This window comes from Typopeltis vanoorti, chromosome 1, assembly GCF_054136105.1.
Source record: "Typopeltis vanoorti isolate ZY-2024b chromosome 1, IOZ_Tvanoo_1.0, whole genome shotgun sequence".
NCBI classification, from domain to species: domain Eukaryota; kingdom Metazoa; phylum Arthropoda; class Arachnida; order Uropygi; family Thelyphonidae; genus Typopeltis; species Typopeltis vanoorti.
In genome coordinates, this window is record NC_143549.1 from 167,436,140 (window position 1) to 167,499,120 (window position 62,981).

Sequence of the window (62,981 nt, forward strand, 5' to 3'; positions counted from 1 at the left end):
AAAAGAAGAAACAAGACGTCAGCACGTATTCTTGACAAGAATTTCGGATGCTTCTTTTAAGTTCAGTGTGAATATGAATACCATTCTGCCTATGATATATACTTCATTTCGCAACAGAAAGAATCAAATTCCCGGAAGTCAGGCTTTGCATCTAACAGAATTCAAGTTACGTCATGTTTGTAAGTTTAGATGGGATACTTAGTCATTACAATTTCGGTGTGATACGAAATATGCACCACAGAAGCAGTAAAAGCATAGGCAAAAGTGGAAATATTTACTTCGGTATATCAAATTTTAGCAGATAATATTTTAAAACATTAAAATACAAACTTATTTAATACTGACCATTTACAAACATCTTACATTATAGCCTACCAGTTTCGCCAGCAAACTGTTTGGCTTTTTCAAGGCGTTTACGGAAAGACAAAAACTAGTAAATGCAAATTGAAAGGAACATAAAAAAACGTTGTAAACCAACTAGTAGCTAAGGTTGCATGTTCGCGTGACAGAGAGGACTTATTGTTCTTATTCATTATCACGCATGCGTGTTTGTTGTAAACGTGTAATGTGATTGATCAGGTTTTTCCACGAACTGTTTAGGATTGCACCCTGATTTCTGTTGAGGTTTCCGCCGGTTATTAACACTATTGTAGCTTCCTTGAATAAACGATGTCTGTAGTCGTCATCCAGATATGGCATGGAGCTGTTTTGCCACTCTATCGTGTGGTTAGACGTACAGAAATGATGTGCTAAGCCTGAAGAGATACTACTGTTGTGGTTTTACATCACCAACATGTTCTTTTTGTCTGATTTCTAAACCCCATGAAGTTTGTCCAATGTAGGCAAGACCACAGGAGCAAGGAATGTAATATATTCCTGGATATTTGTAGAAAGGCACCTTATCTTGTGGGGATCCTGAAACTTTTCTGATGCTGGTGGTTGGTTTGAAGACCACTCTGATGTTGTAGGCTCTTAGTATTCTGGCTATTTGATAAGAAATTGACTTGATGAAAGGAATCACTACAGTACAAATGTGCTGGGAGCGTGATTCGTCTTGTCTGGGGTTGTCACCGTATAGATATTTTTGATGATGTTTTGAGGATATCCATTTTGTGATAATGTGTTGGCTATCTTGTAAATTTATTAAATAACAAAATAAGATCAACAGAATCCTATATCAAGAATAGTCAACATTTTGTAAATAAACAGCCATTAAGATTACACCAACAGACATGCTAGCCAGTCTAGATGTTGTATCCCTTTTCACTAATGTGAAAAGGGATACGACAGAAGTGGTAATAAACATCATCCAAGATCTCTTTCATCTAGACATCACACAGATGCTTAGACACTGCCTTCAATCTAATTTCTTCAAGGTTATCAACACCATATACCAACAATTTGAAGGCCTAGCAATGGGAAGCCCACTACCACCATCTTGTGCAGACCTTTTCATGGAAAAACTTGAAAAAGAAATTCTCTCCACAATCTCCCCTAGACCATCTACTTGGTGGAGATATGTTGACGATATCTTCATTATATGGCAAGACAGCTTAGAAAACCTAAAATCGTGTGTGGATAAAATCAACTCAATACATAACAAGATAAAATTCACTCTGGAAGTGGAAAACAACAACCAACTGCATTTTTAGACTATTTGATTGTTTCTTGATAAAGAAACAATCAAATAGTGTCAAATTATCTATTTACAGAAAGCCCACAGATACTGGAAGCTATCTTCATTATACTTCAAACCATCACAAGACACACAAACTGAGCATTATCCACATGTTGAAATATAGGGCCACAAAGTTTATATCAGAAGAGGAGGATACTCAGACTGAACTCTCACTAATAGCCAACGCATTATCACAAAATGGATATCCTCAAAACATCATCAAAAATATCTACGGTGACAACCCCAGACAAGAAGAATCACGCTCCCAGCACATTTCTACTGTAGTGATCCCTTTCATCAAGTCAATTTCTTATCAAATATCCAGAATACTAAGAGCTTACAACATCAAAGTGGTCTTCAAACTAACCACCAGCATCAGACAAGTTTTAGGATCCCCAAAAGATAAGGTGCCTTTCTAGAAATATCCAGGAATATATCACATTCCTTGCTCCTGTGGTCTTGCCTACATCGGACAAACTTCATGGAGTTTAGAAATCAGACAAAAAGAGCATGTTGGTGATGTAAACCACAAAAGAAGTATCTCTTCCGGCTTAGCACATCATTTCTGTACGTCTAACCACACGATAGAGTGGCAAAACAGCTCCATGCCATATCTGGATGACGACTACAGACATCCTTTATTCAAGGAAGCCAGAATAATAAAGCTTTCTCGCTGAGACAATGGACACAGCTCCAGTTCCAAATACCAGTTTCAATAAATACCTCATATCGCCTTTGCGAAGACAAAGCGAAATCTACTAACAATAAAAGTTATTATTTTATTATAATTACGGCTATTATAGCCTGGTTTTGTTTAGGAGTGGCCCTTATTTAAATACATTGGCTATCAATACACAAGAGGGGTATATATATTTAGGGCATTATTGGTGAATATAGAAGGTAATTAAGGTAGAATAAAAGAGGTTGAAAAATTTGGTACATACCTTTTTTTGATTCTACGATGTCTTCCACTTTTATGATCTCGCTGAAGGTTGTTTACAAACGGGTGGAGAGAAGAGGGGGGGGGGTTTGTTTTGACGCGAGAAAATAAGTTTGGATAACCCGGGTTAATATTAATAATATATATATAAATGTATACATATATTATTTTGAATTAGGGCGTATTTTTGCGGGGGGGAAGGGGAGGAAGGGTATACTTATGTGGCAACTGGGGCAGGGTTAACGGGGTGTGGAATCGTTTCGGTCGTGTGACCGTCCTCGGAAATTTGTCGGAAATGAGACGGAAATGAAACTTCAACGAACGTTATTATTTTATATTTTATTACATTATTTTATGATCCGCGCGGTTAGCCTGGTGGCATTACGCTTCGCAACCATATGCCTGTGGAAGGAGTGTCCTAGGTTTGATTCCCGTTGACGACGTGAGGAGCTTAACGATCTTCCTCAGCCATAGCCAAGTTAGCAGGTCTTGGGTGTGGACAGCAGGGATTTTTCAGCAGTTTATCTGGGGTTTTTCATTCCTCTAACCGGTCCAGTGAACACACAGGCTGCAATCATAGGATATAGTACGGAAGGAAGGCAACGGGAAACCACTTTGCTCATAATCGTCTCCCTAGTATGGCAGCATATAGCCAACCCCACCAGCCGTATGGCTGAGGGAATAGAATAGAATAATATTCTTTTATATTCCATATGCTTATAGTTTTATTCTTACCCATTTTATAGTATATATAACATAATATATTTATTTATTTATTTATGTTTTTATTTATATTATATTTTATATTTTATTAATAATAAAAGACATTCATCTTCCCTTTTCCTTCCGAGTTTCCGTAAGGAAAAAGCCATGCACCGTAAGACAGGCGAACTTACCTTCAAATGAAAAGTCTTATCCCTTCTTCGCGTCCTAGAAGAAATTTTATCCTAGTTCTTGTAAATAAAGTATGACTTAACCTGACTAATACGGAGGCGACACGATGTTTGTCACCCGGAGACTTGACTTTTGAAGAAACACGCGAAATTAACAGATTTGATGTGTTGGTCTCAGATATAATTATGTATTGAGTCTGACAGCTCAGTGGCCTGTCATTGTCAAATAACCAATACTTGTGAATCCTGATTAATATAATGTTGGAGCAATTCATGTACAGCATCGTATTTATACCTCTCAACTGGTTGTATTGTCTTTTGGTGTGTCTGATGAAAACGTTTGGGATTTAGAGGGGAAAAATGTTGCTGCATTCCTATGAGATTAACAAGTTTACTTTCAATTGAAACGTTAAAAAATGTTAAAACTTAAAAGGTCCCTGGAATTCGAACTCAAGTGTCTCCTACAGATGGGTATTGTTAATAAGACCTCCCTAGCTCGGGAGGTCTTATTTAAATTTCCGAATGCGGCTCATTATAGATACTAATATTGACAATCTTAAACAGAGGAAATTTTAATTTATCTGTAAACTGTCACTAGAGCATCATTTAATAATGCTTCCAAATTACGCTTATCGATAAACATAAAATTGAAATAAACTACCAATATTTGATAAAATACTTAAAATTAAAAAAAAATGTATTTGGTTAAATTGGCAAAGCGAAATCGTTTCAACATTCTCCATCTATAATAAAAGTAACTATCATACACAATGTTGATTCCGATTGTTCCATTAGTGTGCTGTTGGCACTACAATCATTCAACCCTTCAAAATCTTGACCTCTCTTTCAGTCCTTTCTCTTTACAACATTCCTTTCATAAGTGACACTTCCATCACGCTCTTACCTAAGATAAGTTAGATAATATCACTTATTTCTTCTTGTCTTCAAACATAAAAATAAATACATAATAATAATTCAAAGCAAATAACAAATCTAAGGAACTTATTTTGGTTCCTTCTGCTTGTAGTTTTTCATTTAAGAAAAGTTAAGCTATATTCTTATGCTTCCTTTGTAAAGTTAATAATTTTCTATAATATTTATAATAAACTATCGACTGTATATCTATAGAAATCATCTTTGTATAGTATAACATTTCAAAAATGATTCTATCATGTAACTATAAGCTATTTATTTATTTTATATCTTTTGTGCGTTTGATGACGTTTAACCGACTATTAATAAACAAATATCTGTAATAAAAAATTTTTATACACTTCAAACACATTTTATTGTTGTTGTTATTGGAAAAGTATTCTCATCTTCTCCTGTGATCCGGAAATTCGTGGAAAGAAAAGGCCGATCTGGAATAAATTCGTTGATTTGCTTATCCCATGAATCCAAGATAATGAAGAAACAGTGCCCTTTATTTCCTTTGGGACAAACGTTGCGTCAAGTATGTCCCATAAGGAATTCTCAGATCCCAAGATTTTCCTGCTTTTATTTTGACAGACAGAGACTGTTATGAAGATGGAGTTTATTTAATGCCCACTACAGGCATTTTTTTGCTTTAGAAAATAAAGTAACAGTTGAGTTGCTGTATTTATTTCAATATAATCCAGAATATTGAATTGAAATAAATACAGTTGGGCAACTGTATTTATTTTAAAATCCAAAATATCGCTTTCGCGTTACATACTCTTAGAGAAAAAAAAATTATTCGCGCCATATATTCCGATTTTCATCCTCATTGGAGTAATGCTCTTTAGATGAGTCTGTTGTTATGAGAGCCCACTGGAAAAAAAAATCTGCTATGAAAATATGAAAGTTATCGAAATAACCGGAAAGGATCTGGCAATGAAAAAGATTGCATATCAACACCTTCCTGTTATTTTACGTTATTGTGGTTTCTTCAGTTTAGCGTATAAATGATACTGTTTGATATTATCTGAAATTAGGGATGAGGCAACAAAGTCATGATGACGCACGCCAGTAACTTCCTGCCTTTCTTCCTCTTTTTACGATTTTAAGTACATCATACAGGCTTTCGAAACTAGATCTAATGGAATTAGAAGGTTAATCCTTATTCCCGAATAGTCTATGTCTATAAATTGTGTGTTTTTCTGGCCGGTTTGCCAGACGAAAATCCCTGCTACTTCCTTATGACACCGACCAATCTATCTTTAGATGAAAAGCCCTGATGAAAACTCTTCACGTCTTGGACGGTATTAAAACCCAGGTCATTCCAATCAAAGGGAATTATCGAAACCGACTGAGATACAGAAGCTCTTGCTATGTCATATATATTAATTTCAACGGCTAGTTTATTTGATTTGAAAGACGAAAAAATTCGAGTTTCATGGAGGAAAAATACTGCAACCACCGTAAGAAACCTGTTAACTCATCTTTAGTTGAGTTCCTTTATAAAGCCTTCTAGTAAAATTGGAGTCAAGATTTCTGCAATCAAAATCAACTGCTGTCTCGTCCTAGTGATGCTACTTGTGAAACCCACTAGCTTATAAAAGATGAATTATAAACAATCACAACATTTCTCTCCTACATGTTATGCTTATTTCGTTATTTATTCATCCATATTTAATTGCTCACTATTCTTTTTAACAGTTCGTCTTTAATAGTGAGTCATAAATTATTTTTATCGCTTAGTAATATCACTGCTTTGCTTGTTGCAGATATAAATTGCATTAAAAATGCTATAAAATGACGAATCCAATTACCGCCCAGAACTGAATCTCATTAGCTATCCTCCTGGTACAGTGCTGCTATCCAGTTGTTATTACAGCCATTAGTAATTCTAATTCGAAATGTGTTGAAGATGACACTAGTAATATTTCCGGTTTGGTTGGCCGAGTGGTGGTTAGCGTATCCACTCTCCAGCTACAAGGCTGCGGGTTCGAATCCGGCCGTGGGCATGGATATTTGTGATTGTCTGCAAAAATACTAGTGGTGGAGGTGGGCAGTAGATGGCGTTAGTGTAGATGATGCGGTTCGCTGTAGTTGGTGAATTGAGTGGTGGAGATAGAGAGTTATAGAGCAGTTGCCCTCCCTCGATGAGTCTTTGGACTCCTTGGAAGTGTCACGTAATAATAAATAATAACAATAATATTCAACTATCTTTGACACGATGAGTCAAACTATGTGTATGAAAATCGTTTCACTTCGTGAAATCGAACTCACTTGAACGCCGCTTATTTATTGGAGAAAATACATCACAGTCGTATTCGTAAGGATGACGTAAAACGAATAGCACTTAATTACTTTTATGTAAAAGCACAACTCACACTTGTTTTATCTTAAACATAAAACAGCAGAACCTAAGTAGTTGCAGCTATTTTAAGAGATATCTCGAGTTATTTATGAGAAAACTGCCCGCCCCTTATTATTGCCAAGATACGAAAAATCGCTCCTGAATATGTCGCAACATTTTTCTGCATATTTATATCTGAACTCGAACGCATTAATCATTCTACTGCGCGGTTACTTAATGTGGAAGAGACAAGAGTCACATTAGTTAGTACAAGAATTTAAAAAGAACAGGATTCTTTTGTAAAGCAAAGACCAAGTTTGTTTGTTTTCAATGTTTTTTGTCAAACAAAGGCGTTTGTTGAAAGCAAACGTCTTTTTCAAAAAAAGATGAAAGAACATCTTTGTTAAATGACAACAACCTATTGTTTGTTGTCTGTGGGTGCGAGCCACCAGAATCGATTCAAACAGATCAAGAGAAAGTAGTTCTATAGTTACGTCAGTTTATTTCTTTTGAGAGCCTATCAAGCACGAGATTTTTTTAAAAAACTAGATTAGCATCATTCTCACTTCTCCGGAGCACTTCTGTAGAGCAGTTTCGAAGACTTTGCCCTTTGAATGAAAAGACCCGGGTTCGAATTCTATCTTGGAAGTGAGGAACGCGTCTTTTTGCCGAAACGATGTGTTTGACTTGTCTCATATGGTGATGGTGTTTTTCATCTTGTTAGGCCATAATTCCAGCTAGCACAATATAATTCCGCCAAGAATAAGTGATAGATCTGAGGGATCTTAGTTTTTTTTTTTTGTGTGTGTGTGTGTGTGTGTGTGTGTGTGTGTGTGTGTGTGTGTGTGTGTGTGTGTGTGTGTGTGTGTGTGTGTGTGTGTGTGTGTGTGCGCGTGCGTGCGTGCGTGCGTGCGTGCGTGCGTGCGTGCGTGCGTGTGTGTGTGTGTGTGTGTGTGTGTGTGTGTGTGTGTGTGTGTGTGTGTGTGTGTGTGTGTGTGTGTGTGTGTGTGTGTGTGTTTTCTCAGATTACATAAACTATCATGCAACCTTCTGAATGTTGCATTCAATGCAGACATTCAGAAACACTGTCTGTAGGAAAAAGAAAAAAATAGCTAACTTAAAAAGTACTAACTAACTTAAAAAATACTTTCATAACTGAAAGTACTTTTTAAGTTTCTCAGCTAATGGGAAAAGCTTACATAAAAAACCATGCAGGTAGCTGTGAAGATAGGAATAAAAAGAACGAATATGATAGAACAAAAACATGCTTTCTTTCATTTATGATACTCTCATGCTTGTTTTCTCATCTGTACCGGAAGAAGGAGCAGAAGCAGGTAGAAGACATTTAATGCCCTTTGCACTATTTGATAAAAGTGACTAGATCAGCTGTCCTGATAAGTGATTACCTTTCCGTAATATTTACGCACATAGAAGAAGAGAAACAATCCTCCAGATTATTAAAAATAGTGACATCAGCAAATTGTTTATCTTAATTGGTTATAAATTATTAGAGCACATATCGGATTAATGATGCTGTTTCATTTTTTTCTTTGGGGTATTCTGAAATAAATCTCCATTCCGAATCATGAATAAAGTGCACATGTGTTTTAAATGAGAACGTGATAAATGTAACAAAAGGAAAATATTTGTAACATTTTTTTTTTCAATTTTTACACTTGTAACAAATAACCAAATTCACATTGTCCATTTTTACTTTATTCTACTTTCTTAAATCCTATTTCACTAAATTTAGTAATGTGTCGTTTATCTATAAGTTTATTTAGAATAAAAGTTTTGTCAGTTTTTCCGTTTAAGAATTTGTGCCTAAAGGTTAATTTAACAATCAATCCAACTTAAATGGATATTTATATTTGTTTCCTCCTTTAAAACCACTTTAATTAAACAATATATAAGTAGACAATATTTAAAAACAGGGCTCTTGTATGAAATGATGGAAGGAAGATTTGCGAAAAACAGACCGAAATAATAAACAAAAGTGAATTATTTTATGCATATTAAATTTTGACTTGAAACATATAAATTCCAAATACTTTCAACGAAAATTTATTGCCAGCAACTCTATAAATTATTATACATATTGCTATTACATACATGAAACTCAGCATTTGAACTATCACTCAAAACAACAAGTTCTTAAAAGAACTGGGCGATGGACTGAGTCCTTGACTCTTTATCCCGTCATCTGAATGAAGAAAATCTGTGTGGATGGGGTGTTATTGAGCTAAAAAGCTCTAGTCATGGCTGGGTAACGGCAATAGCCGAGCCTCAGTTAAAACTTCATGGGCTACAGCATTGCCATTTGTTACCCTGGAAGTCCTAAAAAGGACTAAGATCTTCCTTCTCCTCTCAAAACAACAATTCAGCCATTACCTTAATATATAGGATAAATATCTAAAATGAAAAAAGGTGGGTCTGCCCTAGTACTTACTTAAACTTCGCCTTTTACAGATATTTCATAATATATTCATAATATATTCATTATTTCATAATACATTCATTTGTATTATGAAATAATACAAATGAATGTATTATGAAATAATACAAATGATTGTATTATGAAATAATATTTGTATTTTTACATATTTTAATATTTGTATTATGAAATAATACAAATGATTGTACATCTTTTTTTTCAAAAATATATGGTATTTCATATAATGTATTATCCTTTCGTCTTTTTGTTTATTCTATTTCAGTCTTTCTTTAAAATATACTTTTAGGCTTAAGCTAATGATGTTATTTTTCTATTTTAGAAGCCTTCTTCTTCTTCTTCTTGAGTATTCTCAATTGAGCAGGTTCTTTTTTTAGTAGCAGAAACTTTCCTTCCACTCTCTTCTCTTCCGAGACTTCTCTTTCAAGGTTGTGTACCTGTCTCCATTGAGCATGTCATCTAGCATTGTATTGTTTTCCTTACTCTTCCTCTGGATCTTTTCCCGTCTATTTTTCCTTCGATGGCATCTCTGATGATTCCATTCCCTCTCAGAATATGTCCGATTCAGTTTCCCTTGCTTATTTTTATCCTCCTTAACAGACTTCTTTCTTCTTCTGCTCCTTTTAAGACCTCTTTTAGAAGCCTCATCACTCAGTAATTCATGAATACTCAGTAGTTGCACTTTTTTTCTTTCTGTTTATTTTTCTAGTTAAACTAATGCACAATTAACTGCCCTAGTAAGCAGTTTTAGATCTACTTACATCACGTGTGTTTAGACCGAGAATGCACAGTGAGAATTCCTGCTTATAAATTATTTATTTTAGGTCGAGAATAGCTAAAGCTAGAATAGTTTTAGCTGTTCTGAAATTGAGAAATTATTTATTTTCTCATTTTCTTGTCCAGCAATTGAGGGTTAATTAAATAAACATTCCACATTCCATGGTACCCGAATGTTTTTTCATACATTTAGAATGATCATAGATTCTTTTACGCAATAAAAGAAAATCAATTCTCCTCACTGTTGGAAAATTCATGACGAAATCTTAGAAGAGAATAATTAATGAAGCAAATATATCACTTTGAATCTGTTATGTAGCTTCTTTGCGACCTACAATAACAAAAAAAAAAGTTGCAGCTCTTTTTAATTGCCTATTTAATATTACAGCAAATCATTGTGTTGGACAATCTTGAGATTTAAGATTAAAAACTAAGAACATTTTAGTTAAAGTTTCAAAATGGAGTTGCTTAATATGGATGTACTAAAATTCACAGCAGAAATACGAGCAGAAACAAAAAGTTCTTTACGTGTGATCTGACGTGCCTCCAGCGATGCTTATTTTTATATCCTGTTAATTCAGGTAGTCAGTGGATTATTGCTTCTTGATGTGAGATCTACGGCTTCATTTAGGCATAAACATATTAATTCTCCAGAGCAGGATTCTAGTTTATATAATCCAAGGTATTAACGCACTAATGTAATTGTAGCAAATAAATCCGGGAAAGAGTTGGCCATTACATATGGTTAAGAGACTAAAGTTACGAGGCCACGCTATTATATTTGTTAATTGCGTGTGTTTTCCTGTCAGTTTCCACCTTATGAGACGGTTAACTGGCCTTCATTTGAAAAGTCCTTTTTAAAAATTCATAGCATCTTATACAGGATTCAAACTTCGATCTTTCCACCCAAAAGACAGATAAATGGCGTGCCTTCTTCTGAAGAGTAGAAGAAGGCACGCCATGACCCCCCCACCAGAGTTAGAAATATAAGTAAACTTTAACCCTGCTTATAAATTCTTTGTGTTCTTTGTAGCAAAAAAAAATTGGGATCATGGAATGGAGATTGCAAATTGAACTACACTGATTAATTTTTCTGCCTACTTTGTTCTATCTCTTTTAAATAAAAATGCAAGAGAAGTAGTGTTTCTTAGGTTTTAATTATTTAATTAAATAATTTATTATTAATTATTCTAATTAATTTAATTAAATAATTTATTATTAATTATTCTAATTAATTTAATTAATTAATATTAGATATATTTATTATGTAATTGATTTAATTAATACTTACTTTACTTAAATAATTAATTTAATTAATTAATTAATTACTTTTTTTTACTTTATTGTAATTAAATTTTATTTTAAATATTATATTGCCGAAAATTATATTTTTTTAAATATAATTTTCGGCAACTTTCCTTGATGGAGGTTAACATAATAGCTCTACAAGAATCCCTTAGCTCTTGTCCGTAACTGATATATTTGATTTTTGATAGACATAAAGTATGTAAGCATTTTTAAATTAGGCTCCCCCACTATAGTTGGGAATCTATAACTCAATCAGTATAGACGAAGCCATTCGATTGGAAAGACCTTGGTTCGAATCCTGTCTATGACGCAAAGAACCTTTATTACAGCTTTTCAAACTGAAGGTGAGTTAGCCAGTCTCATACGGGAATGACAGGTTTTTTCTTTCTAGAGACAGGAAATCTTGCTTCCTGAACACATACATATATCTACAGATATAAAATGTTTACCCTTAAAGGGATGCAGCAGCGGAATCGCAGACCGTCTGCCAAAAGTTGAAGCTCGTTTTATTCACCTAACAATAAAATTTACAACTGTCTTCAAACCGCAGACTCTTCATTAATGGAAAAATAATACTTGACTAATTTGAATCACGTGCTGTTATCTGAAATATCCCGACTATTTCTGGAATATGTTATATAATCTTTTTTTGCATTCTGCTTTGTGGCAATTGATCCAACATCTTCAAAAATGGTTTGAATTCATTTTTGAATTCAAATTAAAACTCTATTAAATATTTGATCATCTAATTACTATGTGTTGTTGCTAAAGCTTCCATTCTTTCCATCTAAAATACTGTAGAAATCCGTTAATAATAAGATGCAATATATTTGGCCTATTAATTAATTATCTCCTATTGTTCGATTCGGCAGTAGTCGATACACATGTAGAGTAGGTGTGCGTGTGTGGGGGGGGGGGTTCTATAATAATCAACCTTTGAGCACGTGCTATACAAAGTTTGGAAACTCGATGATTTCTCGTTTGATATTTCTAAGAGACATGATCGTATTGTACATCATAAAAAAATTTTAAGTAAGCTTTCCTATGGTTACTCTTCGAATTTTCTTAATTACATGACCAATTTCTTTCCTGCTTCCTGTGTAGTAGCAGTTGATCTAAGGAGTTTTTTTAATTTCTTCTACTATTCAAATAAACCAACATATGAGAATATTTACCATTGATTGCTTCAATGCAGATCTGCGAACTTTAAGTATAAACATTCAATTGGCAGTTATGTTCGATAAACACATTTTCTATAATTTTAGATAAGAAAATAGTTCTATTCTTTTAATTATTCATCTAATTTATGTACACAAAGCAAAACTGTTTTAGAAGAAAAGAGAGAGGACTGTCCGTACGAACTTTTGTCCGTATTCATTCATGATGATATATTCCTTATCTTTATTTTAAAAGTTTTACCCGCAGTTTTTTTGTTATTAAATCAAACATTTATTTAACAAAATCCATTTACAGGTCTTCAAAGTAATCTCTATTTTGCCTAATCACTTCTTCTTAAGCTTCTTACTGGATGGTATAATAGTTTCGCATTCATTTCTTAGAGAAATGAATGCGAAAACTATTATACCATCCTATTGGGCACGCATATGAAGTACGCAGAACTTTGGGAATGAACACGCTGATTATATGTGATGTAGAGGTTTCTGTTTGATTTTATTGAATAGCATTTCATCATTAAACACGTTGGGCGACTATGTATAGCTTGTCTCTATTTCGTGCGCAGAATGATGGAGTTTATTTGTGCACTCTGATCCAAATGGAATCAGATGTTATATTGCGTCTCTCTCTCTCTCTCTCTCTCTCTCTCTCTCTCTCTCTCTCTCTCTCTCTCTCTCTCTCTGGCTTCAACGGTATATGTGGCATCCTAAGAGAGAAATAGAGAAAATTAATTATAGGAAACCATAAATTAACATTTTCTAAATTTTTTATGCATGAAATATTAACATATTAGTTTAGACAATCACTAAATAAAATTAGCATAACATTAGAGAATATCCATATTACACATGCATTTTAGGACGTAATTGATAAATAATAAGGTAAAATAAATTTAAGATAAATAAAAGAATTATGAATAAAATAAGATGCATGTGTGATTTGAAAAAAACAGACATTTCTTTCTATATAAAATTTGTTATCTCATCTGCGCATCTATATGAAAACAAAAGTGTTGATCAGCGAAACCTTTATTATTATCATGATTTCCAGGCTTGAAAAAAAAAAGTTCTATGTTTTGTCTGGAGGACTGGATTTCTTGACTATCAAACGCTTACATCAGTCACCAATCTAGAAGAATTGCAACCTTTTTACTCTTCATTATGTCTTGCAGATGTATTTTGAAAATAAACACTGTCCTGCTATATAGCTTCAGAGATATAAGTCATAATCCAGCTATTCTTATCCAGTTACTGTAAATCATGACTCGTTATTTTGTGCATTACAAATACCATAACATCCAAGACAAGTAAAAGTTTCTAAAGTGTCAACATTGAATGAGAACAGAATATCACTAAAGCATAATCTTCTGTAATGGAATAAAAGACTTGGAAAATGGCTGGACGGTCTTCATTTTCAAAATGCTTCTTTAAGATACGGCGAAGAGTAAAGAAGTTATTGTCAGTTCCTCCAGAGCAGCGATTAGTGGAAAAATTTTAACTGGAAATTCAGACCTTAGACCAAATACGAAACTTTTTTTCAAGCCATGGAACTTCAGGCAGCTAATAAGTAGGTGATGATTTCATAATGTCTAATGAAATTCGTCTCTCAACTAAAGACATTCACAGAACATTCGTGCTAACCACTCGCCCAACTCGAGAGAGAGAGAGAGAGAGAGATTCGGATCTAGAGAGAACACTCACCTACAAGGATTCTGAATGTTGGTACAGGATCAACCATAAAATGTAAAAGTTGCAAGCTAGAAATTGAGGTGTAGAGTTGCTCCTGGTTTCTTAAACGCTTCTTAAAAATATACCCAGCTATATTCAGTATGATTCATCTCAGTGCATTGCATTTTCTTTGAATCTTGTAATTTAGTGATAATCTTTATACCATTCTAATTTTTGCCCATCAGTAGAGAGAGCGCAAACTATTTCATACAGGTACTTTCTTCCAGGTTGACCAGCCCCTTTACATATCTTCTCCTCCCAGAAAAGGCTTTTCAGATCATAACAGATACTACCCGACGTATAGTTTAGACAATGCACAAACATGGTAATCTTTAAAATCACATTGTAGAAATCGTCAATGTTATACCTCTGTGAATTACTCTATGCTGTGATCTGTGATTCTACGGTGACTGTATCTTTTTTGCAATCGATTAATAACTAAGCGCCTTCCTCCTCACATCTCTGAAGTGTTTTTTCTTAATGCATTAAGGAATTAAATGTATTTCAAAAGCCATAGACGTTTTAAAAGAACTTTTCAGAATACCTTTGAAATACTTTTAAAAGTCATCCTAGACTAGACAGGATTCTAACCAGATCTCTTTTCCAAATTCTTTATCTTTCAGCTTTATGAAGGATTTATGTTATGACTTAAACATATAATACTTAACAACAAAATTATAAATACAGATTGTCATCAGAAGTATCCAGACAAGCATTAAGCAAAATTCAGGATGTGCACTTTAATTGAATTATTTGATAAGGCAACGATGATTTGATCTTTCATTTTTTTTCCTCCTTATTTGATTTTTTGGAATTTCTGGGGAGTCAAATCCAGTGTTTACGATTTTCTTGTAATTCTGGTTTTGGATTTTAAAAAGTTGGGCATAGATTTTTGGACTTCATCTGCTATCTCAAGCTCAGTTTCCCGAACATCAGAGACTATTTTGGTCTGATGTTTCTGAATAAAATAATCTGGAAACCCGGAATCAGAAACAAATCAAGGCTGCTAAAAGGACCATCTGTTCCAACCGCCTATGGGTGAGATTATCATTAAAAAATTGATCATCATTGATTATTTCGAATTATGTTTTTTAACTTTATTGGTTTCGTTATAGTAATAGACCAGTGCTACTCAAAATTAACCTCCTAAGACAATCCAAAGTAATCCAAATTAAAATGTTTCAATATTTGTATATTAGTTTTGTGAAAAAAAGGCTCTTCATCCCACTCGGCCTCTTGTCTTTTCTTTCAGCAATTGTAAGTTCAAGTTGATAAATTCTTTTATGTTGTCCACCCAACTGTTTTGCGATCTTCCTCTTATTCTCATTCTCTCTATCTTCCGCAACATAACTGCCTTTTCCAATGATTCATCAGCTTTCATAATATGTCCAAAATACATCAACTTCTGTTTAGCGATTATCGCCTGCAAGGAGCATTCCGTCTTTATACTATAAAACTTTATTGGCCTAAAATCTTAATCCTTGCAGTTCATGAAGATTCTTAACAGTCTTCTCCACGCCAGGTTCAATTTTTGTCTTTCTTTTTAATAATCCAGTCACAGTTCTTTGACAGTTCTAACTTTTTTGGCCTTACTCACACCTCTACCTTTCTGTCAGGTTTAACATAGATTTTTCCCATGACTGGAACACACTAAATCATAATCATTGTATATTAGTATCCAGCTTAAACTGAACTCATGGTCTGCATTGTTATAGTGAGATGCCTGTGTCTAATTGAGAAATATATTTCCTACTTGGATCCTTTTAATAGACCTCTTAAATACCTGGCTTACTAAATGCATAATTAATACTAGAAGCTGTTTCATTTCCGAATTGTAAACCAAAAATTTCCATCTTCATCTTTCAAAATTTTCGGCATCTTTTTAAAGAGTTTGTTGTTTTTGCACTTAATTCAAAATCTACACTATGAAACAAAAATATATATTGATGAGCTTTATTTCTGTGACTATCTGATCAAGTATTTACAACTTTGTCAGCTTCTGCATAAAGTTTAGTTTTATGGCTCCACACACATCTTACTCATCAGGCATGCATCGTCAGCAAATCGATCGATTTTGAAGCTTATCAATTTCAATGTGGATGTTCCTACGATAAGCAAAATGACACCCAAGTAATATGATGGCATTTAATTTAGATTTTTTTCCTTCTGACGGATATGTTTCTGATAATTAGAGAATGAGAAATGATTTATTGGTTATTTTTATTCCCCGTCTACTGAAAATGTGAATCACATCTTATTTGGTTAATCAAATGCAAAACGCATTCGTCGCTTTAATTAGAACCTGATCTAATTAAGCATCCCTTGGGGTGATTCGCCATCAAATGATCGTATTGAATATTAATTAGTGTCACGTTCAGGCCCGATAAAGAAATTATCTGGATGGAAAGCCAAAGCAACGCTTCCAATTATAAATCCAAATGAAGTCATCAAAGATCGATTTTTGATTACGCTGTGTAAAGGATATCATCAATTCTGAAATTATAAAACACATGGGATGTAATTTAAATAATATCCTGGTCTTCTTTTATTGAGCTAACATGACTAATTAGGGGTGGTATAATAAGAAGGAACGATGAGCTTATTTGTTTCCAAAACTTCCTTTTAGAATTTCGACAAACAAGATTAGTCAAATCTTGAAATTTGACTTGAAAGTCAATTTTCTTCTTCTAAGATACATGTATGCATAATAACAATGATACTGCTAATATGCACTGACGCTGTGATGTTCCATCCGTACACGGTAATATCATCACGTGATATTTGTATTTTTAAAGTAATGCACTTCTACTTAAAGAGAGACACACGGTGTCAGGCGTCTCCACTTTATTGGGATATTTTAATATCTGAAGAAGTTATCAAAATTTCCGATGTCAAAGGGTCACCTTCATTACAACAGTGTCAGGAATTTATTTCTTAAGAGAATTCCATTAGTTGTTTTTTTTTTGTAGATTTATGTTAATAGGTAGTTATCACAATCTAAGAGGATCTGAAATAAACACTTGCCTTCTTGCAAAATTCTGTGACGTATAGAATTATTAAAAACCAGCTGAGAAAAACGGCTACCAACTAGCTCCGTTATCTTCCTGCACAATATAATCTTATTAAAAATGAGAAATCGAGCGTTGTAGTTGTTGTTTCCAGGGTAAAATTACATTATGCTCGGAATGGATTGTTTTTAAAGTATTTTGAAACCAAAACGAAACCTAATCAAACGTATGTTTTTTTTCTGTTATTTGAAATGTTCTGAACAACCTAAGATTTTTCTTTCAACTTGTTTAAATGACCTAATCTCTGTTTAATTTAATAAAACCATTAATTCTATTAAATATTTTCTTTTTTTATATATATTTTTGAATAAAGTAAATCAGAAGAAAAGCAAAGGATCGCAAAAATTATAGGATTGTGAGTTCAAATTGTCCAGTGTGTAACTTGCGTCCATTTCCATCCTGAAAAATGTTTTTATAGGACAATTAATTGAAAAAAAAATCCTAATCACATTTTCTGAATTTGAATGTGGTTAAATTAAAAGTCTTCTTCTTTAGTGCATCAATCCGAAGATTGGTAAATATAGCAGCACATCACAACATCCTGTCTTGTGACCTTCTTTTTATCTCTTCATAACTCTTAGCGCCAGTTAGTATCATTATGTTATTTATATATGAAATTCCTGGTCTGCCTCTTGGCCTCTTTCCTTCTACAGTCCCCTCCATTATTTCTGTAATCAGTGCCCCATGCCTCAAATGGTGTCCAAAATTAAAAGTAACAAACGACAATACCTAATTTTCATATCATAGCATTTTGCTTAACTCATTGTTTCCAACATCGCACGTGGGACACCCAGTAGATCTTTTGTACTTAATATCAGATAATTTACAAATTAATTCTAATTGGCTGTGCAATCATCAATGAAATCTCATAGCTCTCGTCTCATAAAACTACTACTCACAGACTTGCATTTAAAATATGGTCATTTAAAATTTATAATTGTTGTAGTCTAGGATTTTCTCAGTTCTATGATTCTTCTATATTTCTCTATTATGATTGATGCAATAATTAAAATAGTTTCTTCTTGCTAGATTCAATTGTTCGTCTCGAGAATGACTGTTGTCAAAATATATTGAAACCTATAGACAAATAGAGATGAAAAATAATTTACCATCTACAAATTTTAGATACACGCTCAGACTTATCACTCTAAACCACAAAAGCGAAGTATTATCATCAAAATTCAAGAAAAAAATCCTTCAAGTGGACGTGCTTATAATTTCCAGTAGAGACTATATAAACCTATTATTTATCGCACAGTTTCACTGGAATTAGCACATCACCGAAATTTTAAGATCAGAACTACTTAGAGCTCCTTTTGTCAAATACCGTACTCATTTATTCACGAAAACAGATGCAAACATAGTCCATTTCAGTACCTTGGAGTACACAGTACCCTATGCTCTTGCAAAACTTCTGCCTAAATCAAAACGACAATGAAAGAATAGAAAAGGATAAACACTACTTGACTCTCCAAGCACATCAGACAAATTCTGGAAACTTAGGAAATCCTAAACAGTAAGATGAATATAAATATATTTTCCGTATTTTCCACTCCTTTTAAGTCCATCTGAAATCTGATGCCGTCTATGAGATAAATAAAACAATGAACCATGAAACAGAAAACTCATTCAAGTTAAGGACGTAGCGTCTTTATATTCGTCATAAGTATCCCTCTTTTTAGGAGTTCAGACATGAAAGCATCCGCTACTTATCTAAAGGAAAACATGTTAAGATTTTTTTCCCTTCAAACGAAGTGGAAGTCCATGTTTCTACTTTGAGTCTCATCGAGGAAAAGAAAAATCTTTTCTTAGAGCAGTTAGCTTAAGTTAAATGCCGCTAACAATTATCTGGCTGGGGAAAAATGCAATGAATAGGATAATGAAGTTCTTAAAAACTGAAATCTCAGTATGTTATAATTCTAACTCCATGTAATTTATTCATTAGAATGTAAGAACTTAAAAGACTTGGAGCAACTGGTATTTTTCACAGAGATCCGTTAAGTAATCACTCACAAATTCTCACGATAACGCAAGAAAAGAGAATGAATAATACATTTAGTAACTAGATATATCAGTCTAAAAATTACGTTGTCAATGACATCGGGCAGTTTGAATACAAAGTAGAACAATGGACTTTTAAAAACAATAAGAGCCTCGTGATGCTATACATATAACAACGCAAATGGATAGCAGAGGAAACATAGTATTATTATTTAAAGAATGTTAATGGTGTGTGATTAGAATAAAACTCTCTCATATCTTCGATAGGTCGAGACAGTCGTTCCGATTCAGATTCTGACGACGGAGTAAGATTTCAGCTCTTCCTTTAAACATAAATTCGAACTTAAACGTCAATGACGGAGTAAGCGTGCTTTAAATCATAAGGTATTGTGGTCGTTATGAATTCCGTGTTGTGCAAAGCTAGATTTCTTATTAACGATGTAAAATTGGCGTTCTTGCATTCTTTTCTCTACTGAACCAGTTTGTCCGATGTAAGAAAGGTGACAGTCACACGGAACTGCAGATGCCAGGAAGAGGGAAAGAGAGAGGATCGTTTATCTTTAGAAGATGGGGGACCTTGATGACAATTTGTTGAAAAAAATGAATATAGTTACTAGATTATACTTTTTAAGGATTCTAGAGATTGGTTACGAGATGCCAGAAAGGGGTTTCTGGCATCTTATTGTTTGATCTCGGTTTATAGGAATCAAAAATGCATATATTGATGAAACAACATCCATTAAATAAAGATTGTGTGTGTGTGTGTGTGTGTGTGTGTGTGTGTGTGTGTGTGTGTGTGTGTGTGTGTGTGTGTGTGTGTGTGTGTGTGTGTGTGTGTGTGTGTGTGTGTGTGTGTGTGTGTGTGTGTGTGTGTGTGTGTGTGTGTGCGCGCGCTCTTAGAATCCTTGGCTATATTTTCCAATGAATGCATTGAACTACTATGCGTAAGGCAAGCTAAAGAACTTCTAAAGAGAACCAAAACAATCAACCCAGGTCTCTACAATTCATCGCATCATTGTTTATCACTAGTATTTTGCTTAGGTAGAGTTCATCGTTAGTTTTATTAAATGAAGGCACAAAGTGGCGTAAAGATATGTCAATTTATGCATCCGTTTACTTGTTTAAACAAGTGGAATGCTTTCTTGACTATAAGTCATATTTTTACTGGTTGTTCCTTGTCAAAAAATGTTTAAAGTCTTTAAGGTAAATAAAGACAAAGGTCTTCAGTTTGTATCCCAGCGACTGTGTTCCACTGTCACTGTTGCTCATCTCTGAAACAGATATTCACGACAAACTAAATAACGAATCAAAAACGACTTTTCACATCCATCAGTTTCATTCCTTGAAAACGACACTTCGACCTCAATGAATGCAAAAGTAAAAATAAAAGCCAGCGTGTATTATCATGCTAGAAGCACGACCTTTGAAATGATAATTTGAAAAGTATGCTTTCATCTCAAAAGAAAAAAAATAAATAAAAAAATAGAATACAAACGAATTTTGTGTGTATTTCATATCCACCTTAAAGGATTATTTTAAATCTTGCAGTCAGTAATTTACGTTCTATTTCTTATATTTTTTCTTTATGCGTTAAAAAAATGGAAGGGAAACAAAATATTACTTCCATTCTCTGGAGTTTTTAAGCGTATGGAACCAAATCTTCACGGAAAACAAGATACTTTCTGAGGATATACCAGTTAACCCAGCAAGCGGAAGAAATCGGGCGGAAATTTCCCAAGATCTCTAACCGGATTCAAGCTCTATTTCACCCCTCATGACCAAAGCGAACGAGTATGTTACACTAGTTTCACGTAGACGCTTTGGCAATTGTTTTTTCGTTAGAAGTTCGCATGCAAAAATTTATGATCTGCCACGAAGAAATTTGTTCATTTGCATCCTACACACGGAATACCAAATGCTGTCTGTCTGTCTTACTATATTAGGAGGAAAGGTTTACGCACATGGCCTAATTAAGTTGTTTCTATATGTTGAAATGATATTCATAAGATGCAATTTAAATAACATTCAACATTTATTGTGAAATTCGAAATTTCGACGAAAGGTGGCGCCTTCATAATTTTCCATGTAAAATATTTAAGTCATGCATGCAGTTAGAAAAAGGATCCATGCAATGATTTGTGCATTTCTTTGGGATGCGCACATTATGCGAGTACGTTCTGTATTGTACGAAAACTGTGTGGAATTTACATGGTGACATTGTAATTCCTAAGGGTAACTGATACGTGCAATTAGAAACACTATAGTGCTCTTACACCAAGCAGAAATTAATTCATCCCCCGGAGAAAATGAGGTGGATGTCAGAGAGACAAAATGAAGGTCCTGGAAATTGTCGCATGTGAAATTGTTTAATTGTCGCATGTGATGGATCTGGCATTTAACAGTTCGGTATATGATATAGAGGTGATCGCAAAACTGGCTCTATGTAATGTAATTTGTTTTGTAATAATTCTAATGAAATGGAGACTGTAACTAGACATGCGCACTCTATAACAATGTAACTCTGTGACATCTTAACCGTCGCATTTCAATGTTCTATTTATATACACACTCATTCGCCCGGGCACTCACACCCGCACAGTCTTCTTAATAATTCATTGCTGACATTAGTAAACGCGAGGTTACCAAGGCAATGAAATTGCTGATATGGCGCTAGTACTGTAATTGGTGATACGAACTTCCTTTTAATTGTTAATTATTTAGTGATAATTCTTTCTTACGATTTCTCTAACCTTACCTTGTTTACTGTTTAAGCTGGCAGTCTTCATTTACAAGCAAATTTAAATGTCAGGTCTCGGTAAACAGAACAGACATACTCCGATATCAATGTTGCTAAAGAATTAAAGAATATTGAAATACAGGGAAAGATAAACTAGATTTATAGATTTAAAAATACCTTAAAAATTAATAATAATTTCACAGGTAAAATAAAACAACTTATGTGGATATTAATTTTAAAATATTTCCTTTAAAAGGCATAGTTAACTGCAACTTTTACAATATGTAAATGACTTCCGAAAAGGCCTAACAATACCCATTCTCAAAGAGAGAGAGAGAGAGAGAGAGAGAGAGAGAGAGCGGTGACAGATCGGAGACCTGGAGGAATACAAGCTTTGCACACCATTAAAATTATGCACAAAAATAATTGGAAATATAAGAAATATTTAATTGCATTATGTGATATGCAACAAGAATTTAGGAAAACTATATCAGCAATAGATGCAAGATTTATATTAAAGCAATTAATAGAAAATCATTAGAATGCAATAAATCTTTTTGCATGTGTTTTATTGATTTAACTAAGTCATGTGACAGAATATAGTTAAAACTCATAACTGCATTACAATGAGAAAATTACGAAAAATTTCAGAACCAATTAAGAACGTATATGCAGGTAACAATTCTATAATAAATGCAGAACAAGGACTGGATATCAAAGGGAAAGAGAAGCAGAGGAAGAAGAAGATGATGTGGCAGTCTTGAAAATAGCGGCACTTCAAGCAAGCGACTTAATAGTGAAAGAAGAAAGATATGTTTGTAGTCGAGATTGGCACATGCGGAATATTTATTTTGGTAATAGATATAATTTAATTTCAAAATATAATTTAAACGCAATCACTAGTTTCTTGATCAAGACTTTGTGTAGCATTGAGCTGCACAAAGGCTTCATCAAGAAACTCGGTCAAAGATAATTTTTCTTTGGAAATGCATATTAAGAGTTTGCGAAACAACAACTTTGAAAATAGACGCATTAACTTTATTTTGAATTGAAAGTTTAAATAATAGTTAATAAAGTTAGTAAATGCCATATCATCTAATGATGCACATTTTAAGCATACATAATAAGATGAGTAGTAAGTATGTTGGTGGAAACAACTAGGTATAACATACATGATATGAAATGTGTGATTTGTATGTTCATAGTAACATCTCGAGGGGACTGCGATAGTCGAGAGAGTGCGGTTCCCCATATTAGCGCACTTGTAAATTTTATTTTCAATAGATCCAATACACGATCGTATTTAAGACTGATTTATGTTTTATCTCAGAGGCGATTTAAATTTTATATCGGTTCAGACTGTCTGAGATGTTATCCATCAAGCTTAAGTCTCCTGTGGCCTAGGACATTCAATATAATGTGTGACCTAAGCTGCTTCTTAGAGAATACCCTAGTCGAAATTTCTTTTGTTAGCAATCAATTTTTTGGAAATCTTAATTGAAAATTCTACGTTACAAGTTATTACTGTGAAATATGTCTGCTTTTCGATCATTTTTATTTACTAAACTCTAATGTTTTGGAGAAATGCAGAATTCAGCTTAAACATGTGTGTTTAAAAAAAAAGAGCAATTTAATTTAAAGATTCCATCTATTTCATCATTGACACGTGCGTAGATCTAATTTGATATTACGAAGTCTTTTGATGGATATAAAAAATGTAAATAAGTTACATAAATTTAAAATTTCCATAGTTTAATTTTTTTTAAATAATCCAAATTGCATTTTAGATATTTTAGATCAATTTTATTGAATATCGTTAGGAATCTTTCTTCTAGATAATACTGCATCAGGTTGCGACAACTATGTAAGAGAAGTAAAAAAAAAAAATAATAATGAACCCTAAAAGTAGTAAATCTTGTCTGGATTATTGGATAATGTTGGTTCTTTTCGAATCGTTCTGCATAATTTTGACAATAAAAACAATCCGACATGAATGAAAATATACTATAGGAGTTACTATAATAGGAAGCAGGGAGGGGGGAAGAATGATGAGTACATTATTGAGAGTAATATTGAAATGTAAAAAACGAAAGGAACAATTGAGAAAATGAAATTATCAAAAGCCCCAGGGAATGATAGGGAATTAAAGTGATAATTAAATTTATAAACGACTCTGAAGAAAATTTATTGCTTGAAGCTTTGAAGGACGCAAAGGAAAAGAAAAGGAATCAAAAGATTGGAAGAATTATGATAATAATAAACGATATATTAAAAGGAGGAATGTATAAGAGAGAGAGAGAGAGAGAGAGAGAGAGAGAGAGAGGAAGAACATGATAATCGGAAGATAAATAAATGAAGAAAGAAAATAAATTTTCCGTCATTTGTATTTATAGGAATGCGTTGTTGTTTTGGAAAACAATTTAAAAAAAATGGGTACAGAGAGGTCTGGAAACAAAATTATCTCCACAGCTTAATACTTGCTATAAAATGTTTTTAATGCTAGTTTAATACTTTCATACTAGATTTTCACTATCAAACACTACAACATAATATCCACTATGGATTGCAATATAATTGCAATTAATATAAATTAATATAATAAATTACATTATTTATTGAAAAAAGCGCGTTATTTACTGTTCGCATCGATATGTTTTGATGCGTTTCATTGCTCTTGCATGCTTACTTATTCATTCTTTCTTTTTTATTTCTTTTTTTTATTAGTAATATCCTTTTCGGCAATGTTCTAGACGGCCATGTTTTTATTACTCAGAGATTGCGGACTTGCGTTTTTTATTTTCTATTTTTCTTTATTTTTTTAGTGTCACTTCCGTGTTAAGTCTTCCGAAGACTTCCTTCACCTTAAGCCAAAAATATCACTAAAACCGCAATAAAAAGTTGTAATGGTGCATTAACACATAGATAAACACCTCTATGGTTCGGCACGTTCTCTAGTCCGTTCTTAACCATAGAAATCTTGCCAGCATACTGACAAGCAACAAGTCATCGATCATGGCATGGCCGATGATCACCTACCTTCGGCAAGGTTAGCCTTTTCCCTTCAACTAGTGAACAACAAACATTTCTTTTATGTGTCATTATTTTTTTTTTTCAAAAGCGCCGAGTAAGAATCGGAACAGTTAAGAGACTTATTCACTGTAATCGATAAGAGGTAGATAGTCATAGCACGAAACCCTTTTTACCATCTACTAAAACAGAGAGAGAGAGAGAGAGAGAGAGATGGGGAAGCACAGCAAAGTCCGAGTAAGTATGGCATGTGGTTACCTTTCGAATTGCCTCTATTACAATATCATGCGACAGCTTTTGAGAACGGATCTGGAGCAAAAATTATAAACAATAACATTTTTGACTTAAAGTAGAAATTGAGAAATTTTGAAACAAAACTGCATAATATTGTTTCGGAGAATAACTAAAACTAAAAAAAAAAATAATATGAATAGCAATGTGAATCCAATCCGAGTGATTTTGTTCTGCAATGAAAAGAATGAAATAGTAACACCTATGATTCAAGATTCAGTTTTTTAATGATTGTGATAAAAAAAATTAACAATTTAACTTGAACTTGAACTTTTTTTGCAACATCAATGAAACAAACTTTATTCACATACACACACGTACATACAGGTGATGGATATTAATGTGGCGTTGTTCCGCCGTGGACATCTAGTACAGCCTGTATTATTCGAGGGAGAGAGTGTCGTTGCTCAACAGGAGGAATTTTACACCATTCGTCCGACAAAAACTGGATCAATAGTTTTGTCAGATCAATAGAATTTAAGTCTGTCAATTGGGATTGTTATGGCAGACAGGACACCTCACTGTGATGTTCTGCAAACCACTGGGTGACCACATTTACTCGATGAAAGGGAGCATTATCCTGTTGAAACGTGGCTGTCTTTAAAGGAGAAAAGTGTGTCAATCTGGGATGAAGATGATCACTTATATTGAAAGATAACATTCAGTATCCACTTTACCTCCCAATACAACAAGTGGACCCAAACCATGCCCTGAGCACGTTATTTGACTGAGAATGCACTAGAGACCATTACAGAACCATCAAAACCTTTCACAAGTTGAAAACAAGAACTCTGTTTTAAGCTTCCTTCTGCTGATACCACACACTATTTGTCCGTTAGAAGCAAACAGTGTGAACGTGGATTCATCGGACAATATCACATGACTCGACGGTTTAGTTCACTGCCAGTGATCTTTGCACCATTGAACGAGAAGACGTACGATGACGGGACTGAATGATGACTTGTGTAAGGCAACCCGACCGTGATATCCAACTCTGTGTAGTTGCCGGTGCAGAGTTTTTTTTGTTGAAATTAGTTTCTCACGACCAGTGTTGAATTTTTCACATAATTGCTCAACAGTAGCCCGCATATTTTTCGTGGCAGAGCGCATTAATGTTCGACCGTCCCTCTTTTGTAGTAAGCGCTTTCGTCCACTATTGCATTCCGCTGATATGTTTGTCCTGTCGACTGCCATGCTGACATGACCTTAGAGACTGTTCCTCGACTAACATGTGCAATTTCAGCTGTTCTGGTCAAAAATGCACTTGCTAGCCTGGCTCCAACAATCACTCCCCTTTCAAAGTCACTGAGGTCCTCTCTGGATTCCATTCTAACATGCAATCAATGGCGCCATGCCTCCGTTTGCCTTTATACACACGTTCCTAGGAAAGTCGGAAGTATATTTGCATATCAACTACATCTGTGTTTGGTGCAGACGCTGCATTGCAACTACCGATAACGCGATGTATTTTTTATCCATTACCTGTAGTTTATTTGCATAACTGATATATATATACAGGCTGATCAAAATTAATGTATCCCTGCTCAAGGCCTTGTGGAGAGCCACCCAATGATGCAAACGCTCAAACACTTTGCAGGAATACAGTGTGCGTCATGCCGAAGCGATATCTGAGAAAAAAAATAATTCCAAAATTCGTCAAGAGTGTTGCAAACGCGAAATGCATGGATTTTGAGTATCACGCAACTCAGCAGGTGCCATGAGAGTTTAAAAAGATGGACACGAGATTTTTATCTTCATTCTGGTTGATGTCAACAACGTCCATTATCTGCATGTGCTGTGCAACGAATGATTAGTCCTTTTGAATAAACGGGGTCGTTGGGAGTCCGACCTGGCGGAGGTCGCAAACCAGTCAGTTCACGACAAATGAATGCAGTTGCTACTGCCGTTGTGGAGCAGACCATGTATAACAGCGTTGGTTTCTTCAGTGTACATGCTGTATCAAGACACATGAGTGTGCCTTACACAACTGTCTGGAAAATTCTAGGGAAAATTCTGCATTTCTGACCACTCAAGATAATCCTGACACAGGAGTTGCGCCTGCAGGACTTTTGAAAGTCGATTGACATTCGCTTTAACATTCGGTGCTCGAGTGTAGTTGGTCTCTGCGTGGCCGTGGATGATTTTCTAGGGAGATGAGGTTCACTTTCATCTGAACGGAACTGGAAATACCCACAATTATCCGTTATGGACCACGAAAAACCTGCATGCAATCCAAAATTCCTTTGCGTTCACTCAAAGTTACTGTCTGGTGCTAGTTACAGCTTTGTTTATCATTGGGCCGTTCTTTTTTGACTAGTCGGGTCCTGTGACCTGCTCAGTTACTGCCGAGAGGTATTACGATATGTTAACAATTTTGTTGTTCCAGAGCTACAGTAGTGCCTGTTCATGGATTCAGTCATTTTCATGCAGGATGGGACTTCTCTACACATCGGTCGATCCACAGGAGTTCTTCAGAGACTGATCACTCTGATCGTGCGTTTCCCACTGCATTGCCACCTCCTTCACCTGAACTGACTTCCCCCCTGTGACTTCTGGCTCTGGGGATTTTTCAAAGACAGGGTTTATTGGGATCATCCTGATAACTTGCCACTGCTGAAAGACAGCATAACGCAACATGTGCGCAACATCAGTCCCGATTAGCTGCGTTCTGCCGTTGAACACACTGTGCAAAGGATGCAGTTTGTGGCATACCGGGAAGGGCAGCACATTGAACAGTATACAGCCGGTGAACGCGTAATGGAAATGAATAAAATAAAATGTTATTTATGCTTGTTCGCTTTTCTTCTTACACGCACAGAAAAATTACTACTACATCAACATGATACATCATGCGGTGCCCCTGGTAAATTCTGGAACTCCCCTCAGGTATCGCTTCCGCATGACGCACAATTTATTCCTGCAAAGTTTCGCAACATTTAGGTCATTGGATGGCTGTCCACAAGGCCTTAAACAGGAATATGTTAATTATGATAACCCTGTATACGATGAAGCAGTCCAAAAATTATTGCTAATCCTGATTATGCAATTACGAATCTGTAATTACGAGTGTGTGTGTCTTCCGAAAGGCTAAAATTGATCCTAAAAACTAATAACATTGGAATATTTAAAACTTTGTACTACGGTCGCATTTGTTTTAATGTTTCGTGTCATTTTAAAAACTTTACTTATTTCATGACAGATTTTTAAATGTAGTGAATTACCGTGGAAGAATCAGCAATTCCTTTTGTAAATACCTGGGCTCAGATCCCACAGCAACAAGGAAGTGACTTTTTCAATTGAAGATGAATCAACAGGTTTCAAATGGGGGTGCCTCCCAGTCCCCCATCCCAATATTTCAAATTCGATCCCCTAGAACGCACGCAATTGGCAGATATAATTCACGTAACTCACGTGATGTCTATAATTGTTTACTTTTATGTTATTCTTTAGTTGGATAACGTAAAACTAAACAATTATAGGCTAAAGTGTAAATCTTCTATCTTTGAACAAAACATATCTCTTGAGACAGTCACCTTTGACATCATTTTGTTTACAAGAACATTTTATCAGTATGTCCAAAAAATATTTGAATTTCTCTCCCTCTCTCTTTCTCTCTCTCTTAAACGATCAAATTATGTAATTTATTTCCACAGGTGCGAGCACGCACGCACACACACACACACACACACACACACACACACACACACACAAGTAAATAGTAGCATTTTGTTTACAAAACTGCTTCTTATTCTTCATTTCAGTTTTAATTACCTTCGCGACTACGAAAGAAAAAAATCTCTTTTGTTCTCGTCCCTGTAAAATTGTGTGTTGGACTTTTTTTTCCTTATCGCTCCAAGTTGTTGCGTTTAAAATAATCTTATTACATTTATTTCTGGCGCGGTGGTTTGCAACAAGCTGGTTTTCACTCTCCATGCCTAAGATTTAATTGCGTAGAAACAAGAAAGAAAAACACATGGATATTATATTTCCTTTCTTCTGTTAAACTTTGCGTGCATAACAGACTACGTGGTTTTCTCTTTTAAATGTTACCTTCAGAATATTTTCTGCATCGATGCACTTTATTTGCTTTCATAACCGAAGTCTTTGCGAGCAGACGACACGCAAAAAAGTGACGTAATTAGGGACTTCGTTAAAAGCTTCCAAATGTACAATAAATGAAATTGCTGAGCTCCATTATTAAGCTGCCTTCCATAAAAATTTTAGATTATTTTACATACGCATAATGGAATATCCAGTCATTGTGACTGAATATTTCTTAAATCTTTTCGCTTTCAAGTCTAGTAATAATTGCACAAATAATTTTTTAATGTGAGAACTGTACCGCAGTAATGGAGGGTTCCGTTAATTTCTTTACAATGTTCTTCAAAGAAATGGTAAACTCGAAAAGAGAAAAAACTTTCTTTGAATAAATACATGTGTTTGATATGAAATGTAATTAATGGGTGCCGCTTTTTAAAATGGAATTAATGTTTCTAATATTTTTATGATCAAATATAATTTTGTCCGAACACTAAGTCCGCATCGACAACGATGCATGTTCATTAACCAAAATAGGAACTTACAACTACTACAATGGCAACAGTCACTAATGCATGGCAGTTTGAAGCAGCAGTGAAATCTCTTGAGTGAACAATTACGTATTATAGCATTCTTATTTAAATTTTATACGAGGAAATGTAAACAGTGTTTATCTAAAACCTATCTTTATTGGCAAATACATTCATCAAAAGTCTGCTCATTACACCTCTCAAATAATTGGTGTTATAAAGTCTCTAATTAATAGAGCACATAAGTTGTGCTTCTCTCCCTCAAACTTACAACAAAAACTTCTCGCTATCAAAACCTTAATGGAATTTAATGGTTACAACCCTAATCAAATCCAGCAGATAATTCACTCCTATGTTCCAACACCTCAAGATTCTGTTCTCAGGATACATTCTCAGTTAATATAAGAGATTGGATCTCAGTTCCAATCCCTTATATTAACTGAGAATGTAACCGATCGGTAGAATTTTGAAGATCTCATTCCCGCATATTTTCTTATCAACAAAATGTTTCATCTGTTGCCATCTACAAAAGACAAACTGGCACCTCTATCATTAGCTGGCATTCGCCAGATACCTTATGAATGTAATCTAACATACTTTTGGGCAGACAGGCTGTTCTGTGAAAGAAAGGATTAATGAACATCAATATTATATCGAATACATGAAACCTCAAAACTCTGGTCTGCACAACATAGTATTGACACTAAACATAGTATCCAGTGGGATTTAGCTCGTCTTCTCCATAGAAGCAGGTTTAAATATGAACGCCTTTTCAAAGAAAGTTGCGAAGCCATTTTACATCGTCCAAATCTGAATCTGAACGATTGTCTCTCTCTCTTCCAAGTTTGGTAGAGAGAGAGAGAGAGAGAGAAGTTTGGGAGCGTCTTATCTTATGTAACCATCAAAAATAATTTTTAATAATATTATTTATTAATATTCATTTTAGCACGTGGCAACCGTTTTTAATTGGTAAACCACAGACTGCAGTATATACCTTGTATTCCCGTGCCTTTGATTTGCTTGTTTCTACACATTGATGATGTACTGTTATTTTCAGTACGAAATATCTGTACTTTCATTTCATTAAAGTTAATTACTGTGGTTATCGTGTAATTTATTGCTTGTATTATATGTAAGAATTATAACGTCTCAAAAGTAAAGCTATTTGGATATTCTTACCTAAAGTGTGTACATACATACCGTGATTGTAACCTAACTGAACACACTCATTTAATTAGTATAAGGTGTCTTACAAAGGTTTCTTTGTAAGACACCTTAATGGCATCGTAACATATTATATGTAAGAATTATAACGGCTCCAAGGTAAAGATATTTTTACTATATTCGTATCTAAGGTGTGTATATATACATACAGAGATGGTAACCTAACTGAACACAATCTTATACTCAAGTATAAGATGTCTTGGAAACGTTTCCTTATTGTAGTATAGTATAGAACCTATGAGGATTATAACTTCTGTGTGGTAAATATAATTTGACATTGTTACCTACATTGTTACTTACAGAGATTGGCACCAATGTACATTTATTTGGAAGTATTAGTTGTCTTGTAACTTTTTGTTGATGTCAAATAGATTAGATGAACTATATATATTCTCAAGACATTTAGATGACATGTTATTGTGTTAATCGTTTCTTGTTTACTTGGCCAAGTTATATTTCTATTTAATGCTTATGCATATAATGAATATCTGCATTTAGTGAACATGATATACAATATATTTATATTTTTATGCTGCCGCTGGTGTTGAGATTACTCAACGCGGAAGGTAATTTTAGCTTCCTTTTGGATTTTCTTAAATGAATATGAGCTTTTTATTTCTAGTATCATTTCGTGTTATTCCATTGTAGAGAAATGTTTAGTTTTTAGTTTTGATATATTTGGCATCGGTTAGATTGTATTTTAGATGCATAATTGAAGCTTGAAATGTTTGTTCTCTCGTGCTGAGTTAATGTGAAGATTTTGAGGGTTTTTTTTTTTCGTTCTATTATTTTCCCGTTTCGTGTTCTTATTTTTTTTTACTCTACTCAATAATGTTGAGCGCAGTGTAGGTTTTAATTCCAACCCACAGGTTTGTCTACATTGATACATTACTATAAAGATATAATAATCTATCGTTTTCGCAGTTTAATATTTTGTGTGTAATATAATTTATTAGTACGCTGGCAATAAATTTATATTTACATTTGGCTGTATTAATGAAAATATTTTCGTATGCAAGTAAAAACGTAGTCCGTCCTTAACTTTTGGACACCAGTGTGGCAGGATAGGGCAAAATACTTATTAAATTCATCTTCGGTCACCTCTGATTTATTTAAAACTATTCTCCACAAGCTAGTTTATGCTTACTTCGTTTATGTTTATCCTTGGCACTTTTTATAGTATATTTATAATAGTTTTTGGATTAATCTTATTTTCTTAGCTAGCCTTATTTCAAATTTTGCTCTGTAACCATTAATTAATTTAGTTAACGCTAGCTGTCCCTTATATACTTAATACCTGATTTATCATATTTATATCTTGCTATAACTTTTTCTTGCAATATATATTTTAAAATAAGTTGGTTTTTAATACAGTCGACTCCTGATTCATTACGAAATTTATTTCTAGAGATAAAATTAGATATTAATTTATGCAAAATTCCTGTTGTTTTCCTTTTATATTGTGTCACTTCCATTAATGAATGTATCCTGCATAACATTTTTTAATTCTCCTATTATTATTATTATATGACACCTCCAGTGAGTCCAAAGAGTCATCGGGGGAGGGCACCCATCTACTCTACAACTCTGTCTCCAACACTCAATCCACCAACTACAACTAGTGTAGTTGCGCTGGTGTAGTTGCGTGTACCGTAACTACACTAGCGCCATCTACCGCCAATCACCACTAGTATTTCCATAGACAATCACAAACATCCATGCCTAGAAACCGGCATACCCTGAAAGTCAACTTTCTTGGAATTATACCCATGATGTCACGTTTCCCTTTGTCTTATCTGCCTTTCTATAATCAGCTGATCTTTGTATCATCAGTGGAATTTCTCTGATATTATTTTAAAATCCAAGATCCTTACTCCTCTAAGTAGATTCTCGTACACGTGGCTTCAGATACTTAACACGAAGTTGCTTCAAAAATTTAATGTGTTATGTTATCCGTTGTTTGCTTATCCTAATCAAGAGTCTCCATATTTAAATCTCCCATTAATACTACTTTGTGTTTCCTTATCTCTTTGGTTAACAGGTTCGTGACGTTATCACTATTTAACCCTTTTAGATAGCGTGCCCCAAGTCTTAACCGTGTACCTCGCTCTTGAGCTGTTTTCCCGAATGATATGCTATGAGATCGATGATACATTGAACTCCTGAATACATGTTATTGCTCATCTCTGATAATCAATAACACGTGCTTTCCTCCTCTTTCCCTAGCCAATCACTTCTGGAAGCTTTTATAATTAGTGTTACGAAACTTGGATACCAAGAAGGCCCTCATTAAGCCACGATTCAGAAATCCCCATGGAGGAATTTCTTCCTTAATAATTAAATCAAATGAGTTCAACTCTCTAATCTTTTTTGCATTATCATAAAAGAACGATGCTATTATCGTAATGGAAACTTGAACGTTGATTTTTTTTTCTGCTGCTATTAGTCAACTGGTCTCTTATACCAAACTACCAAATCAAAAACTTGGAGGATTCCTTTGACCAGATAGCGCCGTGCTAAACTGTTCTGCACAACCTCTATTCGCATCTGACGGATACAAATAAGAAATGAAATTGAAGTTGTTTTTTTGACTATTATTCGATTTTATGATGAACTTTATAACGGTTTTTCTCTTGAAAAACCGTTATAAAGTTCTTGGAAGAGAAAACACACACAATTAACAGGCATACTATACGCTACTTGTCTCGTATTCTTAGTTAATTTGGCCGTAATAATAACTCAAACCAACCAGAGAATATCTTCTTTAATAAATAAAATATATATGTATTTCAATTTATACTTATTTTATTTAGTTATTCATACGCTAGAATTTCAAATAGCTAACCTGTGTTTGTTCAGTGTGTCTTATTTCATAGAAAAATGATATTAACTTTGCATGCCTCGACATTTGAGGATCTTTGTCGATATTCATATCCAATGTCCTGAGGGGATAATTAAACACGGATTTTTTTTAAAAAATGTGTAAATGCATCAAAAACGGAAAATTATTTGATCAGCATTATACTTTATTTATGTAGGTTTTTAACCTTAAGAATAAAGGTTCTAATATCCATAAAAATGCAGTAGCAACACACATTCCTCCCAAAATAAAAAATACACCATCATAGGAACCCATGTAGTCTCGAAAATAACCTGAAAGACAAAAATAAAAAATAAAATAAAATATTACAATTAAATTTAAATTCCAAAGTAAAAAAGGCATGTTAACTAAACTCTGCTTAAATCAGATATAAAGAGTTACTTGTTTTTGCAGTTCAGTTTTATTATTATTATTATTATTATTATTATTATTATTATTATTATTATTATTATTATTATTATTATCATTATCATCATTATTAGTAGTAGTAGTAGTAGCAGCAGCAATAGTAGTAGTAGTAGTAGCAGTAATAATAAATAATAATAGTAGTATTTTCCAACGATACTTTTTAATCGTGCAGTAGAGCATTGAGAAGCCGTGGTAGAATTAAGGCTTCTTGGAATTTTTTTTTCCTTTATTTGACATTGAATGAAATATGAAAATTAAGAAAAAGCAACAAGTCTATAATGTAAACAAATTCTTGAGTTATGTCAGGCTGTTTTAGAATTAGCGTCAAGATAACTGTATTTTGTCAATTATTTGAATTTGCCCATTTTTCCAAACGATAATCCAGAATTAAAAGTATACCATCCCTATCTGATTGTTAGAAAGATCTAAGAATTATTTCGATGGTGTTAACCATCTTCATTGGAATTTTTCATCATTTATATTACAAACAGTTACTTTTATCTGTACAGTAAGCTTACATCAAACTTATGTAAAACTATTTCTGAATCATAATATAAAAGTCAATAGTTACACAAGCATTTCTTCAGACTTTTCTTTAAAATTTTCTTAAAAATATTTCTCATTTCCCTATGTAACGTGTGTCATATTTTCCTGCAAATGTATGAGACTTTTTCTATTTCGAAGTACTATTTAGTTATTTATAAAGGGGGAAAATGGGCACGTGTTTGTATAAGGCTTCATATTCAGGCTTTGGATTTTAATTCTTAAATTATGCACTGGAAGGCCCGCTGTGAAATGCTTTGACGTTGAGAATAACTTCCTTCCTTCCCGGGCAAAATTTATTTAATAATTGAAGACAGGTTTTTTTTTTGGGGGGGGGGGGAGGCTCAATATGTTAATAAATTTTGTTCTTCCAAAAGAAATGGCCAGAATGGATGCCAAAGGGAAAAGGATCTGTGGCCTCGAGATGGGGGGGGGGACATGTAAATTTATTATAATTATATGGATTCATATAAACTGTTATTTAAATAATAAATAACAGTTTATATGAAAACTTTGCATATCTATGGAAGCCAAGTACGAATCTTGCTTTTGCACACTGGTTATCCAGGGGTAAAGTGCTATTCCAAATTTTGGAACTTAAGAATGAATTACTGGCCTGTTTTCAAAATGTAGGTACAGATGATTTTGTAAAATGTCATCAAAATGATATCTGGTGTTGCTAAAATGGACCGATATTTTTAATTACTTAAATCGCATTAACACAAGTATCCAAGAGAAAAATGAAAATATTTTTACATTCACTGACAAATTGTCTGCTTTTCACAAGTATCTGCTTGGAAAACCGCATATCGAAAAAATGCAGTAGATATCTTTCCTTCGCTCCATAATAAAATGCCGAGGGGATTATTTTCGTTACAATATTGGAAGAAAAGATTTCAACTTACTTTCCTTCTTTAAATGCATACAATTATGACTGGATACGAAATCCATTTGGCACAGTTAATATACTGAGTTGAGAATTTTCATTACAAGAACATAATATAGTTACCTTGTCAAAGAATCGTACTCTAAAAATAAAATTCTCTGAAATAACTCTCGAGGAATTTTGGATTTTTGTCCAAGCAGAATACCCAGCTCTCTACAAGGGCACTGAAAATTTTGTTACATTTCTCAACATCATATTTGTGTGAACTCGGTTTCTCAATATTGACATAGATGAGGGTAGGTATATCACATATTAAACCTGATATTGCTGAAATCTGCAAAAGCTCAAGTATCGCATTAAAACAGGTTCCATTTTTTCTAAAAGGCAAGTCCATGCATATTTTTATTGTTATGACTAATGCTTTTGGTGTTCCCCAAATTTTTCTTATAATCAAAAGTGTTTCCGTTTATTTACACTCTTTTTCTTTCTTTTTTTTTTTTTTTGTTCAAACGATAGCAAGTTGGGGGGGGGAGACTTCGTTTACTGTATAGATATATTTTTGTGGTATTCAAAATCTTATTCTAAAAATGATTCTGAACTTGGTTCCTATAGATACTTTAACAGAAAACAGTTTGGATTTGTTGTCAGTAATTTGAGATATGAATTAAAAAAGTCATTAATTCTTCAAGAATTGTCAGGAGTGAAGGCTGCATCGTCATTTAAAAATAAAAATAGTTGAGAAGAAAAAGTAGCTAAAAACCTGAACAATGGAGAGGATTTTGATAGTCTTAAGAATTGAAATACACAGTGCTTTGTGTATTTCACAATTATTTGGGATAAAGTTTAAAAACAAATTTTATCAAAAGTTTAAAATTTGTTTTTAAACTTGGGATAAAATTTAACCATAAACCATAAACAAAAGTTAAATCATTATTGATTTCAGTGACATAAAGTATGTTATAAGTTTGATATAAAAATCCCAATAAATGAGTAAAATGCATTGTTAAAAACTATAATTGAGATTATCAGTTTATTGTTCATCAAGTGCTTCTTAACAGAAGAAAAATAAAAAAATCAAGTTTCCTTTTAAAAATAATATCTCTTTCTTTCAGTTTTCAAAAGTCATCTCTCTCTCACACACACACATCAAATTCTCCAGTCGAAATGTTAGACGCTTTCAACCAACGAAACCGAAGATGAAATTCGTTCCATCTCATAAATCGAGTTGCCCATTTCTCCTCTTCCTTTTAATTCCTCCCGGTGATATTTTGTTTCGGAGAACATGATCTTATCCTTAAAATGCAATTCATCGGTTCACTACATCTCCGCGGTTCATCATTTCTCTTACAACTAGTAAACACCTGCCTTTCAATTTCGGAATTTTTTCATTTCTTTTCACAATAAGTTGGACGAATGAGCTAAATGCTTCCTCGCTGCCGCCTGGTTTCCATTACCCTTAGCAAAAGGCGATAAGAACGGACGTGAATTACTTTGCTATGGATGAAATTCTTGCCAATGCAGTCGCATTCGTAGACTAGTCAGATACTGAACAGACGATGGGAAGATTTATTTTTCGCGAGGTCTGGGATGTTTATTTCTGAAGAGGGTAAAAGTCAAGGTCGGATGATGCACACTACAGTCACTAAGTCGTAGAAATGAATAAGTCACCGATTTGACTCTCTCGGCGAAATCACTACATGGAAAAAACACAAAGAATATTTTTTTCTTTAATTTTAATTTTCTTTTCAAAACCACGGATGCAAAATTCAAGGGAAATATGTTCAGCTAAATACGGTATGATTTGTTAATTTTGACAAAAACAAACTTCACATACTCATTTCTGCGTAACGCATTGAATCTTAACTTTATTGTGATGGAACTCTGAAGTATTGAGAATTTGAAAACGCTTTATAGATTTATATTGAAACACTTCTTCGAAAATAAAATTAATAATTCAGATAACTCGCGAATCGAAGGAAAAATGCCCAGAATAAATAAAAAAAAAAAGCTCTTCTAGTTGGTGACGTGACTACAAACGAACCTGAATCCCATATTTATTTATTTTTATGCAACTGAGCTAGCAATAAAGGAAAAGCAGTTCAGATGTGTAGTCAATATTTTTTTGAGGGTCAAATGAAGTAAATGTCTCTTCTTCTGTAGGCAATACGATAATACGAGGGGTCAGTCAGTTGCAATGTCAGCAATTGGAAGCGCAATAAATGGCAAATCTACTAAATACAAACTGTTTTAATTTCTCTTTGTCATTCATTATATAAAACATACATAAAAAATAATTAATTTGAAAGCGAATTCAACATTAAATTTTAGAGGTTTTTTTTTAATTTTTGTTCTGTTCATTACCTTGTACATTTTTATATTGATAAATTGAGTTTGCGTATCTTTGTAGTTACTCTTCAGTATTATTTCCTAATGAAACTACTCTGAACAGTCTTTCATAAAGACACTGATTAAAAATAAAAGCGAAGGTATGTTAGAAACAACCGCGACTTTCTTTATTTTAATATGAAATTTTATGGAGGGAAGAAATATTTAAATAGTGTTTTGTGTTATATTATATTATATTATGTTCTATTATAATTTTCTCCGATCCTGCTTTATTTTTCTATTATTAATTTTTTAAATCTTTTTACCACTTCAGAAGTTTTAAATTCACTCCTTGGAAAGAAGTCAACGGGTACCCATGGGCCAGGTAAATCGTGCCATGTAATGAGACACGTGTTTCATGCCGGTATAAATTGGAGAATTATAATCTTCAGAAGGGAACTGACGGAGTTTGAAAGATGCGTTGTGGTAGGGTGCCATGTTACAGGATCTATCTGTTCGGCAAATTCGTCAACATTCAGTGATTCCATACTGAGATGGAAGCACACGGAGTCAACTGCAAGTGCTACCCGCAGAGGACGCCCCACCACACTCACCGAACGTGAACGTAGGATAATATGTAAAAAATCTCCATTCAGCGGGCATCGACTGGAACACCAATCTACGCAAAAACATTCAGAACCGAGGCTCACAACATGGGTTTCCATAGTAGGATCGCAATATTCAAGCCCCACATTACCCAAATAAAAATTCAGAGTCGTCTTTAGTGGGTGCAAAGAACGTGTACAGTGGGATGTGGAAGCTTGGATAGCTGTGTTGTGGAGCAAAGAATCACTTTACACCCTCTACCGATCAGATGGACGGGTATGAATGTGCCTAATGCCGGGTGAACGTCTCTTACCACTCTTACCAAATTGTATAACCCCAACTATGAAATTCGGAGGTGGCCTTGTATTGATATGGTTCTGTTTTTCCTGGTTTGGCCTCAGACCTCTCTTTGTGGTGCCATGAACATTGAATTCTAATACCTCTTGGAGTTCAATGTTCATGGAAGCCTGGACAATGCAGTGCTTCCCACTTTATGGCGTTTGTACGAAACTGACCATTGTCTCTTTCAGTAAGACAACTCACCGTGTCATGCGGCTGCTGCTGCAAACTGCGTGGTTTGTGCACATGAACATCAACACACTTAACTCGCTTTAACAGAGCCCTGATCTCAACCCAATGGAACATCTGCGGGATGAATTGGGACGTTGAGTGAAGCTAAAGGACGTCGACTTCCACAACATTCCACAACATCATTACTGTGTACAGCAAGAATGGTCCAAAATTCCCATTGATCAATATCGTACGTTTGTGGTAAGCATTCCCCATAGGATTGCTGCAGTCATTGAAGCGAAAGGAGGTCCTAGATCTTATTAAAGTGGGCATCATGACTGTTTGTTCCTCACATTATGATGTCCATTGACTACTTTCTAAGCAGTGTACGTGGTTGTTACTAATATACACTCCAAAGGAACCTAGAAAGTGTGGAAATGAGTTCAGCTTTGCTTACTGAAGGCTTTAAGTGATATTAACCCATGTTAAGTTTAGGAATAATCGCAACACAGAGGATCTTTGATTAGTGTGTCTGTGTGTGCATGCACATGCATGCACACACACACAAAAAAAAAAAAAAAAAAAAAATGCGAGGACTGATTTGGTTTTCAGTACTGAAGGTAGTGTAGTATGTATTATGAATAGGAAATCATCAATGATTTACAGCGTGGTAGTAATGAACAGATTTGTGGCTGATTTACATGTTTAATAAATGCCTGAACAAGTCACTAAAGAAGAACGATCCCGAATTCCATTTCTCCTCGACAACGTAAAGGTTATAATTGATTCGATGAAGTGGCATACCAACTGCAGATGGAGATGATTAGTCATCTGCAGTTCACTAATCATCGTATTTTCCAAAAAAAAAACAAAAAACCTGCGTAAAATAGCAGTTGAAAAAGATAGTTCATATGTGTCTTGCTACCTAACCTGAAAAAAATAAAAAATACTGCTTTTTTTTCTCTTTTACTCTCGTATTTCAGTGAAATATAAGATTTATTATTTCTATGAATAATGCAATATCGACAATAATAATCAGCAAAAGTGGCTCTAGCTTCTGTTTAATTACTAAGTGTTAGTCGTGTAAGAACACAATGGCAATCTGACAGAGCGCCCCATCATGCTATATACTATTCAATGAACGTGATAATTTTAAATGCACAAAACATGTATTGACAAGATTACTTCCACTTATGTCCTCTACAGGTGAGAATAACCCCTGTACAGAGGCTAATATTTTTATGTTTGTTGTAATTTATCTCTCCGCTTGTGACCATAAAGCACTAAGCTAACTTTTACGTCAATATGAATATTGTCTCGTTAATTTCTAATTTTACAGATAAATATATTTTTATGATTCTATAAGATCGTTTTACAGTCCTGTCTGGCTGTGATTATCGATAATCCATTCTCGTTTCGCAGTTTTCTTTCTTTCGTTGTAGAAATACCACGCTTGGATTTACATGATGTGGAAGCAAAACACAATTAATATTTAGCAAAATAGTTCAGATGAGAAAAAAAATTTCATTATTAACATTTTAACTTAGAAAGCTATTAAAAGTAGCATTTTAATTAAAAGTCACACATAGCATTGTACATAAAAACCTAGTTTATTTTTTTAATGTAGCGAGAAAAATAAAACTATGGCATTTTTGAAAACCTGAAAAGGAAAATTATTAAGCAGCATTTAAGTTAAGGGATATTACATCCCAATTTGTTTCATAGCCGAATAAGAAAGAAAACTTTCAAACTCAAACTTCCATTTCTATTAAAAAGAGAGAAGAGAGAGAAAGAACGCACATCAAACACGAAAAATCGAACTCATCTCTTTGATCTATTGTTTCAAATTGCCTAGCAACGGTAAATGGAATGCAATATTTTCAATATTTTCACTTGCAAACTGGTGGAACGTGTACATGTTTTAGAAACACATGTACACGTTCTCTCTTCTCTCTTTTTAATAGAAATGGAAGTTTATGAGTTTGAAAGTTTTCTTTATTAGTAGTGTCATTAAATAACAATAAACTATCGCTTGTGTAAAAATACAAGAGGTTGTTATAAATGCAATGAATAAGTTTCTTTTTTTTTTTAATAAAATGCTGCTTAATTACTAATTATGTGAAGAGCCAAAGGCTTCATATAATTAGTAATTAATTCTAACATGGGGTAACTCATAGTAAGGGTGGAGAAAGCTTGTTGCACTACCATATGGACTATCCAGGTATTTGCTTACGCTTGGACTCGCAAACTGGTGGAACGTGTACATGTTTTAGAAACACAGCTGAATGCAGTTTAATTTTTCAAAATAAAAAAAAATATGCAATTTCATTTATTTTCAGAATCCATGTCATAAAATAAAAGTATTATTATTATTATTATTATTATTATTATAGAGATGCATCTATCCACCATCTGTACGACATACCTTCAAGTAACATACATAACTTTCCATCAAAAACTTTTCAAATAAAAAAAAAATACTCACCGTTCATGACAGGCATTGCGAATGTGAGTGCTCCTGTAAAAATTCCTCTCATGCCCATCGCATGTGACTGCTGTTCTGGCAGCAAATAATGAGCCAATGCAGGAGATATCATGATCGTCAGAGAGCCCTCTATTATTCCATACAATACAAATAAAGCAAGCAACAGTTTAGCATTTCCAATCCAGGGAAGAGCTTCGAAGATGAATCCGTGAAGAATGAGATTTATTATCAGAAATGTTTTCTTGCTTAGGAAGTTCTTGTCCGTAATCCACCCTAGACATAATCGACCAAACAAATCACCGACGGAAAGCAAAGCAATAATGTATTTCTTTATGTTTTCCTCTAACCCTTTGTCAGATATGTAATCTATCACAATGGTAATCACGCACGCAAATGTGTAAGACCACACAGCTTGAGTTATACAAATAATCAAAAACATGGGATCCTTCATCAAACTTGCCAGGGACAGTAAATTGTGCTTGAAGCAGTTAGTTGCTTCTGAATGTTCTGTAATCCAGGCATGAGGCAAAGAAAGTCTGGAGATAAACTTTGTTTCTTTCTTGGAATCTTTGTACAGAGAATTGCTTCGATCTTGACACTTGTGAAGAGGCGTGTCATACTTCATTACCTCTTCCCTCTTACCTTCAGAACTTTTATTGCTGCAAACTGAACCATTCACTGAACTTCTGTCCCTACGAATGTCTTTAGTTGGGAGTGTGACTATTTTATTCGATAAATCTGCATTCGTGTTTTCCACATTCGTTATAACAGAAACTGTTATGATGTTTTCGTTATATAAATGACTGGGAATTTCTTTTTCCATTCCTATAGTTTGGTGTTTTCTTATTTTTAACCAAGGAGGAGAGTGTAATAATAACGTTGCAGGGATAGCATTCATTACAATCCCTCCAAGAATTAAAAATGATCCATTTAGTCCGAATTCTTCTAAAATAATATACAAAATAACTGGAACTAAAAAACAACCCAAACATGAACCGGAGGATGCTATTCCTGATGCTGTTGCACGGTAACGTAGAAAATACTGGTTTATAGGAACCTTCAATAGAGTAGTACACAGTCCTGTACCGAATCCTAGATGAAAGAAATAAAAGTCATAAAACTTTACACAGAATTGCTAGTAATAACAAAGAATTTATGAGTACATTTGTTTAAAATTGCGTAAATATTTAATATCTTGTCAGGTGTCATCTCAATCCAGGGATTGACTATTATGGATCTATACCTAAGATCCATAGTTTCCGGAAGAAAAACCTTCCAACGCCGAATGAGACCGGCTAACACGCCATTTAGTTGGAAACACTTCATCAAGGTTGCCCAACAAGTCATAGAGGAAATTCAAATCTGGGTTTTTCCAACCAAAGGACTCGTTTAAATCAACGAACTACGGAGGCTCTAAATATTAATGATGTATAATTTATTGATGAGACACCTTTTCATCAATAAATCGAAAAAGCTTTTCGGACGTTATAAATTTCTATCGTTTGACGTTGAACTTTTCGAAAGAATTCCTATAAATAAAAAAGCCAATCCTGTTAAAGCCATTTATTCCTCACAGGGAGTAAGCGAGGCCGTTTTAGTCCTAAGTTTTGGAAACAGAAGCAGCCAATGTCTTCTACCCTTGGTTAATCATAGTTGCTGACCTAAGACTATCAATGATTTTCAGTGGCATGGTAGAAGAGATAGTGCCGCATACAATTAGAGCTCGCTATTTCGTGGTTCCTAAACATTTAAGTTATTGTCTGAAATAGTGAGTTCTATGCTCGATTTTCTTAAGTTTCGGGATTAAAAACTTGAGTTTCCGGGAGAAGAAACACTACTAGAAAAAAGTCCGTGTGCCAGAGACAGAAACCGCCGAAGAAAGGCTTATAAAAATATCCTCTAGTTAGCGACCAAATTCGATGTTCTTCAGACTGGCTATCGCTGATGCAAACGTCATTTCCACAAGGCAAGGCTACACGGGCGTTTATAATTCATCCTCTAAGGTTTTATCATAATAATAAGTCCATTTTTACAGAATGTAAAATTTGCGTCACGTGGTTACATTCAAATTCCTCTAGGCTTTGAAATTTTGAAAGAGGTAAGATTTTATTTTAGGAAATAAGAAAAACAAATTACATGATGAAAATATAAGATATTTAAAATCAATATTTAACTGTTACATTCATGAAGTCAGCTAATAATTGCGAATCGTAACAGTTCTTGAATATCGTAACAAAAACGATTTTATGTCTTCTTGTCTTACTGGATTAGTGTATCAAATTTTCTTATCATCTACTTCACACGGAATGACCATCAATACTCAACAACTTATGTATAGCGTTTAAAATAAAAATCCCATTTGGTATTTTTATTTTATTATTAGTATTTATTATTTATTTTATTTTATTAGTATTATATTTATTTATTTATTTATTTATTTATTAGTATTTATTATTTATTTTATTATTAGATTTTTATTAGTATATTACGTGAACGTAATATACTAATTTAATTACTGTACAGATATATTTACACTTCAACTTATTATGACGGTTTTATGCGTACGAAAACTCTAACAAAGAAATTATATCAGAGTTGCTAAAATTTAATTTATTTGCTAAGTTCGGATTGCAGTGCAGTTTATTGAGATCTCATAATGAAGCTATTCAAGTTGAACAACTTGAATAGCTTCTACTAATAAAAGCTAATATAAGCACATTCATTAGAAACATATCTGGAAAGGAAATTTCTATATTGCATAATCATAATGCAAGATTATTGCAAAGTGATTTTTGCTTTTAAAAAAATTATTACTTGGGGTGGGGGGGGGAAGAACCAACGGACTTGCAGAAGTGAATTTTACTATGTTACTCTGTTAGGTAGCACCATCAAATTTCCATCTACGAATGGCATAAGTAACGGTTTATTTCGGTATACTGTAGTAATCCTATCAATAGCAATGTCACGGACAGAAAGACCACTAACGTGATATCCAACTACCATTCCACGTTGGAAATCTTTGAGTTTAGCTGAACGTGACATCTTGACACCGAGTCAAGATTGTAAAGCGTCCAAATACTTTTATCGACATAGTGTATAATGAGTGTCCAATTTATAAGGAACGCATCCCCATTTAGGAAAGTGGGGACGTGTTCCTAATAAAGTAGCTACTAAATGTATGTTGCTATTAATTTCCTTTTTCTATTCATAATGTGTATTTTGTTATATTGTACACTTTTCGTGGGGTAGCACTCGGAAACTGACCATTTAAACTGTATGTAACACTCATATGAACTTTGTAGATATCAGTTCATTTTATGTGCATATCATTAAATGTCACTTGAAATTTTGATTAATCTTAGTTTATAAAATTAAAACGAATTAAACGGATTACCAGACAGTCCTCCCCAGAAGATGCTGATCCAGAATGGGTCTCTCGCAAAGAAACAGAGGATGTAACCCAAAGAAGTTATGAGTGCACCAACAAAGGACACTTTCCTTACTCCAAACTGAGCGCCTAATATTCCAACAAAGGGACCTGAAAAAAATTACAAATATAATGCATAAAAAAATTGTCATTGCCCATAACATTTACTGCATCCGATCTACAAATTGTAATCATTATTTTCAAATGATTCGTTCTTATTTTTTCCCTTCTCCTTCTTTGATAGGCTGTAGAGTGCCTGAATAAAGTTATAAATTAAAACCTACATAATCTGACTTTTGGGTCCCTAAATTCGTAAATAGAAATGCTGATCACCATCTAACCTTAAACGAAAGATACATAATCTGATATGATCTCTCTGCATCGTCTTATCATTGCTACTGGGCAAGTTTGAGTGAGGAATCCATTCCTCTCAGGAAACCTTGCTGTCGATGTGCTTGTAAACCTGAATCAACAGAACCTTCGTTAGTGGAGTGATTCCCTCAACTTAGGAAACAGATGGAAGTACGGACGGTTCATGTCACGATTGTAGGTGTGTGAGGGGGAAGGAAATTGAAGAACTTGCCCATACTTTCTTTAAGATACATCACGAACGTTGATCATTTTTGCTTATTTCCTCTATTTTGAAGTCTTTTTTAGTGAGGCAAGGATACCGAAACAAAGAATCAACCACATGATGTTATACCAATACCAAGGTGCAAGCGAAATCTATTAAACCATCTCACTGGCCATGCATTCACCATGCGCATGCATGTACAATGTTTTGCATCGCTAACAGCTTCCGAAAAGAGAAAATAAGTAATTTTTTTCTATGAATTGTAGCCAACAAATTTTATAATGACTTCACGTTAATTATACTGAAGAACAAGAAGAAGAAGAAGAAGAAGGAGAAGAAGAAACAATATAATGTTAGTTAAATCCATTTGTGATGTTTACAATGTCATTAGATTTACTTAAGTACACGGTGGCCATAAAATAACTTTCCCTCCTTGGAGGCGTCTGTAGCTAAAACCAATAAAAGGAATGAGACCAAATTTTATATCGAGACTTTTGAAAGCATAGGGAGATGATTTCCGCGAAAAAACGATTTTGTACCAAATTCGCCGATAGGGGAAATTTTGGAGCTGGCAGAGCCGAAAACAAGAGGATAATTACATTAAAGGCAGATAAAATGGAATAAGACAAGGTAGGACGCATACTGAGCACAATTCGTCAATCATTCGAATAACTGCCTGAACGTTCCCAATCCCTTTTGTGGAATTGGTGGCGCTGCTGTCACATACGCATAGTAAAATTTGCATAATCCTTTCACCTGCGTCTACTGCAAATATCTTACTGCTTTCGGCTCCACCAGCGCCAAAATTTCCCCTATCGGTGACTTTTGGTACTAAATCATTTTTTTCGCGGAATTCATCTCCCCATGCCTTCAAAAGTCTCAATATAAAATTTGGTCTCATTCCGTTTAATGATTTTAGCTACAGATGCCTCCAAAGAGGGAAAGTTATTTTATGGCCACCCTGTATTTTGGTTGTGCATCGCTATGGTTAAGAATAATCGTGTCATTTATCTTGAACTTAAATAGTACACTAATGTACCAAAAATAAGAAAATGATCTGTATAAATAAGTTAAAATAAAAAAGGGACTGTGCCATACTTCTAAGAGGTTGATTCAAAAAAAGTATTCCAGTTGGATGTGTCTCAATTAAACGCTTGCTCGTCCAGACTGACGGCCCAGAATAACTCGGAATACTTGGAAAATTTATTTTCTCGTAGACATAACTGCTGTTCGCTAAGTAGTATAACGCAATTGCGTTTCGATTTTAAGATATTTGAAAGTATCTAGCTGTATTAAGTTTTAAGACTGGCAATACAGTTAAAGAAATATATGATAGTGTGAGAAATAACATGTGCCAATTTAAACATGGAAGAATCCCGAGCGAAAGTAATCAGAACTTGGACCGTTAAAGTGGAGAACCGCGCTTCAATGGGATAATAACTCCACTTTCAACATTGACAAGATGGGTGCTCCTGTATACCTAAAGAAATAAAAGTACTATTAGAAACGAACAAAAAATTAATAAACCTCAAATATGAAGAGTATAAAAGAATAAGAAATAAAATAAAACCATGAAATAAGATTTGTAAAGCAAAAATATTGTGATGGTTACTCTACACAACTGGAATAAGACTCTTACTGAGCACAGAAACAAGTATGGAGAATAATCCGAAGTGAAAGAAAAGAAATTTGTGAATACTTATTAAATTATACTAGTCAGAAAACGAGAACAATTGAAAAATTATCTTATTAACTTATGTGAAGGCGAAGATGAAATAAATATGTAGCATCATGTTCTGATGCTATATTTGTTGTAAAGAAAATGACTGAATAGAAGCAATAGAAATCACAAACCAATATCAATGTGTTTTATTGGATTACAGAAAGCTTTAAATGGAAACAAATTGGTAAATGTCCTGAAATTGCGAACATCGAGAAATTATACCAATACAATTATCAAAATGATCAAAAATGTATTCACAAAAAATGAATGCGTGATAAAATATCAACATACAAATACGCAAAAAATTCCTTCTGAGGATTCCTTCAGCCAAGGAGATTTTAGTTAATTTTACGTAATATAATTATGAATGAATTAATAATTAAATTTAAGAGGCAAAATAAGTGAATAAATTTTAAAAAGAAGAAAATTTAGGTTTAATTGTATGTAATATTACTTGCAAGAAATTAAGATGTTTTCCAAAAACAATTATTTAAATTCCAATTAATATGTAGAAGTTTTAACATGGAAATATCAATAGAGGAATCAAACAATCGCAAATGGAAAACCATTGGAATCAGATTTTCAGATTTAAATACTTAAGAACTATTAATGAAAATATAACATAAAATGACCTATCAGCACAATCGCTGAAGACTAATATAATATCAAGATGTTTAAATTGAACTGCATGGGAAAATAAAGAATCAATATCATCATATAACTAAGATGAAAAGCCAAAAGGCTATTTTTTTCTGGCGAGGTTGTTATAAGTTAAGGGGATAAAAATTCCTTCTTGTTTTTCAGCCAGTAAGCGAAACTAAGATCGAACACTACGATCTGTAACGTTTCATGCCGACGAACTGTCAGCGTATCCAAGCGTAAGTGACCACTTGGTAGTGCCACACCACGGCAACTCGTTGCAAAGGTGAAGCAAGCTTCCTCACTGTTCTTGATATTTTCTCATAATGTAAAACACAGCTCTTAAGAGATGTAGTACTTAGTACTGTTTTACATTATGAGGAGAGGTCACTACCCAGACCGGTTTCAACCTTTTTTTGAGGTCTCATCAGTGAGTAGCTAGACCTAGAATATCAGAGTTTAAGTGAAGAAAACTTACATACTTTTGCTATACGATTGACCGAAAGGTGTGTCACTATATTTCATTATAACATAGTATAACTAAGATGAAAAGCCTTTTGGCTTTTCATCTTAGTTATACTATGATGACTAGTATAGTTATACTATACTAAGATCGAACACTACGATCTGTAACTACGTTACAGATCGTAGTGTTCGATCTTAGTTTCGCTTACTGGCTGAAAAACAAGAAGGGATTTTTATCCCCTTAACTTAAAATCAATATCATCGTCAGTGGTTTAACAAACACTCAAGTGCCCAATAATTTTCCAAGCATCCTTGAATTTCGCAATCATAACTCCAGGATAAGGTGGTTATTCCTGTGCCTACAAGTATTTCTTTTGTCAATAAATCGTATTATGTTCTACTGGCCGGTTTGCTTGTGGTGGGACGAAAATCCAGAATATCTGGAAGGAAAAACTCTTCCACTTGGTTGTCTTTCCCATCAATAGAAGCTCTTGTAATTGTTACAAAACTACAAGTACGGTCTTAAGTAATGGCACTGGACTTCATATCAAAGTCTGCATACACATGCACCCGTTATTGGAGCAACATTTATAACTGTACGTTGTGAAAGAAAATATAATTATAGTTTATAGGATATAGTTTTCAATTCAAATATTCAGTTTCCTGTAAAACTGTACTTCAATAAGAGTTAAATAAATATGAAAACGATCGCAGATAATTATAAAAAAGGCAAGTTTCGTTATAGCATTCGTGTCTAGTAAAAACTTCTATTATCACAACAATTGGTGATAATTTGGTGATATTTATTTTCACTTACAGCACGTGTAATTTTATATCACCTCGAATCCTTTATGATGCGATTTATTTTTCTCCTAAAATGGTACAATTCAAGCTGAAATCGAAATGCTTAATACATTATACTGCACAGATTCCCCATATAAAATTTCAGAGATTTTATATGCATAGGAACGTAATAATAAAAGTAATTAATTGGATGCTTATACATCTTGCGAATTATAAAAATAATTTCTTCTGACAGCAGTCGTGTTTTAAAATAGTTTGGGACTTGCATTGCACCAACATTCATCCATACGCAATGTTACATAGCAACTAGTTCGATGTGCAATCATTACACAGATCTGTAAGTAATTATCTTTACAGCTTACGATGGCCATCTATAAACGATCACCTGACAGAAGTTGCCTTTATATTTGTTATTCGGAAATATAGTTTTCAGAAAATATTTTAATTTCTGTGATTTCAGTCTGATTATTATGAGATATAGATTGATTGTGTAAACTAATATGACTATGGGTTTAAACTCGTCTTTTTTTAATAGAAAGCAAAAAAATTAAATATTAGGCATATCAGGGTATACGACATTCACAATAACAGCAAGTCATATAAAACATTGCCATATTGGTTTAAGGTAATGGCTTTCAAGCATCTAGATCAGGAGAAATCCTCAAATGGCGAAATTAGGCGCGGAAAATTCTCAAATTGTGAAGATCACCTTAAGATTTTATCTGTTAGGAGATAATTTTGCTAGTTATCTTTATTTTAATCTTTATAATTTATGACGTTTGTTCATATGCTTACGTCAACTTTTTCATTTGGCTATTGGAATCCGAGTCATGTTTTATGAACATTATAATAATAATAATAATAATAATAATAATAATAATAATAATAATAATAATAATAATAATAATAATAATAATAATAAAGTTCTGAAAATCTCAAGTAAAAAGGAAACTACTCGATCACATCTTACCAACAAAAATCTTTGAAATTTTCTAAAAATATTAAACACAAGTCTGGTTTAGATTTCTGGAAATTATTGGGGAAAATGTAACTGTCAATATTTTCACTAATTGGGTTCTTAAATTTAAAACTCGATTAATTTAAAAATTATATGTTATTATTAAGTAATATTTAATAAAAATAAACAAAAATGTCTGGTGAAATATAATACTGATCGGCCGAGTGGTCCACTCTCCAACCACCAGGCTGTGGGTTCGAATCTCGCCATGGGCATGGATGTTTGTGATTATCTTTAAGTAGAAGACGAATTTCATCGCTCGATGTGAGACCACCTTCTATCTTATTGGAGGCCTGAAGTGATTTGAAAAAGTTCCATGTTTAGTCTCCGTAGCATGGTTTCTGGACCAGGTAAAAAATAAAATAAAATAAAAAAATACAAAACTAATTGTAAAAATAGATGTATAAAAAATCCCTAGGCCACCCACAGTACTAATATACTATAGGAGGAGTCACATAAAACATAAATAAATAAAATATTAAGATCCTTTCTAAATGTGGACAGCGAAGAAAATTATTTAAGGATCATATATCTAGATACAAAGTTTGGTAAACAAGATGAAAAAGTTGCAGTGCAATGAACATGCTCTTTTCTAACCATGCAATGATTCAAATATATCAGACAGGACACTAAACATTCCCCTCTATTCTTACTGTTTTATATTGACCTATTCTTTCATATAGAGATAATTCCTAATAAAATATAAATAATGATAATGCTCTAATATAAGTGTCCTTTTTGTGCATGGTCATGGTTAGTTGATGTTTACGTTTAGCAACAAATCGTGCTGTCTAAGAACTCTATATCTACAAGCAGAAAATTAAATCCAGAACTAAGTCATCTTATCTGGGTAGAATGTTGATAATTTTGGCAGGCGAATACCTTTATAAATTTTTTCATTGTTTCGCAAGATTTGTTACGATGTAAGAGATTTATGAGTGATAATTTCGTACTTTGCTACAAGAAAAGGAAAAGATCGTCTGGAAAAGGAGTGAGATGATTATTACCTTTTGCTAGCCTTGAGAAGAATCAGAGGAAATTGTTTACTGTCGGTCAAATTTAAATTCTGATTATTCATTATAGGCAAATTAACAGAACGAAGATAATATACACTGGTGTCCAAAAGCTACGGACGAACTGTGTATTTGAAAAATCTTTCATGACTACAGCCAAATGTGGACATAAATTTATTGACAGCATACTAATAAATTATATTCCACAAAAAATGTGTTATAAATTTCGTACAAATTAAATTGGAATACTTTTTTTGGCAAAATTTAAAAATTTCCTAAGGACGTGGTTAAACATTTCTTACAGAAAACGATGTGGAGAGAGACACTTCATTACGAAATGTCTACCCTGAACTGCGATGCAACTCTCACAAAGTCGTACCATGCTTAGCTTAGATAAGACAAACTTGGCTCATTCCTCCTTCAAAGCAAGGGTAAGGCCTTGTATGTTTTCTGGAGGAGAATGTCCATCTCCCTATTGCGCCCCAAACGTGTCTAAGGAGTTGAGTTCTGAGGAGCGTGCTGGCCACTCGATTCGATTAATATCCTCGGTCTCCAGAAGTTTCTCCTCTGCTCATGTATACGATGTGGTGTGCATTGTCATCCATTGTAAAGCTACGTTAAAGGATTAAGAGTATTAAAAAAATTCACTGAAGACAAATAAAAATTATCGAAGACACTGGTTTTGTCATTATTATCGACTATTCGAGTTTAAAAACTTGTTTAACGGATTTGCTAAACAGTTCCTGAAGTCCCATTGTAAAACCATATTAAAGTAAAGGAAGTTATGTGTTGTGGGTTTCTATTGTAAATATAGATCGGTCAATTAGCTCTTTGAAGAAAGAAAGAAAGAAAGAAAGAAAGAAAGAGAGAAATACAGATAATAAATTATTATGGCTATGAGTTGCCTTGAACAAAACAAATTATCTCTCTGATTATTGTATCGTACTGTAATGATTTACGTCACCTCGATCAAGAAGGCTACCTTCGTAAAATGTCGGTTTTTCATTGGTTCTCATTTCAGAAGCATATTCGTCAACGCTGTGTTTGTACAAGAGTTTGATAAATCAATAATTTTGCGAATTGTGGATTTTATTTATATTTCCAGTTCAAATAGTATACGATTAAACGGACGATATCAATAATTCAATAATTTAGTTTGATATTTTTTTAATTGAGAGTAGTCCCAAGTTTTATTAGATTTATTGATGTCTAGATAAATATCGGTTACCTTTGCTATGCTAAAACAAGGCTTAGACAGACTGAAAGAAAATATTAAAGATTTGAACATGTATACTGAACTTTACCACCCGTTCTTTTATTTTATTACTGCATTTTGAAATGAATACCAGCAGCTTGGAAAACAAAACAAAATAAACTTAGTTTCTCTATTCTTATAATTTCTTATAACTTAATTTCTCTATTCTTATAATTTCTTATAACTTAATTTCTCTATTCTTATAACTTAATTTCTCTATTCTAACTCACATTAAGTACAATTGAAAAATAAAAACATTTAGTGCGAAATGCAGTCTTAGAACGCTGAAGTGATTTTTTTGCCTTTTGAAAAAAAAAAAAATCCAGCCATTATTGATTGCGCTGTGCATGTTTTTATTATCAGAGTAAGAATGTAGCAGTAATTAGTATAATAATATGAGATACAAAAGCATAAAAGCAATATGAGAGACAGTATTGTAAAGTATGACACAAAAACTGAGTAAGCGCTTTCAACTAGTTGCTAGGAAAGTAAGCAAGTTTTTTTCTGGCCAACGAGAAAACTTCAAATGCAATAACGATGCCAGAATCAATCTAAAGAACATTTTAACAACTCTTGCTAACATAGAAACGTGTGAAAAATAGAAACAGAAATAAAATAGGTTTTTGAGCGAAATTCGTAACTTTTTTTATTGTCAACATACATAATGAAATATATCGTAAAGAATGGGATGAAACAACATATGTAGCGCGCGCGCTCCTTAATAAACACTGTGACAATAAATACTGAGAAATTAATAGCTTCATAACAACTTCCTTCTTTAAGCTTTCTTTACCAAAACACAACAATTTCATCAACAGTAGTTAGTCCTTTTTATTTTTCAGTTTGTATGCAACCAGAAAGTGTTATAATGTACAATGATATTTCCATTAAGATTACACCGAGACATTTAAGACTTATTGTATTATATCTGTCCGCTGTGCATAAGAAAGACCTTTTAACTTTAAATTTTTTAACTTTATTTTTCATCTGGCTGAAAACGCTGCTCTAGAGTCGAAACATGGAGCTTTTTTCAAATTTAATATTTAATATTTATTAAATGTTAACATATATATATATCAATACATATATCAATTCAAGTGCTACTTTTTTATTTCAGAATTGAATCATAAGTCTCAAGGCTGGCAGAGTAAACCGATCTGTGTTATCATAAATGCGAAAGGTTCAGAAAAGTGCAAATTCTATTTCCGAGTTCTATTTGTTTTTGAAATGCAAAAACAGTGGGATATCAACAGCTATTATTTTATATTATTTTTATGTGATTCCCACGCACTAAAGGTTAGGAATCTATAGTACATTACTAATAGCATGGATAGATTAAAGATTTCTGCTCATTTGTTTAACTTTATTTATTTTTTACCTCGTCCGGAAACTCTGCTTTGGAGTCGATTGGTTAGAGAGAGATTACGCCGACTACTCAACCAACCAGGCTAGCATTTATTATTATTATTATTATTATTATTATTATTATTATTATTATTATTATTATTATTATTCGCAAATCAAACAAGAATCGTGACGAGTGGAAGTGTCCCCATTGCAGAGACAACAAAGGAATGTCGCCTTCGACCGCAGGCGGAAAACAGCACATGCAGAAAACAACCGCAGATACTAAAAAGCTATCAACAACAGAGGGAATTAAAAACAAAGAAAACAACAACGGAAACCCAGGTGAGCCATCTTTAAATGCATTACTTGAAAATAGATTACAAAACCTAAAAGACTGTTTAATCGATTTTGTTGGAGAACTATTTAAAAAACATACCGCACAAATTACAGAAAAATTCAACCAATATGAGGAATTTATTAAATTTAATAATAACTCGGTAGAAGGTGTATTACAGACCGTAAGAGAAATTAAAAACTGCGTTAAAGAGCTAACGGAAAGAAAGCATAATTTAATAAAAGAGACAATGGAACTACGGCAAAAACTAAACTCTTTAAAGCAACAGTACGAACTCTCAAACCAACAGCAGCACAAAAATGATCTCCTCATAAATGGTCTCCCAGAAACAGCTACGGAACATCTAAGAGACAACGTAATACAACTAAGCCAAAAAATTGGCTCTCCCATTGAATCAAGAGACATCCAGACAGTGTATCGGTTACCACAAAAAAGAAAAGAGAAAATAATACCTGTCCTTCTCCCGTCGTAGTGCGACTCACCAACAGCCCAACAAAAACTACACTCATAAAAGCTAGCAGGATTAAAAAACCAGTAGTCAAGGATCTGAAAGGAGACCACGATAATACCCCAATATACTTGTCCGAATACCTAACGCCATATTACCAGAAAATATTTTACCAAGCAAAGAAGGTAAAAACAGAAAACAATTACCAGTTTATATGGATAAGAGACAGCAAAATATTCCTTAGAAAGACACAAGACGCAAATCCAGTCGAAATAAAATCCGTAGACGACCTCAACAGGCTGCCACATTGAAAGGAATATTGACAACTCGTAAAGAAGGAACAGCACACCAACCAACATCAATGCAGACCATCAAGCAGACGTAATCACCCCGGAACATGATAATTGCCACATTCTGAAATCAATAAGAGAATGGAAACAAGTGACAATCCTCAAAAAAGGACTATCTATTCTCCACATCAACATCAGAAGTATTCAAAAATACTGGCTGACCCTGCAAGCTTATCTGAAGAAAGATATAGACGAAATAGACATTTTAATACTGACTGAAGTATCTACGACAAACGAAGAGGAATTCACCACCAAATGCCACACTTCCAACAACACAAATACGGCAGACAAACAAAACGAGGCGGTGGTATAATAATATTTACCAAACATAAACTAGAAGTAACAGAAATAAACTATAAATTAGAATACGCAGAAAACATATGCATCGAAATTAAAAACATCAAACAAGAAAACTCCCTGATATTAAGCACAATATACAGACCACCCAACTTAAGCACCACAAAATTCCTAGAAGAACTAAACAGATGGCGTTCAGCCACGGAAGTAGGCACCTCAGAATACTTGATAATAATAGGAGACATTAATATAAACATCAGGAACATAAATAACAACACATAACAGTACCTAGACCTATTATCGGCATATAACATAACCCCATCCATACAATCGTATACACGAGAAGAGATAGTCGGAAACACAACATCCTGCCATTGATCATATAAATATAAGGGCCCTCCAAACAGCCACTCAGCAGCCGTCATAATATGCAAACTGGCAGAGCATTATTGCACAGCATTACAGTTACACACTGAACCAGAACCCATAAAAATCACTGAGACTACAAAACATTATTATAGCATTCTAAACGAAACAATAGTAAACGATGAAATCAGAAAAACAGACTGGATGCAGATAGCATCTTTAGACTCTGCTGAAGCTGTATATAATAATCTTAAACTTGCATTTAACAAAATATATAACAAAGCATTAACAAAAATAAAAATACGCCCCCAAACGAAACAAAATCCATGGATAACAGACAACATACTAACAGACATACAAATAAAAGATGCCCTATGGAAACAACTTAAGAAGTCACCGAACAATATCGCTTTAAAAGCTGAATATAAAAGAAAACGGAATCTCCTAACAACACAGATTAGAACGGTAAAAAGAAACTATTACAACAACAAATTAATAACAGCTCAGAATGACATAAAGGAAACCTGGCACCTGATTAATGAAATGCTGGACAATATACACAGAACCACTACCTCAGAAACAATAAAACACAGCTTTGCCTGCGACCCCAAATCCCTCAAACAGTTGGCAAACAACTTTAATCAGCACTTCGTGAACTCTGTCCAAAAGTTACAAGAAACAACCCTTCCTCACACAAACGAGCATTCTCCAATAGGTTCACGAGCAACCCAGTCGATGTGGTTCCCCACAGTAACAAAAGAGGAACTATCACTGGCAATTCAACAAATTAACCCTAACAAAGGACCGGGGATAGACGTAATCAGACTAAAAGACATCAAGAAACACTCAACCAACCTAATTCTAGTTATACAAAAACTGTTAAATAAAATCTTCGAAACGGGACACATACCTGAAACACTAATAAACGCCGCATTGGATAAAAACAGAATAAAATTAGTGGTATTCATTGACCTAACAAAAGCATTTGACACACTAACACACAAAACCTTGTTAACGAAACTAACTCATATCGGAATTGAAGGTCGTCTACTCCAGTGGTTTAAAGCATATACGAAAAACAGAAAGCACACCACACGTATAGGATCAGCATACAGCAAAGAGATACATGTAACCTGTGGAGTACCGCAAGGAGCTGTCCTATCTCCCATTCTATTTAACATATACACACACGACATAAGCCAACTCCCCCTAAAAAGTAAAATCTTCCAGTATGCAGACGACACGGCCATAGTATCCATTCACAACAATGCAAATATCGCTTACACAAATATGCAACACGACATCAATCAAATCACTAACTGGTTAACCGAAAACGGCATATATATAAACCCAGGAAAAACAAAGCTAATGGTATTCAAAAACCCTCAAACCCTGTCCATAGAAACTAAATATCTCACTATCCAACATTCATCCTCCTATACACAAAGCGCAGAACCTAAAATCACAACCATCACACAGGTGAAAACAACACACTATCTCGGACTTCACTTCGATGCTGATCAAAGTTGGAATAGCCATACAAACTACCTACATACCAAGCTTAGGATAATAGCAAGCAAACTATACAGATTAAAAGACATTGCCCCAAACAACATATAAATACTAATCTATAAAGCATTATGTGAAAACATTTTAAGATATGCAATCACATCATACGCATTCTGCACAGACTACAGACTTAACAGGCTACAATGGTTGCAAGATAAAATGGTAAAACTGATATTCTGGGAACAACCCACTCTTATGCCGGAAGCGCGGACAAAACACAAAATATTTAAGGTGAAACCCTTATGCCACTACACAGTCATGTTAAAACATTACTACAGCCCAACATATAGAGTAACCAGAACAACATATCAAATAACAAGACCACAGTCAACAAACTGCATAACATATAAGTACAACAATCACTACGGCAAAGCCACCCGAAACTTCTACGTACCTGACTTGATAAACACAAACTGCCGTTCGACAACAGAAACCTAGGAACATACAGAGAGCTGAAACAGGCGCTATATAAATATTATAGCGAGAATGAAAATTAGAGCAATTCCTGTTTCTCTCTTCCCTCACACATGCACACACACACAAACCTATGACAAACCCCCCTCTCATAAACCATCACTACAAGAACACAAATAAACAAACACACCATGTCTAAATCCAATCCTATTTGCACACACACAAAAAAAGTTAAACTGTAATAGCAGTCGAAGTCTTCCAAGCATGTACCAACAAACAGTAAAATCAACACCCAGCTTGTGACCAGTATAGGAACATAACCACGAAACCACCACCATCTATCATCTATTATCTTCCTCAGATAAGCTCTACTAAGTTTTGAGGAAGAAAATTATTAACTTGCAAGTATCTGTTATTCACAATTGTAATGTGTTATAAATATTATACATATATAATTATTACAGCATCTATGTATGCAATTTATCTGAGACAAAAAATTAATAAATAAATAAAATAAATAAATAAATAAATTATTATTATTATTATTATTATTATTATTATTATTATTATGTATATTCTATATTCAAAAATTCTGTATAATCTTTATTGTAAATATTAGAAGAACATGTGTTGTAAATACATAATATAGAGGCAAAAAAGTATTTTAAATTTTTTATTTTTTATTTTTTTTTATAATTTTGTAAAATTATAAGTTGCAATGTCACTCAAGATGTTTATAGTATGTGTAAATAAAAATATTATCATATCAAAAAAAAAAAAAAAAATTAAGAAAGGTGAAGCAAGAACTGTAATACCGTGAACGAGATTACACCTGGGTTGGTTCACTACAAATGAATATAGTATGTCAAGTAAATAAAAATTATTACCTATCAAGTGCTTTATACCCAGTCGAATAGCCAGAGGGAGAGAAGCTGATTCTCTGGAAAGTCCGTATACAGATAGCAATTCCACATAGATGATACCAGAAGATCTTCCTAAGCCCCCTGTGAGAAAGAAGATAAAACAACAAACGAAGGCAACCACCCAGCTGTATCCTTTGTCATGTTTTTTTAACGCTTCTTGTTTGTCTCTGCTTAAACATACATTCTTTCCATGCAGCGCCATAACTTCCAAATATGACACGATATGATAGAGTCACCTCGAATTTATTACAAATACTCAATGTAGCACTCTGTAATGTTCGTTACCTTAGCATTCTGATAAGGAAGTTAACAGTCAAACGTTGTTGTATAAAGAGAGAAACATCGGACTCGCCAGATCTGTTATAAGAGTTCGTAAACTGGATATTTGTCGGTTGTAAATTAAAAACCTGCTGACGCAGGACTTAAATTTACAAGGGATGATCATCCGCATCTTGATAGAAAGTCAAGCAGTAATTTTGCGCACAATAACGTCGTGAATGTTTTTGTTTTTTTTAATTTTTAAGTCGGTGGTTCGGAGGCATAGAAATGGCCGGAAATATTTATATAAAATTTCATAAAGCGATAAAACATCTACAAAAAAGATGAAAATAAACTTTTAAGACTGAGGATAACTCTCTCTCTCTCTCTAACAAACTTCCCTATTGCATAATACAACCTGAGCACACCTGTGTTATAAATAATGGCTTAATCATTTTTCTTTCCTTGAGAAAAATGAGTTTTCCAAAACAATCGATAGTATGACAAAGAACTATTGAGTCTCGTGCAGATACTAAGATCTGATATTACTGTGTAATTTAACATAGCAAAATAATTACTGGCTACTCAACTGAATGGTTAGATACTCTCGTTAATTATCTGATTACCGGCTAATAATCCGTCATATTATCTCACCTGCCATTAATAACGACCATTAATTAAAACATTATCTAGACAAACGTAAGAGCATGGTTAATGTAATTCCAGAAATTTTCCGCTGTAACGTGTGATGTATGATTAAAGGAAAAGTATATAAGCGAAGTGCATTTTTTTTACACGAGAGCAATTTGTCAGAATTAAAATGGAATTAATTAATGCCGAAGAAATTTATATTTCCGGGTTCTTTGAATTTTAAGCTAAAATATTATCAACCATAAAAATCAAGTGATCACCACTTGTATTTGCATGCAGATTTAGCTTCACTTTTGAATGTTTATATATAACTGATGCAGCTGTAGAACAAGATAGAAAATAAAATAAAAAAAGTAAGAAACAGTCAAGCAACCAGATAAACTGACCGAAACCGATAAGAAAGTGTTATAAAGGGTTATGCACGACTTGAATTCATCATACATTCAGTGAGGTCTAGAACTAATGCTTGGTCTGGGGGAAAGAACTTACCAGGTTCTCTCTGAAGTGAGAAGAAAGCATAACTTTGTAATTTATTGTTATTTTCATTTACAAAGAAAGAAAAACTTACACTCGGGACCTTAAAAATTGCGGGCCCAGAGAATCTGACCTCTCCCTTCCATCCTTCTCGTCGAGGCTGCATACATCAATGGATTCTCTCAACCAGAACTTTTCAGGAGGACCACAATTCAAGAGACCTGTGGCAAAACATTACATGCTGAACTTCGGTCTCGGTTTTCGTCAAAGGACTGTTACAAGCCGAATACAAACAGTTGATTTGTGTGGTGCTGAATTACCCGTAACTGGAGAGTAGATAATTGTAAGTGTTGTTTATGTGGCTACCTACGTGAGGTTTATTTATAATACATATTTGTACTGTGGCGGATAAGGTTTTTTTGTTTATTTTTACTGAAAATAGAAATTTGTCATTTTATGTTATGAAATAGAAAATAGTCGTGTGTGTGTGTGTGTGTGTGTGTGTGTGTGTGTGTGTGTGTGTGTGTGGTATAGAGTAAAAATTATAAGCCATCTTAGAATCGCATGGGTATGTTTTAAGAATGATGGCCACGAGGAGAAGTTTATTTTTTGTTTCATTTTTTTTATTTTATTTCCATTGTCTTACCCGTTTAGTCTGGTAGTGGTGATGATATGGAGATGCCCCTCTTCGCCTCTCTTGGATTATAATCACTTGTAATGATCAAGATTAAAACGTTGATGAGCCGTCATACTGTTAATGTCTGTGGTCACATGGTTTGAGGAAATGGATGTATGCATATAATAGTGGTCAGTATTGATCCCAGTGCGAAACCTATACGTCTGGAAAAGTTAGAACTTAGATGAAGACGATGTGAACAAATGCAATTTCTCTGTAAGAAGAGATTACCGTTTTGGGAGTCTACATTATCTGTGTTGTCCGTTTGCTAATATTTCGTGGATATTTGCGGAGAGAGTAGCATCTAAAATCACAATCAAAGAAAATCCAATATTAAAAACTGAAAATAATGGATTTATTTTCAGTTTTGAATATATTTCTAAACATTATACAAATTGTTATAGATCATTTTTGTTCACAGCATGATATGTCATATAATTTGTTTTTAAAAGTTTATAGTCTGGTTTATGATGTTTAATTTTTAAATAATTAACATTTGTGCATCAATTGATTTCTGTTAACAGTAATTTCCATATGTGAGGGTTATTATTTTTTATAATATGTTTTAAAAAGTAATCCATGTAAAGTACAGAATCCTCTATGCTTTTTGAAGGTTATATTACAGAGAAATCCTGGCAATGGAATATAGAGATAATGCCATCTTTCATAAAAAATAATTAGCAAATTGAATAAGTACATGTACGAAACGTAACACTTTTATGTTCCAAAATGGTATAAATTCTGTTATGAACTCTTGTAATAGTTTTATGGAGTATTTCAGTACTCTACATATAACTAATTACATTGGCACACGTAGTCATACAGAACAACCGATAGGTAATGCTTATAAAATATGAAAACACACAGAAAATATACTCTATACCGTATAATGTGTCTGATGCACATTTTGAAAATTTATGGCTGATCTCCTTGAGTTTATAGATAGAAACCGAACATTTCAAAGATTATAGTTTGCATACGTTGTTTACATCCTAGCTATTTTATGCATCTCAGACTTAACCAGGTCATAAACTCCTATGGTTCAGGTTTTGCCATTCTTAATTCATTGTCCTCTATTTGGTACACGACTGCGTTCATTGCATCTGCACGGTAGATTATCTTAGCTATTTATAGAGCAAAACGACAGCATCCTAATAACCATTTATATTATTATGTTATTTTATTGCATGTCCAGAAGGACGAATTTGTGCGCCCATTAGTTATTAACTGAAAGTGTTATTGAGCTTTCTCTCTATATTATTAGCATGTTACAGCTTAATATTAAATCATTTATGTCTTTCATGCATCTATTAAACAGAATTTAATATCTTTTATGGCTTCAGAGGATATATTTATGCTTGGCCTGCGTTTGCTACAAGTCAGGCTTATGTTAAATTTCTTAGCTCGGCAACTCTTCTCAATATCAAGAACAGCCAGGGGTAATTTGTATCATACAGCGAAATGTTGGTAAGAGGAACGCAGGGGATCTTATAAATTATTCTTTGAAGTAAACCTTTAGCTGAAGTATAACCAAGCCAAAATTCCTTATATGTAACAATGCGGTACCAGCTGAATAGTGCAGCCATGCATGAACTTTTCCAGGTTATCCTTCCGTTTTATTTTCGCATTCATCCTCCGTTCCACATTTATTTTATTTTTCATTGATCGCACAAACCGTTTTCATTATGTATTCAGTCGCATGCTCTTTTTACACTCTTCTGTTTCATCAAATTCTTACTTTATATTCGAATAAATTAACATATTAAAGAAGAAGTGCTTTTACAAACAAATTAAAAATAGAACATTCCTTGATTTCTTGTTAATGTCCAAGTAATAATTTATCCGGTAACAGTTATGCCACAAGAATATGCAGAAACTCTGTTAAGACTAATGAGATGGCCTATTTCAGCGATGTATCATTAATTAAATGCGCTTTCTCTGACTAATGCTTATTAAAGAAAACGCATAAAACCTCTGCATTTTATCTCTAATGGTTAGTATAGAGCAGTAAAAATGCTGCTCACGTTAAACAAGTGAAAGCCTAAAAACATCATCCATTCTATGATATTTCCTCTGGCTTACGATAGCATCCCTAATTGGTCGAATTTCAAATACTAAGAGAATTGATCAAATACATCCGCATTATATATAATATAATATTT

General features: G+C 33.8%; 1 protein-coding gene across 1 annotated transcript; it reads right to left on the minus strand.

Annotated features, from left to right (window-relative positions):
• Positions 1-34,148: 34,148 nt before the first annotated feature.
• Positions 34,149-59,035, minus strand: LOC150110625 (monocarboxylate transporter 12-like). The gene is made up of 4 exons (XM_090403313.1): positions 58,725-59,035; positions 45,168-45,311; positions 41,774-42,865; positions 34,149-34,282 (listed from the first exon to the last, which is right to left on the minus strand). The coding sequence occupies exons 1-4, from the start codon at positions 58,960-58,962 to the stop codon at positions 34,149-34,151; spliced, it is 1,608 nt and encodes a 535-aa protein (XP_090259439.1). The 5' UTR covers positions 58,963-59,035.
• Positions 59,036-62,981: the final 3,946 nt, after the last annotated feature.

Coding starts and splice junctions, on each gene's coding strand:
- LOC150110625 (XM_090403313.1), bottom strand. CDS start 58,962: ATGGCGCTGCATGGAAAGAATGTATGTTTAAGCAGAGACAAACAAGAA. Junction 45,312..58,724: donor GGGTATAAAGCACTTGATAG/GTAATAATTTTT, acceptor AATTTTTTTCAG/GTCCCTTTGTTGGAATATTA. Junction 42,866..45,167: donor CTTCTGGGGAGGACTGTCTG/GTAATCCGTTTA, acceptor TCTTTCATCTAG/GATTCGGTACAGGACTGTGT.